Below are 68,092 nucleotides of genomic sequence, written 5' to 3'. Positions count from 1 at the left end.
AGAGCAGAGGGAAGAAGAAGAAGAGAGGAGGAGGGAGGATAGAAAGGAGAGGATGAGGGGAGGAGGACAGGACACGTGGAGGAAAGGAGAAGAGGAGAAGAGGAAGAGGAGAGGATTGGAGGATGAGAGGAGGAGGAGAAGAGAAGAAGGAGGAGGAAAGGAGGACGAGAGGATGAGAGAGAGAGAGAGAGCCAGAGGGGGAGAGGGGGAGAGAAGGTGAGGATGGGAAGAGGAGAGGACGAGATTAGGCGAGGTGGAGAAGGGAGGAGAGGAGAGGGAAGGAGATGAGAGCAGAGGCCCAAACTAGGAGTACACATGCATGCAACCATTGGACCAGAGCTGAGAGCTGTCAGAGGCTATTTATGTTTCAATATGACTTGATCCAATGTTTCAATATGACTTGATCCAACGTTTCAATATGGCTTGATCCAAAGTTTCAATATGACTTGATCCAATGTTTCAATATGTTTCAATATGACTTGATCCAATGTTTCAATATGACTTGATCCATTGTTTCAATATGACTTGATCCAATGTTTCAATATGACATGATCCAATGTTTCAAAATGACTTGATCCAATGTTTCAATCTGACTTGATCCAATGTTTCAATATGACTTGATCCAATGTTTCAATATGACTTGATCCAATGTTTCAATATGACTTGATCCATTGTTTCAATATGACTTGATCCATTGTTTCAATATGACTTGATCCAATGTTTTAATATGACTTGATCCAATGTTTCAATATGACTTGATCCATTGTTTCAATATGACTTGATCCAATGTTTCAATATGACTTAATCCAATGTTTCAATATGAGTTGATCCAAAGTTTCAATATGACTTGATCCAATGTTTCAATATGACTTGATCCAATGTTTCAATATGACTTGATCCATTGTTTCAATATGACTTGATCCAATGTTTCAATATGACTTGATCCATTGTTTCAATATGACTTGATTCAATGTTTCAATATGAGTTGATCCAATGTTTCAATATGACTTGATCCAATGTTTCAATATGATTTGTTCCATTGTTTCAATATGACTTGATCCAATATGACTTGATCCAATGTTTCAATATGATTTGATCCAATGTTTCAATATAACTTGATCCAATGTTTCAATATGACTTGATCCAATATTTCAATATTACTTGATCCAATGTTTCAATCTGACTTGATCCAATTTTTCAATATGACTTGATCCATTGTTTCAATATGACTTGATCCAATGTTTCAATATGACTTGATCCAATGTTTCAATACGACTTGATCGAATGTTTAAATATGACTTGATCCATTGTTTCAATATGACTTGATCCAATGTTTCAATATGACTTGATCCAATGTTTCAATCTGACTTGATCCACTTTTTCAATATGACGTGATCCACTGTTTCAATCTGACTCGATCCAATGTTTCAATATGACTTGATCCAATATTTCAATATTACTTGATCCAATGTTTCAATCTGACTTGATCCAATTTTTCAATATGACTTGATCCATTGTTTCAATATGACTTGATCCAATGTTTCAATATGACTTGATCCAATGTTTCAATATGACTTGATCCATTGTTTCAATATGACTTGATCCAATGTTTCAATATGACTTAATCCAATGTTTCAATATGAGTTGATCCAAAGTTTCAATATGACTTGATCCAATGTTTCGATATGACTTGATCCATTGTTTCAACATGACTTGATCCAATTTTTCAATATGACTTGATCCAATGTTTCAATATGACGTGATCCAATGTTTCAATATGATTTGTTCCATTGTTTCAATATGACTTGATCCAATGTTTCAATATGACTTGATCCAATATTTCAATATTACTTGATCCAATGTTTCAATCTGACTTGATCCAATTTTTCAATATGACTTGATCCATTGTTTCAATATGACTTGATCCAATCTTTCAATATGACTTGATCCAATGTTTCAATACGACTTGATCGAATGTTTAAATATGACTTGATCCATTGTTTCAATATGACTTGATCCAATGTTTCAATATGACTTGATCCAATGTTTCAATCTGACTTGATCCACTTTTTCAATATGACGTGATCCACTGTTTCAATCTGACTCGATCCAATGTTTCAATATGACTTGATCCAATATTTCAATATGACTTGATCCATTGTTTCAATATGACTTGATCCAATATTTCAATATTACTTGATCCAATGTTTCAATCTGACTTGATCCAATTTTTCAATATGACTTGATCCATTGTTTCAATATGACTTGATCCAATGTTTCAATATGACTTGATCCAATGTTTCAATACGACTTGATCGAATGTCTAAATATGACTTGATCCATTGTTTCAATATGACTTGATCCAATGTTTCAATATGACTTGATCCAATGTTTCAATCTGACTTGATCCACTTTTTCAACATGACGTGATCCACTGTTTCAATATTACTTGATCCAATGTTTCAATCTGACTTGATCCAATTTTTCAATATGACTTGATCCATTGTTTCAATATGACTTGATCCAATGTTTCAATATGACTTGATCCAATGTTTCAATACGACTTGATCGAATGTTTAAATATGACTTGATCCATTGTTTCAATATGACTTGATCCAATGTTTCAATATGACTTGATCCAATGTTTCAATCTGACTTGATCCACTTTTTCAACATGACGTGATCCACTGTTTCAATCTGACTCGATCCAATGTTTCAATATGACTTGATCCAATATTTCAATATTACTTGATCCAATGTTTCAATCTGACTTGATCCAATTTTTCAATATGACTTGATCCATTGTTTCAATATGACTTGATCCAATGTTTCAATATGACTTGATCCAATGTTTCAATATGACTTGATCCATTGTTTCAATATGACTTGATCCAATGTTTCAATATGACTTAATCCAATGTTTCAATATGAGTTGATCCAAAGTTTCAATATGACTTGATCCAATGTTTCAATATGACTTGATCCAATGTTTCAATATGACTTGATCCATTGTTTCAATATGACTTGATCCAATGTTTCAATATGACTTGATCCAATGTTTCGATATGACTTGATCCATTGTTTCAATATGACTTGATCCAATTTTTCAATATGACTTGATCCAATGTTTCAATATGACGTGATCCAATGTTTCAATATGATTTGTTCCATTGTTTCAATATGACTTGATCCAATGTTTCAATATGACTTGATCCAATATTTCAATATTACTTGATCCAATGTTTCAATCTGACTTGATCCAATTTTTCAATATGACTTGATCCATTGTTTCAATATGACTTGATCCAATCTTTCAATATGACTTGATCCAATGTTTCAATACGACTTGATCGAATGTTTAAATATGACTTGATCCATTGTTTCAATATGACTTGATCCAATGTTTCAATATGACTTGATCCAATGTTTCAATCTGACTTGATCCACTTTTTCAATATGACGTGATCCACTGTTTCAATCTGACTCGATCCAATGTTTCAATATGACTTGATCCAATATTTCAATATGACTTGATCCATTGTTTCAATATGACTTGATTCAATGTTTCAATATGAGTTGATCCAATGTTTCAATATGACTTGATCCAATGTTTCAATATGATTTGTTCCATTGTTTCAATATGACTTGATCCAATATGACTTGATCCAATGTTTCAATATGATTTGATCCAATGTTTCAATATAACTTGATCCAATGTTTCAATATGACTTGATCCAATATTTCAATATTACTTGATCCAATGTTTCAATCTGACTTGATCCAATTTTTCAATATGACTTGATCCATTGTTTCAATATGACTTGATCCAATGTTTCAATATGACTTGATCCAATGTTTCAATACGACTTGATCGAATGTTTAAATATGACTTGATCCATTGTTTCAATATGACTTGATCCAATGTTTCAATATGACTTGATCCAATGTTTCAATCTGACTTGATCCACTTTTTCAATATGACGTGATCCACTGTTTCAATCTGACTCGATCCAATGTTTCAATATGACTTGATCCAATATTTCAATATTACTTGATCCAATGTTTCAATCTGACTTGATCCAATTTTTCAATATGACTTGATCCATTGTTTCAATATGACTTGATCCAATGTTTCAATATGACTTGATCCAATGTTTCAATATGACTTGATCCATTGTTTCAATATGACTTGATCCAATGTTTCAATATGACTTAATCCAATGTTTCAATATGAGTTGATCCAAAGTTTCAATATGACTTGATCCAATGTTTCAATATGACTTGATCCAATGTTTCAATATGACTTGATCCATTGTTTCAATATGACTTGATCCAATGTTTCAATATGACTTGATCCAATGTTTCAATATGACTTGATCCATTGTTTCAATATGACTTGATCCAATTTTTCAATATGACTTGATCCAATGTTTCAATATGACGTGATCCAATGTTTCAATATGATTTGTTCCATTGTTTCAATATGACTTGATCCAATATGACTTGATCCAATGTTTCAATATGACTTGATCCAATGTTTCAATATGATTTGTTCCATTGTTTCAATATGACTTGATCCAATATGACTTGATCCATTGTTTCAATATGACTTGATCCAATGTTTCAATCTGACTTGATCCAATGTTTCTATATGACTTGATCCATTGTTTCAATATGACTTGATCCAATGTTTCAATATGACTTGATCCAATATTTCAATATGACTTGATCCAATGTTTCAATATGACTTGATCCAATGTTTCCATATGACTTGATCCATTGTTTCAATATGACTTGATCCATTGTTTCAATATGACTTGATCCAATGTTTTAATATGACTTGATCCATTGTTTCAATATGACTTGATCCAATGTTTCAATCTGACTTGATCCAATGTTTCAATCTGACTTGATCCAATTTTTCAATATGACTTGATCCACTGTTTCAATATGACTTGATCCAATTATTCAATATGACTTGATCCAATGTTTCAATCTGACTCGATCCAATGTTTCAATATGACTTGATCCAATGTTTCAATATGAAAACCTGAGGTGAGGCTGACCGAGATCCCCAGACGTTCCATGAACGCTCTCCAGACCCTGGACGTGAATTGGGGACCCCGATCAGAGACTGATACAGAGAAAACTGATACACAACGACCAGGATCGTGGTGTTGCCCTGTGAGGGAGGAAGATCCGTCAGGAAGTCCACCGACAGGTGGAACCACGGCCGTTGTGGAATGGGTATTGGTTGTAACTTCCCTCTGGACAGGTGCCTGGGAGCCTTGCATTGGGCGCACACCGAGCAGGAGGAAACATAAACCCTCACTTCCTTGGGCAAGGTGGACCACCAGTACTTCCCACTAAGTCAAGGCACCATCCAACCGATGCCCGGATGACCAGAGGAGGGTGACCTGTGGGCCCAATAGATCAAACGGTCGCGGACAGCAGACAGAAAGTACAGGCGCCCAGCTGGACACTGGGGTGGAGTGGGCTCTATGCATAACGTCCACTCGATCAAATCAAATTTATTTATATAGCCCTTCGTACATCAGCTGATATCTCAAAGTGCTGTACAGAAACCCAGCCTAAAACCCCAAACAGCAAGCAATGCAGGTGTAGAAGCACGTTGGCTAGGAAAAACTCCCTAGAAAGGACAAAACCTAGGAAGAAACCTAGAGAGGAACCAGGCTATGTGGGGTGGCAAGTCCTCTTCTGGCTGTGCCGGGTGGAGATTATAACAAAACATGGTCAAGATGTTCAAATGTTCATAAATGACCAGCATGGTCGAATAATAATAAGGCAGAATAGTTGAAACTGGAGCAGCAGCACAGTCAGGTGGACTGGGGACAGCAAGGAGTCATCATGTCAGGTATTCCTGGGGCATGGTCCTAAGGCTCAGGTCCTCCGAGAGAGAGAAAGAAAGAGAGAATTAGAGAGAGCATATGTGGGATGGCCAGTCCTCTTCTGGCTGTGCCGGGTGGAGATTATAACAGAACATGGCCAAGATGTTCAAATGTTCATAAATGACCAGCATGGTCGAATAATAATAAGGCAGAACAGTTGAAACTGGAGCAGCAGCACAGCCAGGTGGACTGGGGACAGCAAGGAGTCATCATGTCAGGTAGTCCTGGGGCATGGACCTAGGGCTCAGGTCCTCCAAGAGAGAGAAAGAGAGAAGGAGAGAATTAGAGAACGCACACTTAGATTCACACAGGACACCGAATAGGACAGGAGAATAGATAGATTCTAACAATAGATATAACAAACTGACCCTAGCCCCCCGACACATAAACTACTGCAGCATAAATCGATACCCACGTCCAGCTCCCACACCACCGGTGCCACCAGGCAAGAGGCCGAAAGTATGGGAATGTGATCCATGGACCGCTCCTCTGTGTCATACATCCGGGACAGTGCGTTTGCCTTAGAGTTCTGGGAACCTGGTCTGTAGGACAGAGGGAAAACAAAACGGGTAAAGAACATGGTCCACCATGCCTGGCGGTGGTTCAGTCTCCTCGCCGTCCGGATGTACTCCAGATTGCGGTGGTCAGTCCAGATGAAAAAGGGGTGTTTAGCCCCCTCAAGCAAATGTCTCCACGCCTTCAGAGCCTTGAAAACAGCTAACATCTCCTGGTCCCCCACATCATAGTTTGCTCCGCTGGGTTGAGCTTCTTCGAAAAGAAAGCAAAGGGGCCGAGCGCTGAGAGAGCACAGCTCCTATCCCAGCCTTCGACGTGTCCACCTCCACTATGAACGCCAAAGAAGGATCCGGATGAGTCAGCATGGGAGCCGAGGTAGACAGAGCCTTCAGGTGACCAAAAGCCCTGTCTGCCTCAGCTGACCACTGCAGCCGTACCGCTGCTACCTGACCAAAACCCTGGGTAAACCTCCCGTAGCAGTTGGCAAACCCTACGAACCGCTGCACTTCCTTTACCGTGGCCAATTACGCACAGCTGAAATGCTGTCACTCTCCGTCTCCACCCTAGGAAGGAGACGGAAGCACCCTGCGCACCAGGGTTGACCAAGCACAGTTGACCAAGCACCCTGCGCACCAGGGACACACGCTCGGCGCGTGTAGCGGAGTATATCAGAATGTCGTCGATATACACCACTACACCATGCCCATGCTGGTCCCTGAAAATCTCGTCAACAAAGGCCTGGAAGACTGATGGAGCATTCATCAACCCGTACAGCATGACGAGGTAGTCATAGTGCCCTGAGGTGGTACTAAATGCTGTCTTTGACTCGTCCCCCTCCCGGACACGCACCAGGTTGTAAGCGCTCCTGAGATCCAATTTTGTTAAGAAGCACGCCCCGTGCATTGACTCGATCGCACTGGCGATCACTGAGCACTCTCGTGACCACCCCTTGAGAACCCTCTGTTGCCACGAAATAGTGGGGTCATGGCAGGCCAACCAGGGTAGGCCCAGCACCACTGGAAACGCAGGAGAATCAATAAATAATATTGACTGATTCTCTCCTTGTGACTCTCCTGCATAACCATGTCTAGTGGAGCGGTGGCCTCCCTAATCAGCCCTGACCCCAATGGTCGACTATCTACGGCGTGCACAGGGTAGGGCATATCCACAGGAACAAGGGGGATCCATAAACTATGGGCAAATGAATGGTCAATAAAATTCCCAGCTGCGCCTAAATCTACGAGCGCCTTATGCTAGGAATGCGGGGAAAACTCAGGAAATGTAATAAACACATACATGTGAGCAACAGGGGGCTCTGCGTTGCGGACACAGATGGTGTAGGGAATGGCCCCTCCTCCGGTCGCCCTAAGTGCAGCACCGCCCAGCTCCATGGGCTTCGGAACGGAGGTGCTGGGGGATGGAACTGACAGGTCCCGATCCGGACGTCCGCGGGTGGCCAGCAGGGTGTCCAGCCAGATGGACAGGTCCACCAGCTGGTCCAAAGTGAGGGTGGTGTATCTCAATCAATCAATCAAATTTATTTTATATAGCCCTTCGTACATCAGCTGATATCTCAAAGTGCTGTACTCCCGACGGACAACCTCGTGCAGACTGCACCGGTAGTGTTTGATCAGGGTCCTGTTGTTCCATCCTGACGACCAGGGTCCGGAAGTCCAAAGCAAATTCCTGCCCACTCCTCGTGCCCTGCCTCAGGTGGAACAGACGTTCACCTGCTGCTCCACCTGCGTTCACCCGGTGATGTCGACCGCTGAACGCCGCCCGAACAAGGAGAGGGACCGACTTCGGCGGAAGTCGTGACATCTCTCCTCTTTAGTATATAGTCTATCCATCTCTTCTGTTTAGTATATAGTCTGTATCTCTCGTGTTTAGTATATGGTCTATTAATCTAGACTGTTTAGTATATAGACTATTCCTCTCTACTGTTTAGTATATAGTCTATTCATTTCTTCTGTTTAGTATATAGACTATTCCTCTCTCCTGTTTAGTATACAGTCTATTCATCTCTACCGTTTAGTACAGTTGAAGTCTGAAGTTTACATACAGCTTGGACAAATACATTTAAACTCAGTTTTTCACAATTCTTGACATTTAATCCTAGTAAAAATTATTCTTTATTTTAAGAATGAGAAATGTCACAATTATAGTGGAGAGAATGATTTATTTAGACTTTTATTTCTTTCATCACATTTCTAGTCGGTCAGAAGTTTACATACACTCAATTAGTATTTTGAAGCATTGCCTTTAAATTGTTTAAATTGAGTCAAACGTTTCGGGTAGCCTTCCACTAGCTTCCCACAATAAGTTGGGTGAATTTTTGGCCCATTCCTCCTGACAGAATTCAGGTTTGTAGGCCTCCTTGCTCGAGCACTCATTTTCAGTTCTGCCCAAAAACGTTCTATCGGATTGAGGTCAGGCCTTTGTGATGGCCACTCCAATACCTTGACTTTGTTGTCCTTTGTTGTCCTTAAGCCATTTTACCACAATTTTGGTCATTGTCCATTTGGAAGACCCATTTGCAACCAAGCTTTAACTTCCTGACATGTCTTGAGATGTTGCTTCAATATATCCACATCATTTTCCTCCCTCATGATATCATCTTTTTTATGAAGCGCACCAGTCCCTCCTGCAGCGATGCACCCCCACAACATGATGCTGCAACCCCCGTGTTTCATGGTTGGGATGGTGCTTTTTGGCTTGCAAGCCTCCCCCTTTTTCCTCTAAACACAATGATGGTCATTACGGCCAATCAGTTCTATTTTTGTTTTATCAGACCAGAGGACATTTCTCCAATGAGTACGACCTTTGTCCCCATCTGCAGTTGCAAACCGTAGTCTGGCTTCTTTTATGGCGGCTTTGGAGCAGTAGCTTCTTCCTTGCTGAGCGGCCTTTCAGGTTATGTCGATATAGGACTCGTTTTCCTGTGGATATTGATACAAACAAAGCTAGCTAGATAGCCAATCAGCACCAATCTGGGTCAAACAAAGCTAGCTAGATATCCAATCAGCACCAATCGGTGTCAAACAGATAGCTAGATAGCCAATCAGCACCAATCGGGGTCAAACAAAGCTAGCTAGATAGCCAATCAGCAGGACTTTATGTGGAAACCACGTATCTGTCGCTAACCTTGTGTGACAGCAAGCCTTTTCCTTTTGGACAAAAATTACATAGAGAGAAAATTACATAGAGAGAAAATACTGTTTTTTTTGCAAATGTTGTACTTACAATATGGCTACAATATGGTTACTAATACTGGAAAAGCTAAATCAAAGTCCAAGTACACAGAAATAATGTATTATTGCAGAAAAATGTAATGTAAATGTAAATGTGTCCTTCACGATTTTCCCAAATGTGCCTGGGTGACTTCACACTAAATGTCATGTAGCTTGCTCATACGTCAAGTTATCAGTCTGAAACTTGAGACGTTTCTGTTGCTTTTCAAAGATGGTGGTAGAAAGAAAATACAGAAAAACGTTTTTTTTTCTTTGTATTTTCTTCTACCAGATCTATTGTGTTATATTCTCCTACATTCAATTCACATTTCCACAAACTTCAAAGTGTTTCCTTTGAAATGGTACCATGAATATACATATCCTTGCTTCAGATCCTGAGCTACAGGCAGTTAGATTTGAGTATGTCATTTTAGGTGAAAATCTAAAAGAAAGGGGGCTATCCCTAAGATTTAAAAGGAAACTTAGTGTATGTAAACTTCTGACCCACTGGAATTGTGATACAGTGAATTATAAGTGAAATAATCTGTCAAATAAACTATTTTCTTGTGTCATGCACCAAGAAGATTGTGCATGACAAAACTATAGTTTGTTAACAAGAAATGTGTGGAGTGGTTGAAAAATGAGTTTTAGTGACTCCAACCTAAGTGTATGTAAACTTCCGACATCAACTGTATATAGTCTATTCCTCTGATCTTTCTTTCCATACACAGCCTCTGACCTCTCCTGTTCACATGTTTCCATTTACAGCCTCTGACCTCTCCTGTTCAGGTCTTCCTGTATACAGCCTCTAACCTCTCCTGTTCAAATCAACCCCACTGAGTCTATTAACCAGGCAATGTGAATGGGTACACATGGAGAACAGGCAGAGTGGACCTCCTCATAGCAGATGTAGATTAGAACAGACATCAATAAATAATTACGGGTCCTGAGACGTTTAAGTAGGAATCTATACGATGTGAAACAGCCTTTAATCGAGTAACTCCTGACACGGGATCCATAAAAAGCTGCTAACATCGACAGAAGATGAAGTTCCTTTTGTTCCTGTATTGCCTTTTTTACCTGCTGTGTTTCATGGAGCATCAGGATACACTTACCTTCATCATTGGACCTTGTATTTATCAAGCAAGTCTCTGAAACCTCTCTGTACCCAGTTCTGAAACCACTTCTGAAACCTCTCTGAAACCTCTCTGAAACCAATTCTGAAACCAGTTCTGAAACCTTGCTGAAACCAGTTCTGAAACCTCTCTGAAACCAGTTATGAAACCTCTCTGCAGTCAGACTGGTAAAGCTACATTTAAAATAAGAAACCTACTTATTTCAGGTAAACAGAAAGATATACAGGGAAGCACGTCTGGCCCTTAATTAAATGTAGACGGAGAGCTAACAATAATATGCATGTCAATCTCTCATGGCTCAAAGTGGAGCTACTTGTTTTTCAATAAGTTTTGAAAAGCTGAATGCACAGAGCTGTCTGTTTAAAATACTAGCACATAGCTCAGACACCCACTAGAGGTCTCTTCCCAGTCACAAAGACCAGAACATACTATGGGAGGCGCACAGTACTACATAGTGCCATGACTACATGGAAATCAATTCCATATCAGGTAACTGTTGCAAGCAGTAGAATCAGATTTAAAAAACGAACACAAAAACTCTGCACACAGGTACATTGCAATGTAGTAATATTGTTGCATGTGGTATTATACATGTTGTATTGTAGATATGTAGTGGTGTAATAATGTGTTGTATTGTAGATATGTAGTGGTGTAATAATGTGTTGTATTGTAGATATGTAGTGGTGTAATAATGTGTTGTACTGTAGATATGTAGTGGTGTAATAATGTGTTGTATTGTAGATATGTAGTGGTATAATAATGTGTTGTATTGTAGATATGTAGTGGTGTTATAATGTGTTGTATTGTAGATATGTAGTGGTGTAATAATGTGTTGTATTGTAGATATGTAGTGGTAGAGTAGTGGTGTAATAATGTGTTGTATTGTAGATATGTAGTGGTGTTATAATGTGTTGTATTGTAGATATGTAGTGGTGTAATAATGTGTTGTATTGTAGATATGTAGTGGTAGAGTAGTGGTGTAATAATGTGTTGTATTGTAGATATGTAGTGGTGTAATAATGTGTTGTATTGTAGATATGTAGTGGTGTTATAATGTGTTGTATTGTAGATATGTAGTGGTAGAGTAGTGGTGTTATAATGTGTTGTATTGTAGATATGTAGTGGTGTAATAATGTGTTGTATTGTAGATATGTAGTGGTGTAATAATGTGTTGTATTGTAGATATGTAGTGGTGTTATAATGTGTTGTATTGTAGATATGTAGTGGTAGAGTAGTGGTGTTATAATGTGTTGTATTGTAGATATGTAGTGGTAGAGTAGTGGTGTTATAATGTGTTGTATTGTAGATATGTAGTGGTGTAATAATGTGTTGTATTATAGATATGTAGTGGTGTAATAATGTGTTGTATTGTAGATATGTAGTGGTGTTATAATGTGTTGTATTGTAGATATGTAGTGGTGTAATAATGTGTTGTATTGTAGATATGTAGTGGTGTTATAATGTGTTGTATTGTAGATATGTAGTGGTGTAATAATGTGTTGTATTGTAGATATGTAGTGGTGTTATAATGTGTTGTATTGTAGATATGTAGTGGTGTAATAATGTGTTGTATTGTAGATATGTAGTGGTGTTATAATGTGTTGTATTGTAGATATGTAGTGGTAGAGTAGTGGTGTTATAATGTGTTGTATTGTAGATATGTAGTGGTGTTATAATGTGTTGTATTGTAGATATGTAGTGGTGTAATAATGTGTTGTATTGTAGATATGTAGTGGTGTAATAATGTGTTGTATTGCACATATGTAGTGGTGTAATAATGTGTTGTATTGTAGATATGTAGTGGTGTAATAATGTGTTGTATTGTAGATATGTAGTGGTGTAATAATGTGTTGTATTGCACATATGTAGTGGTGTAATAATGTGTTGTATTGTAGATATGTAGTGGTGTAATAATGTGTTGTATTGTAGATATGTAGTGGTGTAATAATGTGTTGTATTTTAGATATGTAGTGGTGTAATAATGTGTTGTACTGTAGATATGTAGTGGTGTAATAATGTGTTGTATTGTAGATATGTAGTGGTGTAATAATGTGTTGTATTGTAGATATGTAGTGGTGTTATAATGTGTTGTATTGTAGATATGTAGTGGTAGAGTAGTGGTGTAATAATGTGTTGTATTGTAGATATGTAGTGGTGTAATAATGTGTTGTATTGTAGATATGAAGTGGTGTAATATTGTGTTGTATTGTAGATATGTAGTGGTAGAGTAGTGGGGTAATAATGTGTTGTATTGTAGATATGTAGTGGTGTAATAATGTGTTGTATTGTAGATATGTAGTGGTGTAATAATGTGTTGTATTGTAGATATGTAGTGGTGTTATAATGTGTTGTATTGTAGATATGTAGTGGTGTAATAATGTGTTGTATTGTAGATATGTAGTGGTAGAGTAGTGGTGTAATAATGTGTTGTATTATAGATATGTAGTGGTAGAGTAGTGGTGTTATAATGTGTTGTATTGTAGATATGTAGTGGTGTTATAATGTGTTGTATTGTAGATATGTAGTGGTGTTATAATGTGTTGTATTGTAGATATGTAGTGGTAGAGTAGTGGTGTAATAATGTGTTGTATTGTAGATATGTAGTGGTGTAATAATGTGTTGTATTGTAGATATGTAGTGGTGTAATAATGTGTTGTATTGTAGATATGTAGTGGTGTTATAATGTGTTGTATTGTAGATATGTAGTGGTAGAGTAGTGGTGTAATAATGTGTTGTATTGTAGATATGTAGTGGTGTTATAATGTGTTGTATTGTAGATATGTAGTGGTGTAATAATGTGTTGTATTGTAGATATGTAGTGGTGTTATAATGTGTTGTATTGTAGATATGTAGTGGTAGAGTAGTGGTGTTATAATGTGTTGTATTGTAGATATGTAGTGGTGTTATAATGTGTTGTATTGTAGATATGTAGTGGTGTAATAATGTGTTGTATTGTAGATATGTAGTGGTGTAATAATGTGTTGTATTGTAGATATGTAGTGGTAGAGTAGTGGTGTTATAATGTGTTGTATTGTAGATATGTAGTGGTGTTATAATGTGTTGTATTGTAGATATGTAGTGGTGTAATAATGTGTTGTATTGTAGATATGTAGTGGTGTAATAATGTGTTGTATTGCACATATGTAGTGGTGTAATAATGTGTTGTATTGTAGATATGTAGTGGTGTAATAATGTGTTGTATTGTAGATATGTAGTGGTGTAATAATGTGTTGTATTGCACATATGTAGTGGTGTAATAATGTGTTGTATTTTAGATATGTAGTGGTGTAATAATGTGTTGTACTGTAGATATGTAGTGGTGTAATAATGTGTTGTATTGTAGATATGTAGTGGTGTAATAATGTGTTGTATTGTAGATATGTAGTGGTGTTATAATGTGTTGTATTGTAGATATGTAGTGGTAGAGTAGTGGTGTAATAATGTGTTGTATTGTAGATATGTAGTGGTGTAATAATGTGTTGTATTGTAGATATGTAGTGGTGTTATAATGTGTTGTATTGTAGATATGTAGTGGTGTAATAATGTGTTGTATTGTAGATATGTAGTGGTAGAGTAGTGGTGTAATAATGTGTTGTATTGTAGATATGTAGTGGTGTTATAATGTGTTGTATTGTAGATATGTAGTGGTGTAATAATGTGTTGTATTGTAGATATGTAGTGGTAGAGTAGTGGTGTAATAATGTGTTGTATTGTAGATATGTAGTGGTGTAATAATGTGTTGTATTGTAGATATGTAGTGGTGTTATAATGTGTTGTATTGTAGATATGTAGTGGTAGAGTAGTGGTGTTATAATGTGTTGTATTGTAGATATGTAGTGGTGTAATAATGTGTTGTATTGTAGATATGTAGTGGTGTAATAATGTGTTGTATTGTAGATATGTAGTGGTGTTATAATGTGTTGTATTGTAGATATGTAGTGGTAGAGTAGTGGTGTTATAATGTGTTGTATTGTAGATATGTAGTGGTAGAGTAGTGGTGTTATAATGTGTTGTATTGTAGATATGTAGTGGTGTAATAATGTGTTGTATTATAGATATGTAGTGGTGTAATAATGTGTTGTATTGTAGATATGTAGTGGTGTTATAATGTGTTGTATTGTAGATATGTAGTGGTGTAATAATGTGTTGTATTGTAGATATGTAGTGGTGTTATAATGTGTTGTATTGTAGATATGTAGTGGTGTAATAATGTGTTGTATTGTAGATATGTAGTGGTGTTATAATGTGTTGTATTGTAGATATGTAGTGGTAGAGTAGTGGTGTTATAATGTGTTGTATTGTAGATATGTAGTGGTGTTATAATGTGTTGTATTGTAGATATGTAGTGGTGTAATAATGTGTTGTATTGTAGATATGTAGTGGTGTAATAATGTGTTGTATTGCACATATGTAGTGGTGTAATAATGTGTTGTATTGTAGATATGTAGTGGTGTAATAATGTGTTGTATTGTAGATATGTAGTGGTGTAATAATGTGTTGTATTGCACATATGTAGTGGTGTAATAATGTGTTGTATTGTAGATATGTAGTGGTGTAATAATGTGTTGTATTGTAGATATGTAGTGGTGTAATAATGTGTTGTATTTTAGATATGTAGTGGTGTAATAATGTGTTGTACTGTAGATATGTAGTGGTGTAATAATGTGTTGTATTGTAGATATGTAGTGGTGTAATAATGTGTTGTATTGTAGATATGTAGTGGTGTTATAATGTGTTGTATTGTAGATATGTAGTGGTAGAGTAGTGGTGTAATAATGTGTTGTATTGTAGATATGTAGTGGTGTAATAATGTGTTGTATTGTAGATATGAAGTGGTGTAATAATGTGTTGTATTGTAGATATGTAGTGGTAGAGTAGTGGGGTAATAATGTGTTGTATTGTAGATATGTAGTGGTGTAATAATGTGTTGTATTGTAGATATGTAGTGGTGTAATAATGTGTTGTATTGTAGATATGTAGTGGTGTTATAATGTGTTGTATTGTAGATATGTAGTGGTGTAATAATGTGTTGTATTGTAGATATGTAGTGGTAGAGTAGTGGTGTAATAATGTGTTGTATTATAGATATGTAGTGGTATAGTAGTGGTGTTATAATGTGTTGTATTGTAGATATGTAGTGGTGTTATAATGTGTTGTATTGTAGATATGTAGTGGTGTTATAATGTGTTGTATTGTAGATATGTAGTGGTAGAGTAGTGGTGTAATAATGTGTTGTATTGTAGATATGTAGTGGTGTAATAATGTGTTGTATTGTAGATATGTAGTGGTGTAATAATGTGTTGTATTGTAGATATGTAGTGGTGTTATAATGTGTTGTATTGTAGATATGTAGTGGTAGAGTAGTGGTGTAATAATGTGTTGTATTGTAGATATGTAGTGGTGTTATAATGTGTTGTATTGTAGATATGTAGTGGTGTAATAATGTGTTGTATTGTAGATATGTAGTGGTGTTATAATGTGTTGTATTGTAGATATGTAGTGGTAGAGTAGTGGTGTTATAATGTGTTGTATTGTAGATATGTAGTGGTGTTATAATGTGTTGTATTGTAGATATGTAGTGGTGTAATAATGTGTTGTATTGTAGATATGTAGTGGTGTAATAATGTGTTGTATTGTAGATATGTAGTGGTAGAGTAGTGGTGTTATAATGTGTTGTATTGTAGATATGTAGTGGTGTTATAATGTGTTGTATTGTAGATATGTAGTGGTGTAATAATGTGTTGTATTGTAGATATGTAGTGGTGTAATAATGTGTTGTATTGCACATATGTAGTGGTGTAATAATGTGTTGTATTGTAGATATGTAGTGGTGTAATAATGTGTTGTATTGTAGATATGTAGTGGTGTAATAATGTGTTGTATTGCACATATGTAGTGGTGTAATAATGTGTTGTATTTTAGATATGTAGTGGTGTAATAATGTGTTGTACTGTAGATATGTAGTGGTGTAATAATGTGTTGTATTGTAGATATGTAGTGGTGTAATAATGTGTTGTATTGTAGATATGTAGTGGTGTTATAATGTGTTGTATTGTAGATATGTAGTGGTAGAGTAGTGGTGTAATAATGTGTTGTATTGTAGATATGTAGTGGTGTAATAATGTGTTGTATTGTAGATATGTAGTGGTGTAATAATGTGTTGTATTGTAGATATGTAGTGGTGTAATAATGTGTTGTATTGTAGATATGTAGTGGTGTAATAATGTGTTGTATTGTAGATATGTAGTGGTAGAGTAGTGGGGTAATAATGTGTTGTATTGTAGATATGTAGTGGTGTAATAATGTGTTGTATTGTAGATATGTAGTGGTAGAGTAGTGGTGTAATAATGTGTTGTATTGTAGATATGTAGTGGTGTAATAATGTGTTGTATTGTAGATATATAGTGGTAGAGTAGTGGTGTTATAATGTGTTGTATTGTAGATATGTAGTGGTGTAATAATGTGTTGTATTGTAGATATGTAGTGGTGTAATAATGTGTTGTATTGTAGATATGTAGTGGTGTAATAATGTGTTGTATTGTAGATATGTAGTGGTAGAGTAGTGGTGTAATAATGTGTTGTATTGTAGATATGTAGTGGTGTAATCATGTGTTGTATTGTAGATATGTAGTGGTGTAATAATGTGTTGTATTGTAGATATGTAGTGGTGTAATAATGTGTTGTATTGTAGATATGTAGTGGTGTAATAATGTGTTGTATTGTAGATATGTAGTGGTGTAATAATGTGTTGTATTGTAGATATGTAGTGGTGTAATAATGTGTTGTATTGTAGATATGTAGTGGTGTAATAATGTGTTGTATTGTAGATATGTAGTGGTGTAATAATGTGTTGTATTGTAGATATGTAGTAGTAGAGTAGTGGTGTTATAATGTGTTGTGTTGTAGATATGTAGTGGTGTTATAATGTGTTGTATTGTAGATATGTAGTGGTGTAATAATGTGTTGTATTGTAGATATGTAGTGGTAGAGTAGTGGGGTAATAATGTGTTGTATTGTAGATATGTAGTGGTGTAATAATGTGTTGTATTGTAGATATGTAGTGGTAGAGTAGTGGTGTAATAATGTGTTGTATTGTAGATATGTAGTGGTAGAGTAGTGGTGTTATAATGTGTTGTATTGTAGATATGTAGTGGTAGAGTAGTGGTGTAATAATGTGTTGTATTGTAGATATGTAATGGTAGAGTAGTGGTGTTATAATGTGTTGTATTGTAGATATGTAGTGGTGTAATAATGTGTTGTATTGTAGATATGTAGTGGTGTTATAATGTGTTGTATTGTAGATATGTAGTGGTGTTATAATATGTTGTATTGTAGATATGTAGTGGTAGAGTAGTGGTGTTATAATGTGTTGTATTGTAGATATGTAGTGGTGTAATAATGTGTTGTATTGTAGATATCTAGTGGTAGAGTAGTGGTGTAATAATGTGTTGTATTGTAGATATGTAGTGGTGTTATAATGTGTTGTATTGTAGATATGTAGTGGTAGAGTAGTGGTGTAATAATGTGTTGTATTGTAGATATGTAGTGGTATAGTAGTGGTGTAATAATGTGTTGTATTGTAGATATGTAGTGGTGTAATAATGTGTTGTATTGTAGATATGTAGTGGTAGAGTAGTGGTGTAATAATGTGTTGTATTGTAGATATGTAGTGGTGTTATAATGTGTTGTATTGTAGATATGTAGTGGTGTAATAATGTGTTGTATTGTAGATATGTAGTGGTAGAGTAGTGGTGTAATAATGTGTTGTATTGTAGATATGTAGTGGTGTAATAATGTGTTGTATTGTAGATATGTAGTGGTGTTATAATGTGTTGTATTGTAGATATGTAGTGGTGTAATAATGTGTTGTATTGTAGATATGTAGTGGTAGAGTAGTGGTGTTATAATGTGTTGTATTGTAGATATGTAGTGGTAGAGGAGTGGTGTTATAATGTGTTGTATTGTAGATATGTAGTGGTGTTATAATGTGTTGTATTGTAGATATGTAGTGGTGTTATAATGTGTTGTATTGTAGATATATAGTGGTAGAGTAGTGGTATAATAATGTGTTGTATTGTAGATATGTAGTGGTGTAATAATGTGTTGTATTGTAGATATGTAGTGGTGTTATAATGTGTTGTATTGTAGATATATAGTGGTAGAGTAGTGGTATAATAATGTGTTGTATTGTAGATATATAGTGGTAGAGTAGTGGTGTAATAATGTGTTGTATTGTAGATATGTAGTGGTAGAGTAGTGGGGTAATAATGTGTTGTGTTGTAGATATGTAGTGGGGTAATAATGTGTTGTATTGTAGATATGTAGTGGTAGAGTAGTGGTGTAATAATGTGTTGTATTGTAGATATGTAGTGGTGTAATAATGTGTTGTATTGTAGATATGTAGTGGTGTAATAATGTGTTGTATTGTAGATATGTAGTGGTAGAGTAGTGGTGTTATAATGTGTTGTATTGTAGATATGTAGTGGTAGAGTAGTGGTGTAATAATGTGTTGTATTGTAGATATGTAGTGGTAGAGTAGTGGTGTAATAATGTGTTGTATTGTAGATATGTAATGGTAGAGTAGTGGTGTAATAATGTGTTGTATTGTAGATATATAGTAGTAGAGTAGTGGTGTAATAATGTGTTGTATTGTAGATATGTAGTGGTGTAATAATGTGTTGTATTGTAGATATGTAGTGGTGTTATAATGTGTTGTATTGTAGATATGTAGTGGTGTAATAATGTGTTGTATTGTAGATATGTAGTGGTGTTATAATGTGTTGTATTGTAGATATGTAGTGGTGTAATAATGTGTTGTATTGTAGATATGTAGTGGTAGAGTAGTAGTATAATAATGTGTTGTATTGTAGATATGTAGTGGTGTAATAATGTGTTGTATTGTAGATATGTAGTGGTGTTATAATGTGTTGTATTGTAGATATGTAGTGGTGTAATAATGTGTTGTATTGTAGATATGTAGTGGTGTAATAATGTGTTGTATTGTAGATATGTAGTGGTGTAATAATGTGTTGTATTGTAGGTATGTAGTGGTAGAGTAGTGGTGTAATAATGTGTTGTATTGCACATATGTAGTGGTGTTATAATGTGTTGTATTGTAGATATGTAGTGGTGTAATAATGTGTTGTATTGTAGATATGTAGTGGTGTAATAATGTGTTGTATTGTAGATATGTAGTGGTGTAATAATGTGTTGTATTGTAGATATGTAGTGGTGTAATAATGTGTTGTATTGTAGATATGTAGTGGTGTTATAATGTGTTGTATTGTAGATATGTATTGGTGTAAGAATGTGTTGTACTGTAGATATGTAGTGGTGTAATAATGTGTTGTATTGTAGATATGTAGTGGTGTATTAATGTGGGAGTATTGTAGATATGTATTGGTGTAATAATGTATTGTACTGTAGATATGTAGTGGTGTAATAATGTGTTGTATTGTGGATATGTAGTGGTAGAGTAGTAGTATAATAATGTGTTGTATTGTGGATATGTAGTGGGGTAATAATGTGTTGTATTGTAGATATGTAGTGGTGTTATAATGTGTTGTATTGTAGATATGTAGTGGTAGAGTAGTAGTGTAATAATGTGTTGTATTGTAGATATGTAGTGGTGTAATAATGTGTTGTATTGTAGATATGTAGTGGTAGAGTAGTGGTGTAATAATGTGTTGTATTGTAGATATGTAGTGGTGTAAGAATGTGTTGTACTGTAGATATGTAGTGGTGTTATAATGTGTTGTATTGTAGATATGTAGTGGTAGAGTAGTGGTGTAATAATGTGTTGTACTGTAGATATGTAGTGGTGTAATAATGTGTTGTATTGTAGATATGTAGTGGTAGAGTAGTGGTGTAATAATGTGTTGTACTGTAGATATGTAGTGGTGTAATAATGTGTTGTATTGTAGATATGTAGTGGTGTAATAATGTGTATTGTGTTGTACATAAATTGTTTGTATACGTGCATGTGTAGATGTGTATATGTGTAGATTTGTGCATGTATGCATGTGTAGATGTGTAGATTTGTGTAGGTGTTTGTGTATAAGTGTAGATGTGCGTATATGTAGATGTGTAGATGTGTAGATTTGTGTAGCTGTTTGTGTATAAGTGTAGATGTGCGTATATGTAGATGTGTAGATGTGTAGATTTGTGTAGCTGTTTGTGTATAAGTGTAGATGTGCGTATATGTAGATGTGTAGATGTGCGTCTGCGTAGCTATGTGTAAGTGTGGATGTGTGTGTTTAGATGTGTGTATGTGTATATGTGTGCACGTTAGGTGTGTGTGTGAAGATGTGTATATGTGTAGATGTGTATGTTTAGATGTGCATGTGTAGATATGTGGATGTTTATATGTGTAGATGTGTGTAGATGTGTGTACGTGTAGATGTGTAGAGTTGTGTCTGTGTGGCTGACTAGATGTGTGTACGTGTAGATGTGTGTACGTGTAGATGTGTGTATGTTTATATGTGTGTATGTTTATATGTGTAGATGTGTGTATTGGTCACGACTCCCACCGAAGTCGGTTCCTCTCCTTGTTTGGGCGACATTCGGCGTCACCGGTCTTCTAGCTATCGTCGATCCACTTTTAATTTTCCATTTACTTTGTCTTGTTTTCCTGCACACCTGGTTTCAATTTCCCTCATTAATTGTTGTGTATTTAACCCTCTGTTCCCTCCATGTCTTTGTGTGGGATTGTTTATTGTAAGTGCTTGTGCACATGTTGACTGGTGCGCGTCGGGTTTTGTATCCATGTTGGTTATTTCTTCATGCCGTTGGTTTTGAGATTAAACTGTTCCGGCTATTACCTAGTTCTGCTCTCCTAGGTCTGACTTCCCTACGCACCCTTTACAGTATATGTAGCTGTAGAGATGTGTTTTTGTAGATGTATAGAGGTTTGTATGTGTAGATGTGTGTATGTACAGCTCTTTGTTTGTGTGTGTAGATGTGTGTGTGTGTGTGTTTGTGTAGATGTGTGTGAGTGTGTGTTTGTGTGTCCATGTGTGTTCGTGTGTTCATGTGTAGCTGTGTAGATGTGTTCATATGTAGATGTGTGTATATGTGAATGTGTACATGTGTGTATGGGCAAATGTGTAAATGTTTGGATGTATAGGTGTGTGTGTATATTTGTATGTGTAGATGTGTTAATATTTGTATATGTGTATATCTGTAGATGTGCATATGTGTGTACAAGTACATATGTGTAATGCAGAGTTGTAGGTGTGTATGTGTTTTTGTAGATGTGTGTTTATGTAGATGTGTACATGTGTGTATGTGTGCATGTGTAAATGTGCTGATGTCTGTATGTGTAAATGTTTGAATGTTTGAATGTGTAAATGTTTGAATGTGTAAATTTATATTTGTGTATATGTTTAGATGTCTAGATGTATTTGTGTATATGTTTAGATGTCTAGATGTATATGTCTAGATGTAGATGTCTAGATGTAGATGTCTAGATGTAGATGTCTAGATGTAGATGTCTAGATGTAGATGTCTAGATGTAGATGTCCAGATGTCTAGATGTCTAGATGTAGATGTCTAGATGTAGATGTCTAGATGTAGATGTCTAGATGTAGATGTCTAGATGTAGATGTCTAGATGTAGATGTCTAGATGTAGATGTGTAGATGTGTAGATGTGTAGATGTGTAGATGTGTAGATGTGAAGATGTGAAGATGTGCTGTGTATGTGTCGATGTTAAACTGTGTATATGTGTGCAATTGTAGATGTGTGTTTTTGTATATGTGTGTATGTGTGAGATGTGTATATGTGTGTTTATATGTGTTGTTGGTATGTGAATGTGTGTGCAGATGTGTAGATGGGTGTAGATGTCTGTGAATGTGTATATGTGTAGATGTGTGAATGTTTGTGTAGGTGTGTGTGTATATAGGTGTGTAGATGTGTGAATGTTTGTGTAGGTGTGTGTGTATATAGGTGTGTAGATGTGTGAATGTTTGTGTAGGTGTGTGTGTATATAGGTGTGTAGATGTGTGAATGTGTATATATGTGTAAGTTTGTGTAGAAGTGTGCGTAGATGCCTGTATGTGTAGTTGTTTAGATGTGTAGCTGTGTTGATGTTTGTATGTGTAGATGTGTGAATGTAAGTATGTGTATATGTGTTTATGTGTAGATGTGTATGTGTACAGGTGTGTAGATGTGTAGGTGTTTGTATGTGTAGATGTGTGAATGTGTGTATGTGTAGATGTGTTGTGGATATGTGCATGTGTGTATGTGTAGATGTTTAAATGTGTAGATGTGTGTTTGTGTAGATGTTTGAATGTGCAGATCTATGAATGTGTATATTGGAATATGTGTAGATGTTTAGATGTGTGTATGTGTACATGTGTCGATTTGTAGATGTGTGTAGATGTGCTGTGGATGGGTGAATGTGTAGATGTTTGAATGTGCATATGTATGTGTAGATGTGTGTATATTTATGTGGAGTATGTGTACATGTGTATACATGTCTATATGTGCAGATGCTTGAATGTGTATATATGTATATGTGTGTGTGTAGATGTGTATATGTGTGTTTAAATGTGTAGTTGGTGTGTGGATATGTAGATGTGTAGTTGTCTGTATTAGCAGATGTGTGAGTGTATTTTGTGTAGATGTATAGATGTGTAGATGTGTGTATTTGTCTGTATGTGTAGATGTATAGATGTGTAATGGTGTGTAGCTGTATATGTGTAAATTTGCCTATGTGCAGAAGTATGGATGTGCAGATATTTGTATGTGTATATATATGTGTAGATGTATAGACGAGTAGATGTTTTAAGGTGTGTATGTGTAGATGTGTTGTGCATGTGTGTATGTGTAGATGTGTGTGTGTGTGTGTATAGGTGTGTAGATAGGTGTGTATTTGCAGATGTGTGTTTGTGTAGATGTGTTGTTGATGTGTGGATTTGTAGATGTGTAGATGTTTACATTTGTGTGCAGATGTGTAGATGTGTAGGTGTGTAGATATATAGATGTGTGTCCGTGTAGATGTGTTGTCGATGTGTCAATGTGTAGATGTGTTTATGTGTGTATGTATAGCTGTGTAGGTGGCTGCATATGTAGATTTGTGTCGATGTGTAGTTGTGTGTATATGTGTATGTGTAGATGTGTGTATGTGTAGATGTGTAGATATTTGTATGTGTAGATGTGTAGATATGTGTATGTGTAGATGTGTAGATGTGTGTATGTGTAGATGTGTAGCTATGTGTATGTGTAGATATATGTGTGTATGTGTAGATGTCTATGTGTAGCTGTGTGTATGTGTAGATATATGTGTGTATGTGTAGATGTCTGTATGTGTAGCTGTGTGTATGTGTAGATATATGTGTAGATATATGTGTGTATGTGTAGATGTGTAGATGTGTGTATGTGTAGATGTGCAGATGTGTGAATGTGTAGATGTGTGCATGTGTAGATGTGTGTATGTGTAGATGTGTGCATGTGTAGATATGTGTGTGCATGTGTAGATGTGTGTATGTGTAGATGTGTGTAGGTGTGCTTGTTCTGAGGGTGATGGATTTGGCATTTCTCCATAGTCCACATTACTCTGTGTTGGTGTAAATCCATTTTTATGAGAGCGTTGTAAAGATGTCCCCAGAACTGAGACACTGAAGCCACTAGTGAAAATGGATGAAGTGACTTCATAAGATGTCATTTTGTCACAATAGACAGTAAATAAAAGTGATGGTAAATCCCGGTTAAATCACAGCTTGTTGAGGATTAAGACGATTTGTAAATCACCTGGGGGATTATAGTCCATAAACAGCCATGCAGACCTCAGCTCTCAGCTGACCAGTTACCCTTCTCTATCTTCTCCTCTAAATAACTACACATAGAAACAGCTGAATTTATACATCAGCCCAGGAACATAGACAATATTATCAACTAGAAACAGGTACATTTATATATCAGCCCAGGAACATAGACAATATTATCAACTAGAAACAGGTACATTTATACATCAATAAGAAAACAATAAGGAATAAATAACTGGAGAATCACACATTTTCCTGCCACATAATAAGGAGTATACTGCTGTTCAGACAACATTATTGAGAAAACATTATCATTTATCTCCATTTCTATGTTGACATTTTCACCTTTCATTTTAGTCACCTGAACAAAGGGAAATTGAAATATTGATACCACATTGATAACACATTATCTTGTTATTTGTCATATATTGATACCACTCATAGCTGAAGAATTGATCTAGTAAATGTAGTCAGAGAGGACCGTGCAGCTCATAATAATGCTGCCTTATCAGTTCAATTAGTTACATTAGATGCTGTTGTAAGCCTAACATCCACAACACTAGAAGGTTAAAACATCAGCACACTTTTTAGCAGAAATATAGAGAAGGACAAGTGACCATTGAAACATGCTGTAATAATAGAAACCTCTAGGGACCAGTGTAGTGCCAATCATCCAGCCAGCTAATCAATAGACACTAGCCTACAGCAGCTTTCTGTTACTGTTATCACTCCACAGCCGATAGTCATTTAGCTGTGTGTTAAACTGTTCTACTCATCACTCAAGAGTCTTTACATGCACCGATTGGTTCGACATTACTATACTGTTGGAATACATATCGGATTGTTGGATTAAACAAAAATCCTAATTTATAGAGATTGACTTTCTAGATCATTTCTCTGCTCCCCTCTCTCTCCTCCGCCTTAAACCGCCAAAGGAAAATTGTGTGAAATCACTTATGATTGGATCAAGGTATTGGCAGTCTTCACATTAAAGCCATTGAAATGCATTGTTGTTGGGCGGCAGTGCATTCTTCTACTCTCAGCTTCAATCACATTGGCCTTCTAGAGGCAGGGACAGGCTCTCTGTCTCTCTATGTCACCAAACCCATTCACACCCTGACCTTTAACCCCTGACCTGGCCTGTCATAGGGTCGGGGGACACCGGGCAGTCAGACAGGATCAATAATCTCGATGGGGTCACTTCCCCTGCAGTGACATTCACTCTGTACCCCTAACCCTCACCCTGTAAAATACACATTATATATTTATTCATCCAAACACTGTGATACACCTGCCACTGCACATGAACTACCATCGCTAATAAACTGTCAATCTGAGAAAGGAGGAGAGAGGAGAGTAAAAGAGAGATGAGAAGGAGAGGATGGAGAGAGGGAAGGATAGAGAAGAGAGGAGAGAAGAAGAGGATGGAGAGAGGAGAGAAAGAGAGGAGAGAGGGGAGAGAGAAGAGAAGAAGAGGATGGAGAGAGGAGAGAAAGAGAGGGAGAGAACGAGAGAAAAGAGAGGAGGGAGAGAGGAAGAAAGAAGAGAGGAGAGAAGGAGAGGAGAGAGAGAAGAGAGAAAGAGGAGGGAGAGAAGGAGAAAGGGAAGGAGAGAGAAGAGAGAAGGGGAGAGGGGAGGAGAGAGAAGAGAGAAGGAAGGGGAGAGGAAAATAACAGGATACTTTCACTGTTCAGCATGGAAGTGCGAAGTTTAAACTGTTCTTTTGTTTCTCTTTCTCAAGTTTCAGGTAAATGGCTGTAAAAGAGGAGAAGAAAACATGGTGAGCTACACGTATCGGGTGTCACCTGTCTGTCAATCATTTCAAATGGATGTAAACCTTTTGGCCTGAGGCACCGGGTTGCTAACCACCTCAGCAAATTAGCATACAGGCCCCTCCCTCTTGTGTTATTAGCGTACTGGCTCCTCCCTCAGATCCTGTCAATTAAAAACAGACAGGAGGAGGATCTGACCAATCACATGGAAATCCATAAGAATAACTTCTGTATTCATATTAATATTCATCTGATTTTAAACACTGGCAAAAGAAAAATCACAAAACTGGAAAAAAAATAGATTAATTATTTTCCATCTGAGAAAAATATGGAGTGGAACAATGTGATGACAGCAGATGGTATTATGCATTATGATATTATCAGCATGATCAGTGATTGGTGCATCATTTAGACAGGCTGTTTGCAGACACAGTTAAGAGACTATTCTGTTATACACTCCATCCCCTTCAATTATATTCATATCACACTACAGAGCTATGCTTCAGAAAGAGTGCAATACTTTCTCTATTTTCCCTTTATTTTATCGTATTCCCATAGGACTGTAGGGTTGCATCCCTCTCCTCACCATCTCTCCCTTCCCCTCTCTTTCCCTCATCCCTCCCTCTCTACCTCCCCCTCCCTCCCCAGGTGGCAGCAGCAGTAAGTTGTTTGTGCTGTCAGGGCCTGTTGTCTTGGTAAATGGGGAGTTAACCAGATATATCCAAGCGTAAAATCTAAAAGTGTCCCCAGTGAGGCCCTGAGGGGTGTTGTTTCAAATCAACTACATATCAATTGAGCAGCGGAAAGCGGATCCTATGATAAATTCCTAGAAATTACATTTTTCTGTTCCTCTGCCCCCACCCCTCCTTCCTGTGCACTCGTTCCTTCTTTCTCTTTTCTATGTCTTCTTCAAACTCTACCTTAAATGTCGTCCCCTCAGAGTCCTCCGCTAAGATCAGCCAGCATGTTGGAGAAACAATTTCAGATATATTTTCTTAGCTTTAGGGAAGGCGTTCAAATTGTGTCTATGTGGGCAACACACTCTCCTAGTACCATCCTGGTCTTCCCCCTCTTTCTCCTCTCCTCGCCAGCCAAGCGCAGCAAGCCTCCACAGTATCATTCAGGAGTTGATTATCTCATTGTTTTCTGTAAGTACATGCTTAGATTGAATGACTAGGAGCTCCATCGTATATTTGGATTCCCTGTTCAATGCAGCCTGATAATGAATGGCCAATTTACAGGATCTCTGTGAAACCTTCTGTGTATCACCCACTCAATTACTCTCAGTGTTATTACTTTACTCTTAGTGTAATTACTTTACTCTCAGTGGTATTACTTTACTCTCAGTGGTATTACTTTACTCTCAGTGGTATTACTTTACTCTCAGTGGTATTACTTTACTCTCAGTGGTATTACTTTACTCTCAGTGGTATTACTTTACTCTCAGGGATATTACTTTACTCAGTGCTATTACTTTACTGAGGGATATGGTGGTGGGTGATATAAGGTGATTTGGTAACAAAACGATTGGCACTGCGATAGACTGCATCCAGTTTGCTGAGTAGAGTGTTGGAAGCTATTTTGTAGATGACATCGCCGAAGTCGAGGATCGGTAGGATAGTCAGTTTTACGAGGGTAAGTTTGGCGGCCGGAGCGAAGGAGGCTTTGTTGCGAAATAGAAAGCAGATTCTAGATTTGATTTTGGATTGGAGATGTTTAATATGAGTCTGGAAGGAGAGTTTACAGTCTAGGCAGACACCTAGGTATTTATAGTTGTCCACATATTCTAGGTCGGAACCGTCCAGGGTGGTGATGCTAGTCGGGCGGCCGGGTGCGGGCAGAGAATGGTTGAAAAGCATGCATGTGGTTTTACTAGCGTTTAAGAGCAGTTGGAGGCCACAGAAGGAGTGTTGTATGGCATTGAAGCTCGTTCGGAGGTTAGTTAGCACAATGTCCAGGGAAGGGCCAGAAGTATACAGAATGGTGTCGATATATTGGTGGACCACCTGAAGTTGGATGAGGCTTTGCTAATTGCTGACTCCTACAGCAACAGCAGGTACCCAAACAGTGCCACCATGGAGTCCCCCACCAACTTGTCCTACAACCCGTCACAGGGTTAATGGATGGCCAAAACATCAAGAGTGGTGACAATTCACTCTGAGGGTGCGTGCATTGGTTGGTATAATGGACAGACAGAACTGAGGTGGCTCACACGTCTCCCACATCTTAGCTAAGGAGCCAGCTGCAAGAGATGTGTGAACTCCATCAAGACACCCATTCCAACCCTCCTTCACCTGGCAGAGTGGCTTGAGTATGAGGTGAGAGTGCAAGTAGATGGCACACATTTCAGTAGCGACCAAATCACGGACCACCTTATTTCACACCGAGATCACTGTAAAGTAAAATACTTCCCCAATACCACAACCATCCTCCACGGAGGTGAACAGAGAAAGAATGAAGTCAAAATCTCTGCACAGAACCAGTCTACAGAAGAATGGTCACGGGAGAAGCCAAAGAAGTGTTGTCTGCAACACCAGAACTACATGAATCAATCAACTTTTAGCTCCTTTCCAAAGAACAGATAGAGTCCTGGACAAATTAAAGATGTTGGAAGGATGCAAACACGAAGCAGCTCATTGTACTCTCAAGGCTAAGTTCAAGAAGTGCGAGAACAAGCATCTTGAGATTCTCCACAAGGTCAACACTTGCACGATTTCTACAAAGAACGCTAGAACGAATGCTATGAAGACTGTCAGTACAAAGGCGTCAACAGAAAGCATTTGCCTGGCAAAGACCCTCTATGTTGATCGACATTCTGACAGCAGCAAGGTTATTATTATTATTTATTAAACCTTTATTTAACCAGGAAGGGCTCATTGAGACATAACATCTTATTTTCAAGGGCGTCCTTGCCAAGATAGGCAGCACCAAGTCATTACAAAAATGACAAACATGAAAAACTACAAGTAATCTAGTGAAAACCATAGAATTCACAGGAGTAAAACAAAATCAAAAACAGCAAATTAAAAACATTGACGGGTCAGGGAGTCAGTCTCCAGATCATTCATCAGTGATTTAAAAACACCAATCGGGACAAGATCTTCCAGTTTAAAAGTATTTTGTAAAGTGTTCCAAGACGATGGCGCAGAGTCCATAAAAGCCCTTTTACCAAATTCAGTTCGGACATTTGGAACAGTTAGCAGGATAAAATCCAGCGAACGAAGAGAGTACCCACTACATTTCGGAACAATAAAAATGCCTAAATATAAAAGGTAGTAAATCCAAAATGGCTTTGTAAATAAAAGTATACCAGTGACTGAGCCTACGAGTGACTAGAGAAGGCCAGCCAACCCTGGTATACAAGGGCAGTGGAGCGTAAGGGTATTGCAGTTTAAAATAAATCTAAAGGGTGTCAATTGATCTCAAACACTGAGCAGAAGCATTTATATATAAAATATCCCCATAGTCTAGTAAAGGCATAAATGTAGCTGATACTAGCCTCCTTCTGGAATCCCAATTTCAGCTTCAATTTTTTTGTAAGGTGTTGAATATGCAATTTAAAAGAGAGGCCGTCATCAATTAACATGCCAAGATATTTATATGAGGTTACAGTCTCAATCTCAATGCACTGACAGGTAATAATAGGTGAAGAGTTCAGAGGTCTATTTCTTGCTTTAGAAAACACAATTAGTTTAGTTTTGTCAGTATTGAGGATAAGCTTCAATTGACACAAGGTATGTTGAACAGTATAAAAAGCATTGTGCATGTTCTGGAAAGCTTTTGTAAGAGACGAGGCACAACAGTAAATAACAGTATCATCAGTATAAAAATGAAGTTGTGCATTTTACATTTTTGTCAAAATTATTTCAATAAATAGTGAATAAGAGAGGACCAAGTACAGAGCCTTGGGGCACACCATTCAAGACAGACAATTAAACAGACATGAGCCCATCAAATTGAGTGCACTGAGTTCTATCCGACAGATTATTAGCAAACCATGCAACTGCATTCTCCGAAAAAGATACACTCGACAATCTCTGCCTTAGTATAGCATTATCAACTGTATCAAAAGCCTTAATGAGATCAATAAAAAATGAGACATAAGTGCTGTTTTTTGTCAAGGACTTCAGTGATATCATTTAAAACCTTCATGGCTGCTCTAATTGTGCTCTGCTTCTTCCTTTAGCCCGATTGGTACATTGATAAAATAGAGTTAGTAAATAAAACCTCTTAACTGTTCACTATTTCAAGTATTTTCACAAGGGGTGAAAGCTTTGAGATTGGCCTATAATTATTTAAAAGAGTTGGATCTCCCCACTGGCTCCAGTCAGTCAGGAAAGCAAAGGCTAGCTTTTTCAAACAGGAAATGTGAATAATGTAGCTCTTGCTCCAAAAAGTTCTGGGACACTGTAAAGTCATGGAGAACAAGAGCACCTCCTCCCAGCTCCCCACTGCACTGAGGCTAGGTAACACGGTCACCACGGATAAATCCATGATCCATGCTTCCTCCTGGCTACCCCAACCCCGGCCAACAGCTCCCCCGTAGCTACTTGCCCGAGCCTTCCAAGCATCTTCTTCACACAAATCCAGATAGAAGATGTTCTGAAAGAGCTGCAAAACCTAGACCTGTACAAATCAGCTGGGCTAGACAATCTGGACAGAGCTATTTCGCCTACAAAAATAATATTTTGGGAAAAAATTAACTTTGGCTATCTACCTAGGAGTCTCGTGAGTGAAAACATCCCGAACGATTTAATTTGATTGCTTTTCTGATTTGTGACAAGGTTGCCTGCTGCTAGCAAGGCATAATGCTATGCTAGGCTATCGATAAACTTATACAAATGCTTGTCTAGCTTTGGCTGTAAAGCATATTTTGAAAATCTGAGATGACAGGGTGATTAACAAAAGGCTAAGCTGTGTCTCAATATATTTAATTTGTGATTTTCATGAATAGGAATATTTTCTAGGGATATTTATGTCCGTTGCGTATAGCTAATTAGTGTCAGGCGATGATTACGCTCCCGGATCCGGGATGGGGAGTCACAATAAGTTTTAATAAGGGCTCTTTGAGTCAATGGTCTGGCAGAGTGCCACAAGCTTGTGATGCTCGTTCATGTGAGAGTTAGCTCGCGTTCCATTGCTTTTCTACAGACAAAGGAATTCTCCAGTTGGAACATTATTGAAGATTTTATTGAAGATTTATTATTGAAGCTATTTGGAAATAAATCATGGACATTATCGAACAAAACACACATTTACTGTGGAACTGGGATTCCTGGGAGTGCATTCTGGTGAAGATCATCAAAGGTAAGTGAATATTTATAATGTTATTTCTGACTTCTGTTGACTGCACAATATGACAGATATCTTTTTGGCTTGTTTGGTCTCTGAGCTCTATACTCAGATTATTGCATGGTTTGCTTTATCCGAAAAGCTTTTTTGAAATCTGACACAGCGGTTACATTAACCTTTCTGATCTCCCCATCCCGGATCCGGGATCGTGAATACAGACTCAAGCTCATTACCATAACGCAACGTTAACTATTCATGAAAATCTCAAATGAAATGAAATAAATATGCCATCTCTCAAGCTTAGCCTTTTGTAAACAACACTGTCATCTCAGATTTTCAAAATATGCTTCTCAACCATAGGAAAACAATAATTTGTGTAAAAGTAGCTAGCTAGCGTAGCATTTAGCGTTAGCATTAGCGTTAGCATCCAGCACGCAACATTTACACAAAAACATAAAAGCCTTCAAATAAAATAATTTACCTTTGAAGAACTTCGGAATATTTCAATGAGGAGACTCAGTTAGATAGCAAATGCTCAGTTTTTCCAAAAAGATTCTTTGTGTATTAGAAATAGCTCCGTTTTGTACATCACATTTGGCTACCAAAAAAAAAACGAAAATTCAGTCCTCAAAACGCGAACTTTTTTCCAAATTAACTCCATAATATCGACTGAAAACATGGCAAACGTTGTTTAGAATCAATCCTCAAGGTGTTTTTCACATATCTCTTCGATGATATATCGTTCGTGGAAGCATGGTTTCTCCTCTCAATCAAATGGAAAAATACTTGCACCTGGCTTTGCGCACCAGTTTCGACGCAGGACACCAGGCGGACACTTGGAAAATGTAGTCTCTTATGGTCAATCTTCCAATGATATGCCTACAAATACGTCACAATGCTGCCGACATCTTGGGGAAACGGCAGAAGGTCTAAGCTTATTCCTGTCGCATTCACAGCCATATAAGGAGACATTAGAAAACAGAGCTTCAGAAATTCTGCTCATTTCCTGTTTGACGTTTCATCTTGGTTTCGCCTGTAGAATGAGTTCTTACACTTACACTTACAGACAAAATCTTTGCAGATTCTGAAACTTCAGAGTGTTTTCTTTCCAAAACTGTCAAGAATATGCATAGTCGAGCATCTTTTCGTGACAAAATATCGCGCTTAAAACGGGAATGTTTTTTATCCAAAAATGAAATAGCGCCCCTAGAGATGCAACTGGTTAAGGAGAAGTGTATCTAAAGTTCCATGCATAACACTTGTATTTTCATCAACATTTATTATGAGAATTTCTGTAAATTGATGTGGATCTCTGCCAAATCACCGGATGTTTTTGGAACTACTGAAAATATCCCGCCAAAGTATACTGAGATTTTTTTATATAAATATGACCTTTATGGAACAAAACATATATGTATTGTGTAACATGAAGTCCTATGAGTGTCATCTGATGAAGATCATCAAAGGTTAGTGATTAACCTCTAGCGTCGAGCAATCCCGTATCCGGGAGCGTAATCATAGCCTCAAGCTCATTACCATAACGCAACGTTTCCTATTCATGAAAATCGCAAATGAAATGAAATAAATATATTGAAACACAAGCTTAGCCTTTTGTTAACAACACTGTCATCTCAGATTTTCAAGATATGCTTTAACCAAAGCTACATAAGCATTTGTGTAAGAGTATTGATAGCCTAGCATAGCATTAAGCCTAGCATTCAGCAGGCAAAATTTTCACAAAAACAAGAAAAGCATTCAAATAAAATCATTTACCTTTGAAGAACTTCGGAAGTTTTCAATGACGAGACTCTCAGTTAGATAGCAAATGTTCATTTTTTTCCAAAAGATTATTTGTGTACGAGAAATAGCTCCGTTTTGTTCATCACGTTTGGCTAAGAAAAAAAAACGAAAATGCAGTCAACACAACGCCAAACTTTTTTCCAAATTAGCTCCATAATATTGACAGAAACATGTCAAACGTTGTTTAGAATCAATCCTCAAGGTGTTTTTCACAATTCTATTAGATGAGAAATCATTCCTGGCAGTCGGTTTCTCATCCAAGGCAAACGGAAAAATACTGCAGCTGGAGATTACGCAATAATTGCGACAGAGGACACCAAGCGACCACCTGGTAGATGTAGTGTCTTATGGTCAATCTTCCAATGATATGCCTACAAATACGTCACAATGCTGCAGACACCTTGGGGAAAACGTGGAAAAGGTAAGCTGACTCCTAGCTCCTCCACAGCCATGTAAGGAGTCATTGCCATGAGGCGGTTTTAAAAAATGTGGCACTTCCTGATTGTATTTTTATCTAGGTTTTTTCTGTAACATCAGTTCACACAGACAATATCTTTGCAGTTTTGGAAACGTCAAAGTGTTTTCTTTCCAAAGCTGTCAATTATATGCATAGTCGAGCATCTTTTCGCGACAAAATATCTTGTTTAAAACGGGAACGTTTTTTTCATCCAAAAATTAAAATAGCGCCCCCTATATCCAAGAAGTTAATTCTATCTCTGTTTCTAATTTTTGTGACCCCTCTCTTTGGCTGTAAAAATGGCTGTGTTTTTCTGTGACTTTGCTTAACATAATCGTTTCTGGTGCTTTCGCAGTAAAGCCTATTTGAAATCGGACACTGTGGTGGGATTAACAGGAAGTGTATCTTTAAAATGGTGTGAAATACTTCTATGTTTGAGGAATTTTAATTATGGGATTTCTGTTGTTTTGAATTTGGCGCCCTGCACTTTCACTGGCGGTTGTATATACATCTCATTAGCGGGATCTCAGCCCTAAGAAGTTTAAACGCTACTAAAACTAAATGCATCCTTTTCAACAGTTCGCTGCCCGCACCCGCCCGCCCGACTAGCATCACTACTCTGGATGTCTGGCTAGACTGTAAACTCTCCTTCCAGACTCAAATTAAACATCTCCTATCCAAAATCAAATCTAGAATCAACTTTCTATTTCGCAAGAAAGCCTCCTTCACTCAAGCCGCCAAACTTACCCTAGTAAAACTGACTATCCTACCAATCCTCGACTTCGGCGATGTGTTCTACAAAATAGCTTCCAAAACTCTACTCAGCAAACTGGATGCAGTCTATCACAGTGCCACCCGTTTTGTTACAAAAAGCCCCTTAAACCACCAACCACTGCGGCCTGTATGCTCTAGTCGGCTGGCCCTCGCTTCATATTCGTCGCCAGACCCACTGGCTCCAAGTCATCTATAAGTCTATGCTAGGTAAATCTCCGCCTTATCTCAGCTCACTGGGCACTATAACAACATCCACATGTAGCACGCGCTCCAGCGGGTATATCTCACTGGTCATCCCCAAAGTCAACATCTCTTTTGATCGCCTTTCCTTCGAGTTCTCTGCTGCCAGTGACTGGTGTGAATTGCAAAAATCACTGAAGCTGGGGACTTACATTTCCCTCATTAACTTTAAACATCAGCTATCTGAGCAGCAAACCAATCGCTGAAGATGTTCATAGTCCATCTGTAAATGGCCCACCTAATCTATCTACCTCATCCCCATATTGTTTTATTTTATTTACTTTGCTGCTCTTTTGCACACCAGTATCACTACTTACACATCATCATCTGCTCATCATCATCTGCTCATCTATCTCTCCAGTGTTAATCTGCTAAATTGTAATTACTTTGATAATATGGCCTATTTATTGCCTTACCCCCTCACTCCATTTGCACACACTGTATAAAGACTTTCTTTTTTTTGTGTTATTGACTGTACGCTTGTTTATTCCATGTGTAACTCTATGTTGTAGTTTGTGTTGCACTGCTTTGCTTTATCATGGCCAGGTCACAGTTGTAAATGAGAACTTGTTCTCAACTAGCTTACCTGGTTAAATGAAGTAATAACACAGAGAGTAAAGTAATAACACAGAGAGTAAAGTAATAACACAGAGAGTAAAGTAACAACACAGAGAGTAAAGTAATAACACAGAGAGTAAAGTAATAACAGAGAGTAAAGTAATAACACAGAGAGTAAAGTAATACCACTGATAGTAAAGTAATAACACAGATTAAAGTACTAACACAGAGAGTAAAGTAATACCACTGAGAGTAAAGTAATAACACTGAGGGCAAAGTAATACCACTGATAGTAAAGTAATAACACAGATTAAAGTAATAACACAGAGAGTAAAGTAATAACAGAGAGTAAAGTAATAACACTGAGAGTAAAGTAATTACATAAAGAGTCATGTAATAACACAGCTTAAAGTAACAACACTGAGAGTAAAGTAATAACAAAGAGAAAATAAATAACACATAGATTAAAGTAATAACACAGAGTAAAGTAATAACACAGAGTAATGTAATACCACTGATAGTAAAGTAATAACACAGATTAAAGTAATAACACAGAGAGTAATGTAATACCACTGAGAGTAAAGTAATACCACTGAGAGTAAAGTAATACCACTGATAGTAAAGTAATAACACAGAGAGTAAAGTAATACCACTGATAGTAAAGTAATAACATAAAGAGTAAAGTAATAACACAGAGTAAAGTAATACCACTGAGAGTAAAGTAATACCACTGAGAGTAAAGTAATACCACTGAGAGTAAAGCAATAACACTGAGAGTAAAGTAATAACACAGATAGTATAATAATAACACTGAGAGTAGAGTAATAACACAAAGAAAAAGTAATAACACTGAGGGCAAAGCAATAACACAGAGAGTAAAGTAATAACACAGAGTAAAGTAATAACACTGAGAGTAAAGTAATAACACAGATAGTAAAATAATAACACTGAGAGTAGAGTAATAACACTGAGAGTTAAGTAATAACACAAAGAAAAAAGTAATAACGCTGAGGGCAAAGCAATAACACAGAGAGTAAAGTAATAACACAGAGTAAAGTAATAACACTGAGAGTAAAGTAATAACACTGAGAGTAAAGTAATAACACAGATAGTAAAATAATAACACTGAGAGTAGAGTAATAACACTGAGAGTTAACTAATAACACAAAGAAAAAGTAATAACGCTGAGGGCAAAGTAATAACACAGAGAGTAAAGTAATAACACAGAGTAAAGTAATAACACGGAGAGTAAAGTAATAACACAGATTAAAGTAATAACACTGAGAGTAAAGTAATACCACTGATAGTAAAGTAATAACACAGAGAGTAAAGTAATACCACTGATAGTAAAGTAATAACATAAAGAGTAAAGTAATAACACAGAGTAAAGTAATACCACTGAGAGTAAAGTAATACCACTGAGAGTAAAGTAATACCACTGAGAGTAAAGCAATAACACTGAGAGTAAAGTAATAACACAGATAGTATAATAATAACACTGAGAGTAGAGTAATAACACAAAGAAAAAGTAATAACGCTGAGGGCAAAGCAATAACACAGAGAGTAAAGTAATAACACAGAGTAAAGTAATAACACTGAGAGTAAAGTAATAACACAGATAGTAAAATAATAACACTGAGAGTAGAGTAATAACACTGAGAGTTAAGTAATAACACAAAGAAAAAAGTAATAACGCTGAGGGCAAAGCAATAACACAGAGAGTAAAGTAATAACACAGAGTAAAGTAATAACACTGAGAGTAAAGTAATAACACTGAGAGTAAAGTAATAACACAGATAGTAAAATAATAACACTGAGAGTAGAGTAATAACACTGAGAGTTAACTAATAACACAAAGAAAAAGTAATAACGCCGAGGGCAAAGTAATAACACTGAGAGTAAAGTAATACGTTGTCTGAGTTAGCTCTCCAAATCAACACCTTTGATTTCTTTATCCCTCGCTGTAGGTCTCTCTCATATGTCAATATGTCTTCTATACTGTTGTTTAGATTAGTTATCATTGTTTTAGTTTACTGCGGAGCCCCTAGTTCCAGTCATTACACCTCTGATACCTCACTTTTCCCACCTCCCACACGTGGTAACCTCACCCATTATAACCAGCTTATCCAGAGATACAACCTCTCTTATCACTCAGTGCTTGGGCTTACCTCCGTTGTACCCACACCCCACAATACCCCTGTCTGCACATTATGCCCTGAATCTATTCTACCATGCCCAGAACTCTGATCCTTTCATTCTTCGTCCACGACGCTCTGGGCGACCAGTTTTGATAGCCTTTAGCCGTACCCTCATCCTACTCCTCCTCTGTTCCTCGAGTGATGTGGAGGTAAACCCTGACCCTGCGTGTCCCCAGGCACCCTCATTTGTTGACTTCTGTGATCGAAAAAGCCTTGGTTTCATGCATGTCAACATCAGAAGCCTCCTCCCTAAGTTTGTTTTACTCACAGCTTTAGCACACTCCGCCAACCCTGATGTCCATGTCGTGTCTGAATACTGGCTTAGGAAGGCCACCAACAATTCTGAGATTTCCATACCTTGCTACAACATTTTCCATCAATATAGAACTGCCAAAGGGGGAGGAGTTGCAATCTACTGCAGAGATAGCCTGCAAAGTTTTGTCATACTTTCCAGGTCTGTACCCAAACAGTTTGAACTTCTCATTTTAAAAACGAACCTCTCCAGAATTAAGACTCTCACTGTTGCCGCCTGCTATCGACCCCCCTCCGCTCCCAGCTGTGCCCTGGGCACCATTTGTGAATTGATCGCCCCCCATCTAGCTTCAGAGTTCATTCTGTTAGGTGACCTAAACTGGGATATGCTTAACACCCCGGCAGTCCTACAATCAAAGCTAGATGCCCTCAATCTTACACAACTCATCAAGGAACCCACCAGGTACAACCCTAAATCTGTTAACATGGGCACCCTCATAGACATTATCCTGACCAACCTCCGCCATTTTCAATCAGGATCTAAGCGATCATTGCCTCATTGCCTGTATCCGCTATGGTTCCTCGGTCAAACGACCACCCCTCATCACTGTCAAACGCTCCCTAAAACACTTCTGCCAGCAGGCCTTTCTAATCGACCTGCCCCGGGTTTCCTGGAAGGATATTGACCTCATCCCGTTAATCGAGGATGCCTGGTCATTCTTTAAAAGTAATTTAAAGTTAAGTATTTATTTGGGCTGCAATCTGAGGTTCAGTTAACTCTAATGAACTTCTCATCTGCAGTAGAGGTAACTCTGGGTCTTCCTTTCCTGTGGCGAGCCTCATGAGAGCCAGTTTCATCATAGTGCTTGTTGGCTTTTGCGACTGCACTTCAAGCATTTTCAAAGTTCTTCAAATTTTCCGAAATGACTGACCTCCATGTCTTAAAGTCATGGTGGACTGTCATTTCTCGTTGCTTATTTGAGCTGTTCTTGCCACAATATGGACTTGGTATTTTACCAAATAGAGTTATCTTCTGTATACCACCTCTACCTTGTGTAACGGATTCGCCCAGTACTGCTGCTCCTTTCGTTCTCCAGCTCCGGAGATCTACGTCACCGACCTTCTAGGCGTCACTGAACTGTTTCATTACCAACAACCCCGTACTGTCTCGTCTCATTACGCACACCTGGTTCCCATTCCCCTTGATTAGTATGTGTATATATGTGCCCTCTGTTCCCCATTGTCCTTGTTGATTATTGTTCCATTACACCTCACTCTTTGTTTGGGTTACAGCTCTGTGTTTTTATATATATATATATATATATATATATATATATATATATATATATATATATACACACATACATACTGTTTTTGTTTTGGGCTTCGTCCACGTCATATTCAAGACGTACTCTATTTTGGGTAGAGAATTAAAATCCCCCTATTTCCTATTCCTGCGCCTGTCTCCTATCATTATACAATGTGACGCCTTGTTACAACCCAAATGATTGGCTCGAATGCATTAAGAAGGAAAGACATTTCACAAATTAACTTTTAAGAAGGCACACCTGTTAATTGAAATGCATTCCAGGTGGCTACCTTATGAAGCTAGTTGAGAGAATGCCAAGAGACTGCAAAACTGTCATCAAGGCAATTAATGGGTGGCTACATTGAAGAATCTAAGCATTGATGTCAAAATCTGACTTGTGGCCACACATCGACCTGGCTCGGGTATCCTGGAAGGATATTGACCTCATCCCGTCAGTTGAGGATGCCTGGTCATTCTTTAAAAGTAACTTCCTCACCATCTTAGAAAAGCATGCTCCGTTCAAAAAATGCAGAACTAAGACCAGATATAGCCCTTGGTTCACTCCAGACCTGACTGCCCTCGACCAGCACAAAAATATCCTGTGGTGGACTGCAATAGCATCGAATAGTCCCCGCGATATGCAACTGTTCAGGGAAGTCAGGAACCAATACATGCAGTCAGTCAGGAAAGCAAAGGCCAGCTTTTTCAAGCAGAAATGTGCATCCTGTAGCTCTAACTCCAAAAAGTACTGGGACACTGTAAAGTCCATGGAGAACAAGAGCACCTCCTCCCAGCTGCCCACTGCACTGAGGCTAGGTAACACGGTCACCACCGATAAATCCGTGATAATCGAAAACTTCAACAAGCATTTCTCAACAGCTGGCCATGCCTTCCTCCTGGCTACTCCAACCTGGGCCAACAGCTCCCCCCCCCCCACCCCCCCCCCCCCCCCCCCCCCCCCCCCCGCAGCTACTCGCCCACTCCTCCCCAGCTTCTCCTTAACCAAATCCAGATAGCAGATGTTCTGAAAGAGCTGCAAAACCTGGACCCATACAAATCAGCTGGACTTGACAATCTGGACTCTCTATTTCTGAAACTGTCCGCCGCCATTGTAGCAACCCCTATTACCAGCCTGTTCAACCTCCCCTTCGTTTCATCGGAGATCCCCAAAGATTGGAAAGCTGCCGCGGTCATCCCCCCCTTCAAAGGGGGAGACACCCTGGACCCAAACTGTTACAGACCTATATCCATCCTAGCCTGCCTATCTAAGGTCTTTGAAAGCCAAGTCAACAAACAGGTCACTGACCATCTCGAATCCCACCGATTATAATAATTGTAATTATTCACTCCTATGGCCTATTTATTGCCTACCTCCTTATGCCTTTTGCACACAATGCATATAGATTTTTTTTTCCTACAATGTTATTGACTTGTTTATTGTTTACTCCATGTGTAACTCTGTGTTGTTGTCTGTTCACACTGCTATGCTTTATCTTGGCCAGGGCGCAGTTGCAAATGATAACTTGTTCTCAACTAGCCTACCTGGTTAAAGAAAGGTGAAATAAAAAAATTAAAATATGAAAATGCCATTTTATGGGCACTTAACCAACCGTGCTATTTTTTTTCTGCATTGTTTGTGACATATTTTGTACATAATGTTGGTGCTACCGTCTCTTAAGACCGAAAGAGCTTCTGGACATCAGAACAGAGATTACTCTCCTTGAACTAGACAAATCATTTTTCTTTAACCTCTTTCAGCTATGGGGGCACTATTTTTATGTTTGGAAAAATAACCTTCCCAATGTCAATGACCTGTTTCTCAGGCCTCTATGCTAGAATATGCATATCATTGACAGATTGGGATAGAAAACACTCTAAAGTTTCCAAAACGGTCAAAATATTGTCTGTGAGTATAACAGAACTGATTTTGCAGGCGAAAAAATGAGGAATGGCTTCCCTAAGGTGTCAACAGTCTTACGACATAGTTTCAGGCTTTTATTTAGAAAAATGAGCTTGTATAATCACATTGCGTAAGTGGATAGGTGCGGGCTCTCAGAGTGAGTTTTGCACTACAGAGTAAAGCGGCCAATGTTTCACCCGGTGTTATTGAAAAACCTACAGACCCGGTTGATATATTATCGAATATATATTTTAAAAACAACCTGAGGAATGATTATAAAAAACGTTTGACATGTTTCTGTGGACCTTATCGATTTTATTTGGAATTTTCATCTGCGTTGTGGTGACCACTCTTTCCTGTGGATTTCTGAACATAATGTGACAAACAAACGGAGGTATTTTGGATATAAAAATAATCTTTATGGAACAAAAGGAACATTCATTGTGTATTTAGGAGTCCTGTGAGTGAAATCATCCGAAGATCATCAAAGGTAAGAGATTAATTTTATTGCTTTTCAGATTTTTGTGACCAAAATACTTTGATGCTAGGTGTTCATAATGTTTTGTCTAGTGATCGATAAACTTACACAAACGCTTGGATTGCTTTCGCTGTAAAGCATATTTTCAAAATCTGATATGACAATTGGATTAACAAAATGCTAAGCTGTGTTTTGCTATATTGCACTTGTGATTTCATTCATTTTTAGTAATATTATTTGATTGTGGCGCTATGCGCTATACAATTCAGCGGTTGTTGATGACAATTATACCGCTAACGGGATAGGTAGCGTCGAGAAGTGAATGAGTCGGACGAGAGGGATTTACTCCAGACACCCGAACAGGTTAAGCGTAAGGAGATCGGGGTGCCTTGTGAGGATCCGGCAACAAGTGGTGAATCTGCCTTTGCCATCGGTACTATTGGCCAACGTACAATCGCTAGATAGTAAAGGGGACGAACTACAACTGCGTATATCCAACCAACGGGACATTAAAAACTGTAATATCCTATGTTTCACCAAGTCGTGCTGAACGACGAGATATATAACATACAACTGGCGGGTTTTACACTGTATAGGCAGGATGGAACAGCAGCCTCTGGTAAGACGAAGGGTGGAGGTCTATGTATATTTGTAAACAGCTGGTGCACGATATCTAAAGAAGTCTCTAGGTTTTGTTCAACTGAGGTAGAGTATCTCATGATAAGCTGTAGACCACACTATCTACGTACCTAGAGAGTTTTCATCTATATTCTTCGTAGCTGTCTATTTACCAACACAGACGGATGCTGGCACTAAGACCACACTCAATGAGATGTATACGGCCAAAAGCAAACTGGAAAACGCTCATCCAGAGGCGGCATTCCTAGTGGCCTTAATGCAGGGAAACTTAAATCCGTTTTACCCAAATTCCATCAGCATGTTAAATGTGCAACTGGAGGGAAAACAAACTCGAGACCACCTTCACTCCACACACAGAGACGGGTACAAAGCTCTCCCTCACCCTCCATTTGGCAAATCTGACCATAATTCTATCCTCCGGATTCCTGCTAACAAGTTAAAATTAAAGCAGGGAGCACCACTGACTTGGTCAATAAAAAAGTGGTCAGATGAAGCAGATGCTAAACTACATTACTGATTTTCTGGCACAGACTGGAACATGTTCCGGGATTCTTCCGTTGGCATTAAGGAGGATGGCATCAGTCACTGGCTTCATCAATAAGTGCATCGATGACATCGTCCCCACAGTGGCTGTATGTACATACCCCAACCAGAAGCCATGGATTACAGGCAACATCCACACTGAGCTAAAGGGTAGAGCTGTCACTTTCATGGAGCGGGACTAACAGGGGACTAACCCGGACGCTAATAAGAAATACCACTATGCCCTCCGACGACCAATCAAACAGGCAAGCGTCTTTACAGGATTAAGCTTTAATCGTTCTACGGAAAGCGAAGCTCCAATGGTCGTCGGACGTGGTAGGGCCTGCAAACTATTACAGACTACAAAGAGAAGCACAGCCGAGAGCTGCCCAGTGACACAAGCCTACTAGACAAGCTAAATAACTTATATTCTCGCTTCGAGGCAAGTAACACTGAAACATGCATGAGAGCATCAGCTGTTCCGTACGACTGTGTGATCACGCTTTCCGTAGCCAACGTGAGTAAGACCTTTAAATCAAAACAAATGTATTTATATAGCCCTTCTTACATCAGCTGATATCTCAAAGTGCTGTACAGAAGCCCAACCTAAAACTCCAAACAGCAAGCAATGCAGGTGTAGAAGCACGGTGGCTAGGAACATGGCCAAGATGTTCAAATGTTCATAAATTACCAGCATGGTCAATTCAACATTCACAAGGTTGCGGGGCCAGACGGATTACCAGGACGTGTGCTCCGGGCATGTGCTGACCAACTGGCAGGTGCCTTCACTGACATTTTCAACATGTTCCTGATTGAGTCTGTAATACCAACACGTACCAACACCACAACCTGCCTAAATGACTACAGACCCTTAGCACTCTCATTGGTAACCATGAAGTCAATCAATCAATCAATCAAATGTATTTATACAGTATTTCTTGCTTCATTGGAGTGAAGTACAGAAACCCAGCCTAAAACCCCAAACAGCAAGCAATGCAGGTGTAGAAGCACAGTGGCTAGGAAAAACTCCCTGAAATGCTTGAAAAGGCTGGTAATGGCTCAAATTAACACCATTATCCCAGAGAACCTAGACCAACTCCAAATTGCATACTGCCCAGACAGATCCACAAATGATGCAATCTCTATTGCACTTCACACTGCCCTTTCCCACCTGGACAAAAGGAACACCTAATGTGAGAATGCTATTCATCGACACGGCTCAGCGTTCAAGACCATAGTACCCTCATCACTAAGCTAAGGATCCTGGGACTAAATACCTCCCTCTGCAACTGGATGACAGGCCGCCCCCAGGTGACAGGCCGCCCCCAGGTGGTGAGGGTAGGTAACAGCACATCCGCCACGCTGATCCTCAACACTGGAGCCTCAACATAATCAAGACAAAGGAGATGATTGTGGACTATAGGAAAAGGAGGACCGAGCACGCCCCCATTCTCATCGATGGGGCTGTAGTGGAGCAGGTTGAGAGCTTCAAGTTCCTTGGTGTCCACATCACCAACAAACTAGAATGGTCCAAACACACAGTCGTGAAGAGGGCACGACAAAGCCTATTCCCCTCAGAAAACTAAAAAGTTTTGGCATGTGTCCTCAGAAGGTTCTACAGCTGCAATGTTGAGAGCATGGTTGCATCACTGCCTGGTATGGCAACTGCTCGTCCTCCGAACGCAAGGCACTACAGAGGGTTATGCGTACGGCCGATTACATCACTGGGGCTAAGCTGCATGCCATCTAGGAACTCTACACAAGGCGGTGTCAGAGGATGGCCCTAAAAATTGTCAAAGACCCCAGCCACCCCAGCCACCCCAGTCATAGTCTGTTCTTTCTACTACCACATGGCAAGTGGTACCAGAGTGCCAAGTCTAGGACCAAAAGGCTTCTCAACAGTTTTTTACTTCCAAGCCATAAAAAACATTCATGTACATACTACCTCATTTATCCCGACTAACTGGTGCCCCCGCGCATTGGCTACCCGGACTATTTGCATTGTGTCCTGCCACCCACCAACCCCTCTTTTACGCTACTGCGACTCTCTGTTTATCATATATGCATAGTCACTTTAACAATTCCTACATGTACAGATTAACCGGTGCCCGTATATAGCCTCGCTACTGTTATTTTTCACTTAATTTTTTATTTTCACTTAATGTTGTTTTTATTTCTTTACTTATCTATTGTTCACCTAATACCTATTTTTTTCTTAAAAATCACACTGTTGGTTAGGTTCTGAGATTTCACTGTAAGGTCTACGTTCTATTCGGCGCACGTGACAAATACATTTTGATTTGATCTTTTGTCCGCCTCTCTTTTATTAACAATCCCAAAAACATATGAGTTGACTTAGAATAAGTAAAATAGTACAGTCAAAATCAACATGGTAAATTCATAAGCATTAATAAGAATTATATATGAACATATGTTTTTTTTTGTATTTATTTAACAGTTATATTGGGTTCTTTGGCAGTATTTTAACCCATAACAGTCTACGCCCTGTCTAAGCTGGGGAAGGGGGGGGGGGGGGGGGGGGGATTCTACTAACCTATGTGGAAATGTTTTAAGATGGTCATACCAAGGATAATTTAGCTATTTGATTACACATTTTTAAGATCCTTTGATCTTTGATCTGAAATGCTTGGCCCTTGCATTTAGCCCATACAAATGCATTGAATAACAGATTGTCCCGACAAACAAATCGAAAGGAAGTTTGTTCTGAAGTGTCTGTCCTTTAACTGAGAGATATAAGAAAGATCAGGAGACATTATTTTTATTTATTTTTACATATACTTAAAACTTATTTTTGACACTAAATATAATCTCCATACATTACTGTATATACCGAGGGACCTTCAGATGAGTCTTGTGAGGCCTGTGAGCATCCTATAGCGATACGTGTTCATGAGAGTCTCACCTTTCCACAGAGGGGTAATATTAGTGTGTAGCCCAAACTGATTGGACCCTACAGACAGAAGTTGGCAGATTGGCTGTATCGACTTCAGACGAGACCAAAAACGCTTGTAGGGGTCGTAGAGCAAAACGGAGAACACCATTGGTTTTGTGAGAGTCTCAGCTTTCCATTTAGGCCAAGATTTCATGTAGGCCAAGCTGTTCAAATGCTACAGACAATTTTGTGAGAAGACCGCTCTAGCTCTGTCACCTTTCACCACATTTGTATTTATTAATTTTATTTCACCTTTGACTAACCAGAACAAGTTCTCATTTACAACTGCGACCTGGCCAAGATAAAGAAAAGCAGTGTGACAAAAAGAACAACACAGATTTACACAAACAAATGTACAGTCAATAACACAAAATAAAATAAAATAGAAAGAATCTATATAGAGTGTGTGCAAACGTAGAATAGTAGGGAGGTAGGCCACAAATAGGCCTTAGAGGCAAAAATAATTACAACTTAGCAATAATACTGGAGTCATATGTGCAGATGATGTGCAAGTAGAGATACTGGGGTGCAAAAGAGCAAGAGGGTAAGTAATAATATGGGGATGAGGTAGTCAGGTGCTATATTTACACGGGAGTGAGGGAGATGTAAGTCTCCAACTTCAGTGATTTTTGCAATTCATTCGAGTCATTGACAGCAGAGAACTGGAAGGAAAGGCAGCCAAAGAAAGTGTTGGCTTCGGGATGACCAGTGCAATATACCTGCTGGAGCGTGTGCTACGGGTGGGTGTTGCTATGGTGACCAGTGAGCTGAGATAAGGCGGGGCTTCACCTAGCAAAGACTTATAGATGACCTGGAGCCAGTGGGTTTGCCGACGAATATGTAGTGAGGACCAGCCAATGGGACTTTGGTGACAAAACGGTTGGCACTGTGTAGACTACATCCATTTTGCTGAGTCTAGCGCTGGGTGCTATTTTGTAAATGACATCATCGAAGTCAAGGATCGGAAGGATAGTCATTTTTACAAGGGTATGTTTGGCAGCATGAGTGAAGGAATGTTTGTTGCGAAATAGGAAGTAAATTCTATATTTAATTTTGGATTGGAGATGCTTAATGTGAGTCTGGAAGGAGAGTTTACAGTCTAACCAGACACCTAGGTATTTGTAGTTGTCCACATATTCTAAGTCAGAACCATCCAGAGTAGTGATGCTAGTCGGGCGGGAGGGTGAGGGCAGCAATCGGTTGAAAAGCATGCATTTAGTTTTACTAGCATTTAAGGGCAGTTGGAGGCCACGGAAAGAGTGTTGCATGGAGTTGAAGCTCGTTTGGAGGTTTGTTAACACGTTGTCCAAAGATGTATACAGAATGGGGTTGTCTGCGTAGAGGTGGATCAGAGAATCACCAGCAGCGAGAGTGACATCCATGATATATACAGAGAAAAGAGTCGGCCTGAGAATTGAACCCTGTGGCACACCCATAGAGACTGCCAGAGGTCCAGACAACAGGCCCTCCGATTTGACACACTGAACTTTGTCTGAGAAGTAGTTGGTGAACCAGGCGAGGCAGTCATTTGAGATGCCAAGGCTATTGAGTCATAAGAATGCGGTGATTGACAGTCGAAAGACTTGGCCAGGTCGATGAAGATGGCTGCACAGTACTGTCTTTTATAGATGCCGGTTATGATATCGTTTAGGGCCTTGAGCGTGCCTGAGGGGCACCTATGACCAGCTCAGAAACAAGATTGCATAGTGGAGAAGGTACAATGGACTTCGAAATGGTCGGTGATTTGTTTATATTACTTGGCTTTTGAAGATTTTAGAAAGGCAGGGCAGGATGGTGTGGGATATAGGTCTATAACAGTTTGGGTCTAAAGTGTCTCCCCCTTTATGGAGGGGGATGACCACGGCAGCTTTCCAATCATTGGGGATCTCAGACAATACGAAAGAGAGGATGAATAGGCTAGGAATTGGGGTTGCAACAATTCCGGTGGATAATTTTAGAAAGAGAGGGTCCAGATTGTCTAGCCAGCTGATTTGTATGGATCCAGATATTGCAGCTCTTTCAGAACATCAGCTGTTTGGATTTGGGTGAAGGAGAGCGGAGTGGTTTTGGGCAAGTTGCTGCAGAGGGTGCTGAGGTGTTGGTCGGGGTAGGGGTAGCCAGGTGGAAAGCATGGTCAGCCGTGGAAAAATGCTTATTGAAATGATCAATTACCGTAGATTTATCTGTGGTGACAGTGTTTCCTATCCTCCGTGCAGTGGGCAGCTGGGAGGAGGTGCTTGTATTCTCCATGGACTTTACAGTTTCCCAAAAATGTTTGGAATTAGTGCTATTGGAAGCAAATTTCAACTTGAAATAGCTAGCCTTAGCTTTCCTAACTGACTGAGTATATTGGTTCCTGACTTCCCTGAATAGTTGCACATCGCAGGGGATATTCGATGCCAATGCAGAACGCCACAGGATGTGTTTGTGCTGGTTAACCTTTCTGATATCCCCATCCCGGATCCGGGATCGTGAATACAGACTCAAGCTCATTACCATAACGCAACGTTAACTATTCATGAAAATCGCAAATGAAATGAAATAAATATGCTAGCTCTCAAGCTTAGCCTTTTGTTAACAACACTGTCATCTCAGATTTTCAAAATATGCTTCTCAACCATTGCAAAACAAGCATTTGTGTACAGTATTGATGGCTAACGTAGCATTTAGCGTAGCATTTAGCATTAGCATTCAGCTGGCAACATTTACACAAAAAAACAGAAAAGCATTCAAATAAAATCATTTACCTTTGAAGAACTTCAGATGTTTTCAATGAGGAGACTCTCAGTTAGATAGCAGATGCTCAGTTTTTCCAAAAATATTCTTTGTGTATTAGAAATAGCTCCGTTTTGTACATCACATTTGGCTACCAAAAAAAACCAGAAAATTCAGTCCTCAAAACGCGAACTTTTTTCCAAATTAACTCCATAATATCGACTGAAAACATGGCAAACGTTGTTTAGAATCAATCCTCAAGGTGTTTTTCACATATCTCTTCGATGATATATCGTTCGTGGAAGCATGGTTTCTCCTCTCAATCAAATGGAAAAATACTTGCACATGGCTTTACGCACCAGTTTCGACGCAGGACACCAGGCGGACACTTGGAAAATGTAGTCTCTTATGGTCAATCTTCCAATGATATGCCTACAAATACGTCACAATGCTGCCGACATCTTGGGGAAACGGCAGAAGGTCTAAGCTTATTCCTGTCGCATTCACAGCCATATAAGGAGACATTAGAAAACAGAGCTTCAGAAATTCTGCTCATTTCCTGTTTAACGTATCATCTTGGTTTCGCCTGTAGAATGAGTTCTGGGGCACTTACAGACAAAATCTTTGCAGATTCTGAAACTTCAGAGTGTTTTCTTTCCAAAACTGTCAAGCATATATATACAATATGCATAGTCGAGCATCTTTTCGTGACAAAATATCGCGCTTAAAACGGGAACGTTTTTTATCCAAAAATGAAATAGCGCCCCTAGAGATGCAACTGGTTAATGGTAGTCAAGTCTGGAGTGAAACAAGGGCTATATCTGTTCTTGGTTCTACATTTTTTTAATGGGGCATGCTTATTTAAGACGGAGAGGAAAACACTTTTAAAGAGCAACCAGGCATCCTTCACTGATGGGAGGAGGTCAATATCCTTCCAGGATACCCGGGCCAGGTCGGTTAGAAAGGCTGCTCGCTGAAGTGTTTTAGGAAGCGTTTGACAGAGATGAGGAGTGGTCGTTTTATCATGGACCCATTACGCACGCAGGCAATGAGGCAGTGAGCACTGAAGACAGCAGAGGTGTATTTGGAGGGCAAGTTGGTCAGGATGATATCTGAGGCCCATGGTTACGGATTTTGGGATGTACCTGGTATGTTCCTGGATCATTTGTGTGAGATTGAGGGCATCTAGCTTAGATTGTGGGACGGCAGCGGTGTTAAGCACATCCCAGTTTGGGTCACCTAACAGTACAAACTCCGGTGAGAGACCTGTTAAAATCAGAAGCTCGATTGGTTTGGGCACAGACCTGGGTAGCCTGCAGAGTTCTGTCATACTATCTCTGCAATAGATTGTAACTCCGCCCCCATTGGCAGTTCTATCATGTTGGAAAATGTTATAGTTAGGGATGGAAATTTCTGGATTTTTGGTGGCCTTCCTACGCCAGGATTCAGACACGGCTGTGACATCCGGGTTGGCGGAGTGTGCTAAAGAAGTGAATAAAACAAACTTAGGGAGGAGTCTACTAATGTTAACATGCATGAAACCAATTATTTTACGGTTACAGAAGTCAACAAAAGAGAGTGCCTGGGGAATGGGAGTGATGCTGGGGGCTGCAGGTCCTGGGTTAACCTCTACTTCACCAGAGGAACAGAGGAGGAGTAGGATGAGGGTACGGCTAAAGGATAAAAGAACTAGTCGTCTAGTGTGTTCGGAACAGAGGAAAAGGAGCAGGTTTCTGGGCGTGGAAGAATACATTTAAGGCATAATGTACAGACAAGGGTATGGTAGGATGTGAGTACAGTGGATGTATTCTAGGCATTAATTAACGATGAGTGAGGTATTGTCTCTTGAGACACCATTTAAGCCAGGTGAGGTCACTGCATGTGTGGGGGGGTGGGGGGTGGGGGGTGGAACAACAGGGCGAGCTAAGGCATAGAGCAGGGCTGGAGGATCTACAGTGAAATAAGATTTTAAAAAATTAACCAAAACAACAATAGACAAGGCATGTAGACATGAGGGAGAGGCATGTGTAGCCGAGTAATCATAGGGTCCAGTGAGTAGCTCGGCAAGCTGGAGGCACTGAGATTCAGACAGCTAGCAGGCCAGTGATAGCAGCAGGCTAGCCTCTCTGGGATAGGGGTCCCACTAACAGGACAACTTCCGGTGAACCTGGAGGGCACGCAATTCAAATAAATAACCATACAAATTATGGTTATTAAACATGCAGGTACATACAAGTTTCTTATGTCGATTGAAAGCTTAAATTCTTGCTAGCAGATGGGCCTAAGGGGGATGTCGCAATGGGGGAGCCTGTTGAAACCCCCTCGGGTGTTTATGTCGGCAGACCAGCCGTGATGGATCGGCGGGGCTCCGTGTCGGCAACAAAGGGTCCAGGCCAATAGGCAAAATAGGTAATTGAAGCCCAGGAATTCTTGATAGATCTATTCGGTTAGCCAGGAGATGGGCCTAGATTTGTGGCTATCTCCAGGCTAACTGGTGGTTGCTTCGGGACAGAGACGTTAGCCAGGAGTAGTCACTCTAATAGCAGCTAGCTAACTGCGATGATCCGGAGTAAAGGTTCCGAGCTTGCTGTAGGAATCCGGAGATATGGTGGAGAAAAGCAGTCCAATATGCTCTGGGTTAATATTTTTTTTACCTTTATTTAACTAGGCAAGTCAGTTAAGAACAAATTCTTATTTTCAATGACAGCCTAGGAACACTGCCTGTTCAGGGGCAGAATGACAGATTTGTACCTTGTCAGCTCGGGGATTTGCACTTGCAACCTTCCAGTTACTAGTCCAACGCTCTAACCACTAGGCTACCCTGCCGCCCCATAGTAGTGGGTAGTAGTAGTGGACAGTGGTTGACAGGGCTGAAGCTGGCAAATGTCCCAGTTAACGGTGATGGCTAACTAGCAGTGGACAGCTTGAAAGAGGTTACGGTTCTAAAGTATTAAAAAATAGCAGATCCATACTGCATTGGGTGAGGCGGGTTGCAGGAGATTATGTTCAGTCCGTAAATTAGATTAAAAATATATATGAAATGTATACAAAGAATGAAATGATATACACAAGGGACGGGACAAGACAATCAAAACATCCCACTGCTACGCCATCTTGGATCGAGGCTGTCTCATGGTTTAACAAACACCGCTCTAGCTCTGTCACCTTTCACCACAGATGTTTCATGGTCTATCAAACACCGCTCTTTCTCTGTCACCTTTCACCACAGATGTCTCATGGTCTAACACCACTCTTTCTCTGTCACCTTTCACCACAGATGTCTCATGGTCTAACACCGCTCTTTCTCTGTCACCTTTCACCACAGATGTCTCATAGTCTATCAAACACCGCTCTTTCTCTGTCACCTTTCACCACAGATGTTTCATGGTCTATCAAACACCGCTCTTTCTCTGTCACCTTACACCACAGATGTCTCATGGTCTATCAAACACCGCTCTTTCTCTGTCACCTTTCACCACAGATTAATTGATGGGTTGGTATTATGCTAATTAGATGTATGGGGGGAAGCATTGACTCTAGGGGGTTATATATTTTATAGTATGCTACAGAATTAGAGAAGAGCTTTCTATGAATCTTAGGCAGTTGGCTGAAGCGAGCATATTTCTCTCCCCAGTGAGAGGCAGCCTCCCTGTCTCCCAGACAGCAGCACCAATCCTCCTTATTTATACAATTTGAAGGCCCAAAGGTTCATGTTTATGCCACTTGTTTATGCAATTTAACGATCACCATTATAATACTTAAAATACTTCCAGAACCAAGTTCATATTTCAATTTGAGAATCTACAATAAAAAATGGCACAGCCTCGTCTTTGTTGATCAAGATGCCTGTGACATTGCACAGCATTAAGCTGGTTTATTTCTCCTTGATTCTTGATTTCAATATGGAATGGAAATCAGGTAATGGGTTATGTTAAATTTAGTTAAAGCATGAGGTTTGTTGGTGACTTTCTGAACTGTTAGAGTTAGACCAACAGTTTAAAGTAATAGAGAAATATTTGGTATTTCACTTGTGGTTAAGATACAGTGGGGTCCAAAATGATTGGATCCATTTATAAAAGAAGAGCAAAAAAGGCTGTATACAATAAACAATATGTAAAACCAACCTAAGCTATATTGTTTGCTAAAAAAAATGGACATGTTTTATTGTTTTATACTAATACAATTGCTCAGAGAAATAGATTGTCTAACAAGTAATAAAACATTATTTTTTTAAATGAACGGTCAAAATGATTGGAATTCTCTGTTTCCCTGTCCTCACCTTGCGAGGATATTGACGCTGAGCCTTTCTCTAAAATGAGATTGGAGAACACATTGGGAGGAATCTTTGGTCTAAGATCCTGCTCAATGTGTTCTCTAATCAGATTCTGTATGGAGGAATGGTCTGTCTTTTCTCCATACAGAATCTGATTAGAGAACACAGTGGGCGGGATCTTAGACCATTCTTCCATACAGAATCTGATTAGAGAACACAGTGGGAGGGATCTTAGACCATTCCTCCATACAGAATCTTTCCAGATCCTTCATATCCTTGGTCTGTGCTTATGGACATCCCTCTTCAATTCAAACCACAGGCTTTCAATGGGGTTCAAGTCAGGAGAATGAGATGACCATTGCAAAAATGTGATTTTTGTGGTCAATTAACCATTTCTGTGTGGACCTTGATGTATGCTTGGGTTATTGTCTTGCTGGAAGATCCAATTGCAGCCAAGTTTCAGCCTTCTGGTAGAGGCAACCAGGTTTTGGGCAAAAATTTCCTGGTACTTGGTAAAGTTCATGATGCCGTTGACCTTAACAAGGACCTCAGGACCAGTGGAAGCAAAATAGCCCCATGACGTCAAAGATCTACCACCATATGTTACAGTAGGAGTGAGGTGTGTTCTGCATTTGCATTGTTCTTTCGAAGGCCAACCCACTGCTGGTGTGCATGGCGAAAGACCTATATTTTCATGTCATATGACCATAGCACAGGTTCCAAGTGCCAATACCGTTTAGCAAAGTTGTTCTTAACGGACTTGCCTTGTTAATTAAATAAAGTTTCAATTAAAAAAAAAATTAAATGGTCAGATGACATGAAAATATAGGTCTTTGGCCACGCACAGCAATGGCCTTCAAAAAAACAATGCAAATGCAGAAAATACAATAATTGGACCAAATTATCAGGAAATTCACCAGAAACGACCATTTCACAGCTATTTATTTTCAATTTTTTTATCTCACGGCAGGGCATGTCACCAGACGCCGCTAGAAGGGAGTTGAACCCCGAACCCGGAACCCATTGACACTGACCCCCCCTCCCAATGTGCAACACAAAGTTACTCCCTTGCACAAACTGTAGAATACAAATCATCATTGTAACAACTAACAGATGCCTATCTTGCCATCATGATCAATCATTATAATCCTAGAACCATATGCTGCTCCATTAAAAGCAGCCATTCAATTAAATGAAAGGATGACATTATTACTGAAAGTAGGATAGAATCCAGTAAACAGAAAGATGTAACACACATAAAGTACTATTATACAACAGAGATGTTATTTCCAAACATGTTATTGACTATGAAGCATCAGACAGTGTTATTACAATCTGATCTGATTACTATTTTAGCATTGTGTACAAATCTCTGACTGGTATAAAAAATAAACTGCACTTTGGGTCTCTTGTGCTTTTAAAGTAATTGTTTCCTTGGTAAGACTGTAACGTGAAAACAGATACCTTCTGATACAATTCTAACCCCATAGCAGACTAGCTTCTGGGAAAAGTCTGTGTGCGTCCTGACTGACTGACTGAATCACAGGAAAGTGTATAAACTAAACAAGGTGTTGCCACTCTGCCCTGTTATTAACCACACTGGTGAACATTTGGGTGAGCTGCCCAACTACAGGGTCACACACAGTAATTAATTCCATGCTTCTCATTGCCAAGGTAACAAGGTTGCATCTTATCACCAGGGTAACATGGTTGCATCTCATCACCACGGTAACAAGGTTGCTTACTGATCCGGAGAGGGAGATCAGAGGTGTCATGCAGTCGATTGAGTCAACAGGGTCCTCACCTTTCCTGGGCAGCCGGCAAATTTTCCCCACACTCACCACTGACAGGCTAACTAAAGAGAAGCGAGAGAGAGCGAGAGAGCGAGAGCGCGAGAGAGAGAGAGAGCGCGAGAGAGAGAGAGAGAGAGAGAGAGAGAGAGAAGGGGGCAGTGTGATGGACAGGGGGGAATTGGCCCAATAAATTGGTCTGTGTAAAATCTGTGTTGTTCATTAAAACCCTGTGAATCTCTATTGCTTTTCATTAGAGCTGCCTGGCCAGACTAGATGTTTAATCTATGGAGCACGGCTCCCCCCAATCTCCCCTCCTCTCACCCAGACAGGCTTGGAGACAACACCGCCCCAACGCCTGCTCCCACAAAAGGATATTCTTATTTATTAAGGAGAGGTGACAGGTACTGAATAAGTTGTTGTCGTTTCAGTTTTTTTCTGTTGGAGGACAATCTCAGTGTTTGGTTATGAAGGAGGTTAATTTGGGGCAGGTCTCTTATGGTCTGATGCTAACCAGAAGTGACAGAGTCCTGTTGGGTCCAGTTAGCTGTCTACTGGAATTAGACCCTCTATAACATGGAGGAACAGACTGGTGGGGTTTTATCCAGAGGGTTGTAAGACACTTTAAACAGATCTGAGTGCTCTGAGAGCTGTAGCTGCGTTATGGTTATAACATGTCTGCGGTCAGAATCTCATTTTATGTTTTTTCATAAGATGTTTTATTCTGATGCTTTTACCATGTTTCTATGAAGGCCTATACTTATTGTGTTGGTGGAAGGTTTTGATCTAAAATAAAACACAATTCATTTCCATTGCGTCCAGCTACCCATCCAGACTTTCAATGTATAATCTTTGCAACTGAACAACTTTTTTTTTTAAAAATAAGAGCAAGCAAAGAAACACTTTGAAGACCAAGTCTCATTGCGTCCTCTGTGTGTATGATGTACAAAGTGTACAGGTCCTTGACTACTTAAAGAAACAGAATGTATTCCCCTGGACAGAGACACTATCTTACATTTACATTTACCAGTGCCATCAATATTTATGACTCCCACAGGATCTGTGGTATAAAGCATAAGGTATAAACAGGCCATTACCTAGCCCAACTCCAGATTAGACCACGCTCCAGAACAGGCCATTTCCCAGCCCAGCTCCAGAACAGACCACTACCGAGAGCAGCTCCAGAACAGGCCATTATCCAGCCCAACTTCAGAACAGACCACTACCCAGAGCAGCTCCAGAACAGGCCATTATCCAGCCCAACTACAGAACAGACCAGTACCCAGAGCAGCCCCAGAACAGACCACCACCCAGAGCAGCTCCAGAACAGGCCATTACCCAGCCCAACTCCAGAACAGACCACTACTCAGAGCAGCTCCAGAACAGGCCATTATCCAGCCCAACTACAGAACAGACCAGTACCCAGAGCAGCCCCAGAACAGACCACTACCCAGAGCAGCTCCAGAACAGGCCATTTCCCAGCCCAGCTCCAGAACAGACCACTACCCAGAGCAGCTCCAGAACAGGCCATTATCCAGCCCAACTTCAGAACAGACCAATACCCAGAGCAGCTCCAGAACAGGCCATTATCCAGCCCAACTACAGAACAGACCAGTACCCAGAGCAGCCCTTGAACAGACCACTACCCAGAGCAGCTCCAGAACAGGCCATTACCCAGCCCAACTCCAGAACAGAACACTACTCAGAGCAGCTCCAGAACAGGCCATTATCCAGCCCAACTACAGAACAGACCAGTACCCAGAGCAGCCCCAGAACAGACCACTACCCAGAGCAGCTCCAGAACAGGCCATTTCCCAGCCCAGCTCCAGAACAGACCACTACCCAGAGCAGCTCCAGAACAGGCCATTATCCAGCCCAACTTCAGAACAGACCAATACCCAGAGCAGCTCCAGAACAGGCCATTATCCAGCCCAGGTCCAGAACAGACCACTACCGAGAGCAGCTCCAGAACAGACCACTATCCAGAGCAGCTCCAGAACAGGCCATTCCCTAGCCCAACTACAGAACAGACCACTACCCAGAGCAGCTCCAGAACAGGCCATTACCCAGAGCAGCTCCAGAACAGGCCATTCCCTAGCCCAGCTTCAGAACAGACCACTACCCAGAGCAGCTCCAGAACAGACCACTACCTGGAGCAGCTCCAGAACGGACCACTACCCGGAGCAGCTCCAGAACAGGCCATTACCCAGAGCAGCTCCAGAACAGGCCATTACCCAGAGCAGCTCCAGAACAGGCCATTACCCAGAGCAGCTCCAGAACAGGCCATTCCCTAGCCCAGCTCCAGAACAGACCACTACCCGGAGCAGCTCCAGAACAGGCCATTACCCAGCCCAACTCCAGAACAGACCACTACTCAGAGCAGCTCCAGAACAGGCCATTATCCAGCCCAGCTCCAGAACAGACCACTACCCAGAGCAGCTCCAGAACAGGCCATTATTAAGGCCAACTACTGAACAGACCAATACCCAGAGCAGCTCCAGAACAGGCCATTACCCGGAGCAGCTCCAGAACAGGCCATTACCCAGCCCAACTCCAGAACAGACCACTACTCAGAGCAGCTCCAGAACAGGCCATTATCCAGCCCAGCTCCAGAACAGACCATTACCCAGTCCAGCTCCAGAACAGGCATTACCCAGTCCAGCTCCAGAACAGGCATTACCCAGTCCAGCTCCAGAATAGGCATTACCCAGTCCAGCTCCAGAACAGACCACTACCCAGAGCAGCTCCAGAACAGGCCATTCCCTAGCCCAGCTCCAGAACAGACCACTACCCAGAGCAGCTCCATAACAGACCACTACCCAGATCAGCTCCAGAACAGACCATTCCCTAGCCCAGCTCCAGAACAGACCACTACCCAGAGCAGCTCCAGAACAGGCCATTATCCAGCCCAGCTCCAGAACAGACCACTACCCAGAGCAGCTCCAGAACAGGCCATTATTAAGGCCAACTACTGAACAGACCAATACCCAGAGCAGCTCCAGAACAGGCCATTACCCGGAGCAGCTCCAGAACAGGCCATTACCCAGCCCAACTCCAGAACAGACCACTACTCAGAGCAGCTCCAGAACAGGCCATTATCCAGCCCAGCTCCAGAACAGACCACTACCCAGAGCAGCTCCAGAACAGGCCATTATTAAGGCCAACTACTGAACAGACCATTACCCAGTCCAGCTCCAGAACAGGCATTACCCAGTCCAGCTCCAGAACAGGCATTACCCAGTCCAGCTCCAGAATAGGCATTACCCAGTCCAGCTCCAGAACAGACCACTACCCAGAGCAGCTCCAGAACAGGCCATTCCCTAGCCCAGCTCCAGAACAGACCACTACCCAGAGCAGCTCCATAACAGACCACTACCCAGAGCAGCTCCATAAGAGACCACTACCCAGATCAGCTCCAGAACAGACCATTCCCTAGCCCAGCTCCAGAACAGACCACTACCCAGAGCAGCTCCAGAACAGGCCATTACCCAGAGCAGCTCCAGAACAGGCCATTACCCAGAGCAGCTCCAGAACAGGCCATTCCCTAGCCCAGCTCCAGAACAGACCACTACCCAGAGCAGCTCCAGAACAGACCACTACCCGGAGCAGCTCCAGAACAGGCCATTACCCAGAGCAGCTCCAGAACAGACCACTACCCAGAACAGGCCATTACCCAGCCCAACTCCAGAACAGACCACTACTCAGAGCAGCTCCAGAACAGGCCATTATCCAGCCCAGCTCCAGAACAGACCACTACCCAGAGCAGCTCCAGAACAGACCACTACCCGGAGCAGCTCCAGAACAGGCCATTACCCAGAGCAGCTCCAGAACAGACCATTCCCTAGCCCAGCTCCAGAACAGACCATTACCCAGAGCAGCTCCAGAACAGGCCATTACCCAGAGCAGCTCCAGAACAGGCCATTCCCTAGCCCAGCTCCAGAACAGACCACTACACAGAGCAGCTCCAGAACAGACCACTACCCGGAGCAGCTCCAGAACAGGCCATTACCCAGAGCAGCTCCAGAACAGACCACTACCCAGAACAGGCCATTATCCAGCCCAGCTCCAGAACAGACCACTACCCAGAGCAGCTCCAGAACAGACCATTCCCTAGCCCAGCTCCAGAACAGACCACTACCCAGAGCAGCTCCAGAACAGGCCATTACCCAGAGCAGCTCCAGAACAGGCCATTACCCAGAGCAGCTCCAGAACAGGCCATTCCCTAGCCCAGCTCCAGAACAGACCACTACCCAGAGCAGCTCCAGAACAGACCATTACCCAGAGCAGCTCCAGAACAGACCACTACCCAGAACAGGCCATTACCCAGCCCAACTCCAGAACAGACCACTACTCAGAGCAGCTCCAGAACAGGCCATTACCCAGAGCAGCTCCAGAACAGGCCATTCCCTAGCCCAGCTCCAGAACAGACCACTACCCAGAGCAGCTCCAGAACAGACCACTACCCGGAGCAGCTCCAGAACAGGCCATTACCCAGAGCAGCTCCAGAACAGACCACTACCCAGAACAGGCCATTACCCAGCCCAACTCCAGAACAGACCACTACTCAGAGCAGCTCCAGAACAGGCCATTATCCAGCCCAGCTCCAGAACAGACCACTACCCAGAGCAGCTCCAGAACAGACCACTACCCGGAGCAGCTCCAGAACAGGCCATTACCCAGAGCAGCTCCAGAACAGACCACTACCCAGAGCAGCTCCAGAACAGACCATTCCCTAGCCCAGCTCCAGAACAGACCATTACCCAGAGCAGCTCCAGAACAGGCCATTACCCAGAGCAGCTCCAGAACAGGCCATTCCCTAGCCCAGCTCCAGAACAGACCACTACACAGAGCAGCTCCAGAACAGACCACTACCCGGAGCAGCTCCAGAACAGGCCATTACCCAGAGCAGCTCCAGAACAGACCACTACCCAGAACAGGCCATTACCCAGCCCAACTCCAGAACAGACCACTACTCAGAGCAGCTCCAGAACAGGCCATTATCCAGCCCAGCTCCAGAACAGACCACTACCCAGAGCAGCTCCAGAACAGACCATTCCCTAGCCCAGCTCCAGAACAGACCACTACCCAGAGCAGCTCCAGAACAGGCCATTACCCAGAGCAGCTCCAGAACAGGCCATTACCCAGAGCAGCTCCAGAACAGGCCATTCCCTAGCCCAGCTCCAGAACAGACCACTACCCAGAGCAGCTCCAGAACAGACCATTACCCAGAGCAGCTCCAGAACAGACCACTACCCAGAACAGGCCATTACCCAGCCCAACTCCAGAACAGACCACTACTCAGAGCAGCTCCAGAACATGCCATTATCCAGCCCAGCTCCAGAACAGACCACTACCCAGAGCAGCTCCAGAACAGGACATTACCCAGCCCAGGTCCGGAACAGCACAACACAAGAACATCCCAGGTACAGATACTACCCATTACAGCTCCAGAACAGATCACTACCCATCCCAGTCTACAACCCACACAAGTGGCTCAGGTAGTGCAGCTCATCCAGGATGGCACATCAATGCGAGCTGTGGCAAGAAGGTTTGCTGTGTCTGTCAGCGTAGTGTCCAGAGCATGGAGGCGCTACTAGGAGACAGGCCAGTACATCAGGAGACGTGGTGGAGGCCGTAGGAGGGCAACAATCCAGCAGCAGGACCACTACCTCCGCCTTTGTGCAAGGAGGAGCAGGAGGAGCACTGCCAGAGCCCTACAAAATGACCTCCAGCAGGCCACAAATGTGCATGTGTCTGCTCAAACCGTCAGTAACAGACTCCATGAGGGTAATATGAGGGCCCGACATCCACAGGTGGGGGTTGTACTTACAGCCCAACACTGTGCAGGACGTTTGGCATTTGCCAGAGAACACCAAGATTGGCAAATTCGCCACTGGCGCCCTGTGCTCTACCCCTGATGAAAGCAGGTTCACACTGAGCACATGTGACAGACGTGGCAGTCTGGAGATGCTGTGGAGAACGTTCTGCTGCCTGCAACATCCTCCAGCATGACCGGTTTGGTGGTGGGTCAGTCATGGTGTGGGGTGGCATTTCTTTGGGGTGCCGCACAGCCCTCCATGTGCTCGCCAGAGGTAGCCTGACTGTTAGGTACCGAGATGAGATCCTCAGACCCCTTGTGAGACCATATGCTGGTGCAGTTGGCCCTGGGTTCCTCCTAATGCAAGACAATGCTAGACCTCATGTGGCTAGAGTGTGTCAGCAGTTCCTGCAAGAGGAAGGCATTGATGCTATGGACTGGCCCACCGTTCCCCAGACCTGAATCCAATTGAGCGCATCTGGGACATCATGTCTCGCTCCATCCACCAACGCCACGTTGCACCACAGACTGTCCAGGACTTGGATAATGCTTTAGTCCAGGTCTGGGAGGAGATCCCTCAGGAGACCATCCGCCACCTCATCAGGAGCATGCCCAGGCATTGTAGGGAGGTCATACAGGCACGTGGAGGCCACACACACACTACTGAGTCTCATTTTGACTTGTTTTAAGGACATTACATCAAAGTTGGATCAGCCTGTAGTGTGGTTTTCCACTTTAATTTTGTGTGACTCCAAATCCAGACCTCCATGGGTTGATAAATTTGATTTCCATTTTCATTTTTGTGTGATTTTGTTGTCAGCACATTCAACTATGTAAAGAAAAAAGTATTTAATAAGAATATTTCATTCATTCAGATCTAGGATGTATTATTTTAGTGTTCCCTTTATTTTTTTTTAGCAGTGTATTTATGTCTGAGCGCCGTCTCAGATTATTGCACGGTATGCTTTTTTCGTAAGGTTTTTAAAAAATCTGACACAGCGGTTGCATTAAGTACCTCAAAGGACCATAAAGGTAATCACTCTACAAACTATAATCACCATGCCCTTAACTTAACTAAGAGAGCTTCTGAGAGTTCACCCTTAACTTCTTATGGTATAGGGGACGCTTGCGTCCCACTTGGCCAAAAACCAGGGAAACTGCAGCGTGGCAATTTCAAATAAATTTATATAAAAATCTAACTTTCATTAAATCACACATGTGATACTCAATTAAAGCTACACTCGTTGTGAATCCAGCCAACATGTCCGATTTTAAAAAGGCTTTTCGGCGAAAGCATAGGTAGCTATTATCTGATGATAGCACAACAGTAAACAAAGAGGGTAGCACATTTCAACCCTGCAGGCGCTACACAAAACAGAGGAATAAAACATAAAACATGCCTTACCTTTGACGAGATTCTTTTGTTGGCACTCAAATATGTCCCATAAACATCATAATTAGTCCTTTTGTTCGATTAATTCCGTCCATATATATCCAAAATGTCAATTTATTTGGCCCGTTTGATCCAGAAAAAAACAGCTTCCAAAATATTTCAAACTACTTTTGTAATACAACTTTAGGTATTTTTAAACGTTAAAAGTGAAAAGAAGGTGTTTACATCAAACAGTTTGCAATTACTTTTCTCACCATAGGAATACATTGCCTGCTCACCTAATTTCAACCTGAAGCCTATGAGGGTTATGAATGCCTTATGAACCTGTCTTCGATGACTATCCACCAGGCAACTATGAAGTCTACCTGTGTTGATTCTAAGCTCCTGGAGCAACTGGAAGTGGTTAATTTCACCCTAAAGCTGTTTTGATATACCAAACCTGCAGTTTGTGAGAAATACTGCATTCAACCCTGTGTAAATCAGTCAGTTCTTTACGTAAAGACTTAAAAACTCAAGATTCTGTGAAAGCCTACCCCAGTGAGGATATGTGTTTACTTTTAGCTTCCCGTGCCAACCGGAAGTGCCTTATATTGAGGTCATAGGGGCTGTTTCGAAGGGTTAAAAAAGTTACATTTTTCCAAACTTCATGTGTGATTAGTAAACCCTCATGAACTGTAAATTAGTCATTTCTCCCATCAGATTTCCAAGAAAAACTAACACACAGCAAGGATGGAGTGACACAGTGTGGGGCTTAGAGACACACAGAGCCTGCAATAGTTACCTTTCTTCGAACTATCAAAGAACAGTCAGACCTAGAGCTCTGAAACTTTAGAAACCTATTCTAGAGCTCAAGTCGATAGTGCGTGGTGAGTTATGTGGCTCAAGAAGGTTCTCAGACTGAGAAACAGCATCGTACATTTGCAAGGATGGATGGAGGGGACACAGGCTGGATGGGGGGGACACAGGCTGGATGGGTGGGACACAGGCTGGATGGGTGGGACACAGGCTGGATGGAGGGGACATGGTGGATGGAGGGGACACGGTGGATGGAGGGGACGCAGGCTGGATGGGGCGGACGCAGGCTGGATGGGGGGGACGCAGGCTGGATGGGGGGGACGCAGGCTGGATGGGGGGGACGCAGGCTGGATGGGGGGACACAGGCTGGATGGGGGGGACACAGGCTGGATGGGGGGGACACAGGCTGGATGGGGGGACGCAGGCTGGATGGGGGGAACGCAGGCTGGATGGGGGGGGCAGGCTGGATGGATGGAGGGGACGCAGGCTGGATGGAGGGGACGCAGGCTGGATGGAGGGGACGCAGGCTGGATGGAGGGGACGCAGGATGGATGGAGGGGACGCAGGCTGGATGGGGGGATGCAGGCTGGATGGGGGGATGCAGGCTGGATGGGGGGACGCAGGCTGGATGGGGGGGACGCAGGCTGGATGGGGGGACGCAGGCTGGATGGGGGGGACACAGGCTGGATGGGGGGGACGCAGGCTGGATGGGGGGGACACAGGCTGGATGGGGGGGACACAGGCTGGATGGGGGGGACACAGGCTGGATGGGGGGGACACAGGCTGGATGGGGGGACACAGGCTGGATGGGGGGGGACACAGGCTGGATGGGGGGGACACAGGCTGGATGGGGGGGACACAGGCTGGATGGGGGGGACACAGGCTGGATGGGGGGGACACAGGCTGGATGGGGGGGACACAGGCTGGATGGGGGGGACACAGGCTGGATGGGGGGGACACAGGCTGGATGGGGGGGACACAGGCTGGATGGGGGGGACACAGGCTGGATGGGGGGGGACACAGGCTGGATGGGGGGGGGACACAGGCTGGATGGGGGGGGACACAGGCTGGATGGGGGGACACAGGCTGGATGGGGGGGGACACAGGCTGGATGGGGGGACACAGGCTGGATGGAGGGGACACAGGCTGGATGGGGGGGGACACAGGCTGGATGGGGGGGACACAGGCTGGATGGGGGGGACAAAGGCTGGATGGGGGGGAACACAGGCTGGATGGGGGGGAACACAGGCTGGATGGGGGGAACACAGGCTGGATGGGGGGGACACAGGCTGGATGGGGGGGACACAGGCTGGATGGGGGGGACACAGGCTGGATGGGGGGACACAGGCTGGATGGGGGGGACACAGGCTGGATGGGGGGGACACAGGCTGGATGGGGGGGACACAGGCTGGATGGAGGGACACAGGGTGGATGGAGGGACACAGGGTGGATGGAGGGACACAGGGTGGATGATACAGGATGGGTGGATGGATGGATTGATAGAGGGTGGATGGAGGGCTACAGGGTGGATGGAGGGACACAGGGTGGATGATACAGGATGGGTGGATTGATAGAGGGTGGATGGAGAGCTACAGGTTTGATTGCAGGATATGGGGTGGAGGGATATGGGGTGGATGGAAGGATGGAGGGATGGATGCAGGGTGGGTGGATACAGGTTGGAACGATACCGAGTAGAGGGATACAGTTTGGATGGAGGGATACAGGGTGCATGGGTTGATACAGGGTGGATGGAGGGATACAAGGTAAATGGAGGGATGAAAGAGGGTGAATGGGTATTCTGGGTAGAAAGATGGACAGAGTGTGAATGGAGGGATACTGGGTAGATAGAGGGACAGGGGGTGAATGGAGGGATACTGGGTGGATGGATACAGGATGGAATGATGCAGAGGGTGGATGGAGGAATACATGTTTGAAGGGATACAGGGTGGACGTAGGGATTCAGGATGGATAGAGGGATACATGGTGGATGTATGGATTCAGGATGGATAGAGGGATACAGGGTTGATGTATGGATTCAGGATGGATAGAGGGATACAGGTTGGATGGTGGAATACATGGTGGATGTATGGATTCAGGATGAATAGAGGGATACAGGTTGGATGGGGGTATACATGGTGGACGTATGGATTCGGGGTGGATAGAGGGATACAGGATGGACAGAGGGATACAGGATGGATGGGGGGATACATGGTGGATGTATGGATTCAGGATGGATAGAGGGATACAGGGTGGATGTATGGATTCAGGATGGATAGAAGGATACAGGGTGGGTGTTTGGATTCAGGGTGGATGGGGGATACAGGATGGATAGAGGGATACAGGGTGGATCTATGGATTCAGGATGGATAGAGGGATTTAGGGTGGATGGGGGGATACATGGTGGATGTATGGATTCAGGATGGATAGAGGGATTCAGGATGGATAGAGAGTTATAGAGTGGATAGAGGGTTACAGGATGGATATATGGATTCAGGATGGATAGAGGGATACATGGTGGATAGGGGATACATGGTGGATGTATGTATTCAGGATGGATAGAGGGATACAGGGTGGATGTATGGATTCAGGATGGATAGAGGGATACAGGATGGATAGAGGGATACAGGGTGGATGTATGGATTCAGGGTGGATGTATGGATTCAGGATGGATAGAGGGATACAGGATGGATAGAGGGATACAGGGTGGATGTATGGATTCAGGGTGGATGTATGGATTCAGGATGGATAGAGGGATACAGGGTGGATGTATGGATTCGGGATGGATAGAGGGATACAGGATGGATAGAGGGATACAGGGTGGATGTATGGATTCAGGGTGGATGTATGGATTCAGGATGGATAGAGGGATACAGGGTGGATGTATGGATTCAGGATGGATAGAGGGATACAGGATGGATAGAGGGATACAGGGTGGATGTATGGATTCAGGGTGGATGTATGGATTCAGGATGGATAGAGGGATACAGGGTGGATGTATGGATTCAGGATGGATAGAGGGATACAGGATGGATAGAGGGATACAGGGTGGATGTATGGATTCAGGGTGGATGTATGGATTCAGGATGGATAGAGGGATACAGGGTGGATGTATGGATTCAGGGTGGATGGGGAAACATGGTGGATGTATGGATTCAGGATGGATAGAGGGATACAGGGTAGATGTATGGATTCAGGATGGACAGAGGGATACAGAGTGGATGGGGGATACATGGTGGATGTATGGATTCAGGGTGGATAGAGGGATACAGGATGGATGTATGGATTCAGGATGGATAGAGGGATACAGGGAAGATGTATGGATTCAGGGTGGATGGGGAATACAGGGTGGATGTATGGATTCAGGGTGGATAGAGGGATAGAGGGGGGACAGAGGGATACAGGGGGGACAGAGGGATACAGGGTGGATGTATGGATTGAGTATGGATAGAGGGATACTGGGTGTATGCATGGATTCAGGGTGGATGGGGGGATACAGGGTGGATGTATGGATTCAGGATGGATAGAGGGATTCAGGGTGGATGTATGGATTCGGGATGCATAGAGGGATTCAGGATGGATAGAGGGAAACAGGGTGGATGGGGGGATACATGGTGGATGTATGGATTCAGGATGGATAGAGGGATTCCGGATGGATAGAGGGATACTGGGTGGATGTATGGATTCAGGATGGATAGAGGTATACTGGGTGGATGGGGGGATACAGGGTGGATGTATGGATTCAGGATGGATGGAGGGATTCAGGATGGATAGCAGGATTCAGGGTGGATGTATGGATTCAGGATGGATAGAGGGATACAGGGTGGATGTTGCCTGTAATCAATGGCTTCTGGTTGGTATACGAACAGTACGTATGGTCACTGTGTGGACGACGTCATCAATGCACTTATTGACGAAGCCAGTGACTGATGTGGTGTTCTCCTCAATGCCACTGGAGGAACATATTCCAGTCTGTGCAAAACAGTCCTGTAGCTTAGCATCTGCTTCAACTGGGGGATACAGGGAGGATAGACGGATACAGTGTGGAAGTATTCAGGTTGGCTGGAGGGATACAGGTTTGGAGGAATAAAGGCTGGATGGAAGATTATAGGTTGGAGGGAGAGATACGGGGAGGGATGGTACAGAGTGGATGGAAGATTATAGGGTGGAGGGAGAGATACGGGGAGGGATGGTACAGAGTGGATGGAAGATTATAGGGTGGAGGGAGAGATACAGGGAGGGATGGTACAGAGTGGATGGAAGATTATAGGGTGGAGGGAGAGATACGGGGAGGGATGGTACAGAGTGGATGGAAGATTATAGGGTGGAGGGAGAGATACGGGGAGGGACGGTACAGAGTGGATGGAAGATTATAGGGTGGAGGGAGAGATACGGGGAGGGACGGTACAGAGTGGATGGAAGATTATAGGGTGGAGGGAGAGATACGGGGAGGGATGGTACAGAGTGGATGCAAGATTATAGGGTGGAGGAAGAGATACGGGGAGGGATGGTACAGAGTGGATGGAAGATTATAGGGTGGAGGGAGAGATACGGGGAGGGACGGTGCAGAGTGGATGGAAGATTATAGGGTGGAGGGAGAGATACGGGGAGGGATGGTACAGAGTGGATGGATTCAGGGTGGAAAATGACCAGAAAGTAAGCATTTCAATGTTAGTCTACAACTGTTGTCTACAAAGTATTTCACTGTTAGTCCACAACGTATTTCACTGTTAGTCTACAACGTATTTCACTGTTAGTCTACACCTGTTGTCTACAAACCATTTCACTGTTAGTCTACAACTGTTGGCTACAAAGCATTTCACTGTTAGTCCACAACGTATTTCACTGTTAGTCTACAAAGCATTTCACTGTTAGTCTACAAAGCATTTCACTGTTAGTCCACAACTTATTTCACTGTTAGTCCACAACGTATTTCACTGTTAGTCCACAACGTATTTCACTGTTAGTCTACAACGTATTTCACTGTTAGTCTACACCTGTTGTCTACAAACCATTTCACTGTTAGTCTACAACTGTTGGCTACAAAGCATTTCACTGTTAGTCCACAACGTATTTCACTGTTAGTCTACAACGTATTTCACTGTTAGTCTACAACTGTTGTCTACAAAGTATTTCACTGTTAGTCTACAAAGCATTTCACTGTTAGTCTACACCTGTTGTCTACAAACCATTTCACTGTTAATCTACACCTGTTTACAACGCATTTCAATGTTAGTCTACAACGTATTTCACTGTTAGTCTCCACCTGTTGTCTACAACGTATTTCACTGTTAGTCTAAACCTGTTGTCTACAAAGCATTTCACTGTTAGTCTACACCTGTTGTCTACAAAGCATTTCACTGTTAGTCTACACCTGTTGTCTACAAAGCATTTCACTGTTAGTCTACACCTGTTGTCTACAAAGCATTTCACTGTTAGTCTACAACGTATTTCACTGTTAGTCTACAACGTATTTCACTGTTAGTCTACAACGTATTTCACTGTTAGTCTACACCTGTTGCCTACAAACCATTTCACTGTTAGTCTACACCTGTTGTCTACAAAACTTGTCACTGTTAGTCTACACCTGTTGTCTACAAAGCATGTCACT

The 68,092-nt window shown here is 41.3% G+C and overlaps 1 protein-coding gene across 1 annotated transcript; it reads left to right on the top strand.

Annotated features, from left to right (window-relative positions):
• Nucleotides 1-7,814: 7,814 nt before the first annotated feature.
• Nucleotides 7,815-59,539, top strand: LOC118964539 (flocculation protein FLO11-like). Its single transcript, XM_036976530.1, has 3 exons — nucleotides 7,815-7,928; nucleotides 55,580-57,124; nucleotides 57,887-59,539. Exons 1-3 carry the CDS (start codon nucleotides 7,815-7,817, stop codon nucleotides 59,537-59,539), a joined length of 3,312 nt encoding a protein of 1,103 aa, XP_036832425.1.
• Nucleotides 59,540-68,092: the final 8,553 nt, after the last annotated feature.

Source organism: Oncorhynchus mykiss, chromosome 5 (genome assembly GCF_013265735.2).
Source record: "Oncorhynchus mykiss isolate Arlee chromosome 5, USDA_OmykA_1.1, whole genome shotgun sequence".
NCBI classification, from domain to species: domain Eukaryota; kingdom Metazoa; phylum Chordata; class Actinopteri; order Salmoniformes; family Salmonidae; genus Oncorhynchus; species Oncorhynchus mykiss.
Note: the sequence above shows the minus strand (reverse complement) of the source record. Positions and strands in the feature narration are given on the sequence as shown.

Coding starts and splice junctions, on each gene's coding strand:
- LOC118964539 (XM_036976530.1), top strand. CDS start 7,815: ATGGGCTTCGGAACGGAGGTGCTGGGGGATGGAACTGACAGGTCCCGA. Junction 7,929..55,579: donor GGTCCACCAGCTGGTCCAAA/GTGAGGGTGGTG, acceptor GCCATTACCTAG/CCCAACTCCAGATTAGACCA. Junction 57,125..57,886: donor CCAGTCCAGCTCCAGAACAG/GCATTACCCAGT, acceptor ACCACTACCCAG/ATCAGCTCCAGAACAGACCA.